Here is a 72,089-nt window from a genome sequence, read left to right on the forward strand (position 1 = left end):
TATTGCTCTGGTGATTTTACATTTGCATTAGATGTAAAGGGGGAGCATTTTTTTTATGAAGAAGCAGACTCTTAGCACACACCCAGCTGCTTATCCTGTGGAATCATGCACAGTATTCACAACCGAGTGGGGTTTGAGGTTGCACTTAGTAATGCAAATACATTCAGCATCACTAAGGCTGGTTGCCCTTGCTGGAGTGTAGTCAGTCACCCAGGTTACACATGTTGCTGGTCTGAAAAAGCAGTTTGGACATGTGCTTTTTTAAGAATCTGAAAAGTGGTTTTAAAATGTGTCAGACTGTAAAAGTATTTATCACTTGCCAAAAAAAAGAGTAGTAAGTGTGGTTTCAAATTGGCAAAGAAATTACGTTTTCAGACTGATATGAAAACATGACTCTGTGTGCAAATAGGAATTACAGACAGAGATTTATTGCGTTATGCTCTGGTAATTTTACATTTGCATTAGATGTAAAGGGGGAGCATTTTTTTTATGCAGAAGCAGACTCTTAGCACACACCCAGCTGCTTATCCTGTGGAATCATGCACAGTATTCACAACCGAGTGGGGTTTGAGGTTGCACTTTGTAATGCAAATACATTCAGCATCACTAAGGCTGGTTGCCCTTGCTGGAGTGTAGTCAGTCATCCAGGTTACACATGTTGCTGGTCTGAAAAAGCAGTTTGGACATGTGCTTTTTTAAGAATCTGAAAAGTGGATTTAAAATGTGTCAGACTGTAAAAGTATTTATCACTTGCCAAAAAAAAGAGTAGTAAGTGTGGTTTCAAATTGGCAAAGAAATTACGTTTTCAGACTAAGATGAAAACATGACTCTGTGTGCAAAGAGGAATTACAGGCAGAGATTTATTGCGTTATGCTCTGGTAATTTTACAGTTGCATTAGATGTTAAGGGGGAGCTATTTTTTTATGCAGAAGCAGACTTTTAGCACACACCCAGCTGCTTATCCTGAGGAATCATGCACAGTATTCACAACCGAGTGGGGTTTGAGGTTGCACTTAGTAATGCAAATACATTCAGCATCACTAATGCTGGTTGCCCTTGCTGGAGTGTAGTCAGTCACCCAGGTTACACATGTTGCTGGTCTCAGAAAGCTGTTTGGTATTGCTCTGGTGATTTTACATTTGCATTAGATGGAAAGGGGGTGTTATTTTTTTATGCAGAAGCAGACTCTTAGCACACAACCAGCTGCTTATCCTATGGAATCATGCACAGTATTCACAACCGAGTGGGGTTTGAGGTTGCACTTTGTAATGCAAATACATTCAGGTTCACTAAGGCTGGTTGCCCTTGCTGGAGTGTACTCAGTCACCCAGGATACACATGTTGCTGGTCTGAAAATGTTGTTTGGACATGTGCTTTTTTAAAAATCTAAAAAGTGGATTCATAATGTGTCAGACTGTAAAAGTACTTATCACTTGCCAAAAAAAAGAGTAGTAAGTGTGCTTTCAAATTGGCAAAGAAATTTCGTTTTGTGACTAATAAGAAAACATGACTCTGTGTGCAAATAGGAATTACAGGCAGAGATTTATTGCGTATTGCTCTGGTGATTTTACATTTGCATTAGATGTAAAGGGGGAGCTATTTTTTTGTGCAGAAGCAGACTCTTAGCACACAGCCAGCTGCTTATCCTGTGGAATCATGCACAGTATTCACAACCGAGTGGGGTTTGAGGTTGCAGTCAGTAATGCAAATACATTCAGCATCACTAAGGCTGGTTGCCCTTGCTGGAGTGTACTCAGTCACCCAGGTTACACATGTTGCTGGTCTGAAAATGTTGTTTGGACATGTGCTTTTTTAAGAATCTGAAAAGTGGATTTAAAATGTGTCAGACTGTAAAAGTATTTATCACTTGCCAAAAAAAAGAGTAGTAAGTGTGGTTTCAAATTGGCAAAGAAATTACGTTTTCAGACTAATATGAAAACATGACTCTGTGTGCAAATAGGAATTACAGGCTGAGATTTATTGCGTATTGCTCTGGTGATTTTACATTTGCATTAGATGTAAAGGGGGAGCATTTTTTTTATGAAGAAGCAGACTCTTAGCACACACCCAGCTGCTTATCCTGTGGAATCATGCACAGTATTCACAACCGAGTGGGGTTTGAGGTTGCACTTAGTAATGCAAATACATTCAGCATCACTAAGGCTGGTTGCCCTTGCTGGAGTGTAGTCAGTCACCCAGGTTACACATGTTGCTGGTCTGAAAAAGCAGTTTGGACATGTGCTTTTTTAAGAATCTGAAAAGTGGTTTTAAAATGTGTCAGACTGTAAAAGTATTTATCACTTGCCAAAAAAAAGAGTAGTAAGTGTGGTTTCAAATTGGCAAAGAAATTACGTTTTCAGACTAATATGAAAACATGACTCTGTGTGCAAATAGGAATTACAGGCAGAGATTTATTGCGTTATGCTCTGGTAATTTTACATTTGCATTAGATGTAAAGGGGGAGCATTTTTTTATGCAGAAGCAGACTCTTAGCACACACCCAGCTGCTTATCCTGTGGAATCATGCACAGTATTCACAACCGAGTGGGGTTTGAGGTTGCACTTTGTAATGCAAATACATTCAGCATCACTAAGGCTGGTTGCCCTTGCTGGAGTGTAGTCAGTCATCCAGGTTACACATGTTGCTGTTCTGAAAAAGCAGTTTGGACATGTGCTTTTTTAAGAATCTGAAAAGTGGATTTAAAATGTGTCAGACTGTAAAAGTATTTATCACTTGCCAAAAAAAAGAGTAGTAAGTGTGGTTTCAAATTGGCAAAGAAATTACGTTTTCAGACTAAGATGAAAACATGACTCTGAGTGCAAAGAGGAATTACAGGCAGAGATTTATTGCGTTATGCTCTGGTAATTTTACAGTTGCATTAGATGTTAAGGGGGAGCTATTTTTTTATGCAGAAGCAGACTTTTAGCACACACCCAGCTGCTTATCCTGTGGAATCATGCACAGTATTCACAACCGAGTGGGGTTTGAGGTTGCACTTAGTAATGCAAATACATTCAGCATCACTAATGCTGGTTGCCCTTGCTGGAGTGTAGTCAGTCACCCAGGTTACACATGTTGCTGGTCTCAGAAAGCTGTTTGGTATTGCTCTGGTGATTTTACATTTGCATTAGATGGAAAGGGGGTGTTATTTTTTTATGCAGAAGCAGACTCTTAGCACACAACCAGCTGCTTATCCTATGGAATCATGCACAGTATTCACAACCGAGTGGGGTTTGAGGTTGCAGTCAGTAATGCAAATACATTCAGCATCACTAAGGCTGGTTGCCCTTGCTGGAGTGTACTCAGTCACCCAGGTTACACATGTTGCTGGTCTGAAAATGTTGTTTGGACATGTGCTTTTTTAAGAATCTGAAAAGTGGATTTAAAATGTGTCAGACTGTAAAAGTATTTATCACTTGCCAAAAAAAAGAGTAGTAAGTGTGGTTTTAAATTGGCAAAGAAATTACGTTTTCAGACTAATATGAAAACATGACTCTGTGTGCAAATAGGAATTACAGGCTGAGATTTACTGCGTATTGCTCTGGTGATTTTACATTTGCATTAGATGTAAAGGGGGAGCATTTTTTTTATGAAGAAGCAGACTCTTAGCACACACCCAGCTGCTTATCCTGTGGAATCATGCACAGTATTCACAACCGAGTGGGGTTTGAGGTTGCACTTAGTAATGCAAATACATTCAGCATCACTAAGGCTGGTTGCCCTTGCTGGAGTGTAGTCAGTCACCCAGGTTACACATGTTGCTGGTCTGAAAAAGCAGTTTGGACATGTGCTTTTTTAAGAATCTGAAAAGTGGTTTTAAAATGTGTCAGACTGTAAAAGTATTTATCACTTGCCAAAAAAAAGAGTAGTAAGTGTGGTTTCAAATTGGCAAAGAAATTACGTTTTCAGACTAATATGAAAACATGACTCTGTGTGCAAATAGTACTTACAGGCAGAGATTTATTGCGTTATGCTCTGGTAATTTTACATTTGCATTAGATGTAAAGGGGGAGCATTTTTTTTATGCAGAAGCAGACTCTTAGCACACACCCAGCTGCTTATCCTGTGGAATCATGCACAGTATTCACAACCGAGTGGGGTTTGAGGTTGCACTTTGTAATGCAAATACATTCAGCATCACTAAGGCTGGTTGCCCTTGCTGGAGTGTAGTCAGTCATCCAGGTTACACATGTTGCTGGTCTGAAAAAGCAGTTTGGACATGTGCTTTTTTAAGAATCTGAAAAGTGGATTTAAAATGTGTCAGACTGTAAAAGTATTTATCACTTGCCAAAAAAAAGAGTAGTAAGTGTGGTTTCAAATTGGCAAAGAAATTACGTTTTCAGACTAAGATGAAAACATGACTCTGTGTGCAAAGAGGAATTACAGGCAGAGATTTATTGCGTTATGCTCTGGTAATTTTACAGTTGCATTAGATGTTAAGGGGGAGCTATTTTTTTATGCAGAAGCAGACTTTTAGCACACACCCAGCTGCTTATCCTGTGGAATCATGCACAGTATTCACAACCGAGTGGGGTTTGAGGTTGCACTTAGTAATGCAAATACATTCAGCATCACTAATGCTGGTTGCCCTTGCTGGAGTGTAGTCAGTCACCCAGGTTACACATGTTGCTGGTCTCAGAAAGCTGTTTGGTATTGCTCTGGTGATTTTACATTTGCATTAGATGGAAAGGGGGTGTTATTTTTTTATGCAGAAGCAGACTCTTAGCACACAACCAGCTGCTTATCCTATGGAATCATGCACAGTATTCACAACCGAGTGGGGTTTGAGGTTGCACTTTGTAATGCAAATACATTCAGCTTCACTAAGGCTGGTTGCCCTTGCTGGATTGTACTCAGTCACCCAGGTTACACATGTTGCTGGTCTGAAAATGTTGTTTGGACATGTGCTTTTTTAAAAATCTAAAAAGTGGATTCATAATGTGTCAGACTGTAAAAGTACTTATCACTTGCCAAAAAAAAGAGTAGTAAGTGTGCTTTCAAATTGGCAAAGAAATGTCGTTTTGTGACTAATATGAAAACATGACTCTGTGTGCAAATAGGAATTACAGGCAGAGATTTATTGCGTAATTGCTCTGGTGATTTTACATTTGCATTAGATGTAAAGGGGGAGCTATTTTTTTGTGCAGAAGCAGACTCTTAGCACACAGCCAGCTGCTTATCCTGTGGAATCATGCACAGTATTCACAACCGAGTGGGGTTTGAGGTTGCAGTCAGTAATACAAATACATTCAGCATCACTAAGGCTGGTTGCCCTTGCTGGAGTGTACTCAGTCACCCAGGTTACACATGTCGCTGGTCTGAAAATGTTGTTTGGACATGTGCTTTTTTAAGAATCTGAAAAGTGGTTTTAAAATGTGTCAGACTGTAAAAGTATTTATCACTTGCCAAAAAAAAGAGTAGTAAGTGTGGTTTCAAATTGGCAAAGAAATTACGTTTTCAGACTAATATGAAAACATGACTCTGTGTGCAAATAGGAATTACAGGCTGAGATTTATTGCGTATTGCTCTGGTGATTTTACATTTGCATTAGATGTAAAGGGGGAGCATTTTTTTTATGAAGAAGCAGACTCTTAGCACACACCCAGCTGCTTATCCTGTGGAATCATGCACAGTATTCACAACCGAGTGGGGTTTGAGGTTGCACTTAGTAATGCAAATACATTCAGCATCACTAAGGCTGGTTGCCCTTGCTGGAGTGTAGTCAGTCACCCAGGTTACACATGTTGCTGGTCTGAAAAAGCAGTTTGGACATGTGCTTTTTTAAGAATCTGAAAAGTGGTTTTAAAATGTGTCAGACTGTAAAAGTATTTATCACTTGCCAAAAAAAAGAGTAGTAAGTGTGGTTTCAAATTGGCAAAGAAATTACGTTTTCAGACTAATATGAAAACATGACTCTGTGTGCAAATAGGAATTACAGGCAGAGATTTATTGCGTTATGCTCTGGTAATTTTACATTTGCATTAGATGTAAAGGGGGAGCATTTTTTTTATGCAGAAGCAGACTCTTAGCACACACCCAGCTGCTTATCCTGTGGAATCATGCACAGTATTCACAACCGAGTGGGGTTTGAGGTTGCACTTTGTAATGCAAATACATTCAGCATCACTAAGGCTGGTTGCCCTTGCTGGAGTGTAGTCAGTCATCCAGGTTACACATGTTGCTGGTCTGAAAAAGCAGTTTGGACATGTGCTTTTTTAAGAATCTGAAAAGTGGATTTTAAATGTGTCAGACTGTAAAAGTATTTATCACTTGCCAAAAAAAAAGAGTACTAAGTGTGGTTTCAAATTGGCAAAGAAATTACGTTTTCAGACTAAGATGAAAACATGACTCTGTGTGCAAAGAGGAATTACAGGCAGAGATTTATTGCGTTATGCTCTGGTAATTTTACAGTTGCATTAGATGTTAAGGGGGAGCTATTTTTTTATGCAGAAGCAGACTTTTAGCACACACCCAGCTGCTTATCCTGTGGAATCATGCACAGTATTCACAACCGAGTGGGGTTTGAGGTTGCACTTAGTAATGCAAATACATTCAGCATCACTAATGCTGGTTGCCCTTGCTGGAGTGTAGTCAGTCACCCAGGTTACACATGTTGCTGGTCTCAGAAAGCTGTTTGGAATTGCTCTGGTGATTTTACATTTGCATTAGATGGAAAGGGGGTGTTATTTTTTTATGCAGAAGCAGACTCTTAGCACACAACCAGCTGCTTATCCTATTGAATCATGCACAGTATTCACAACCGAGTGGGGTTTGAGGTTGCACTTTGTAATGCAAATACATTCAGCTTCACTAAGGCTGGTTGCCCTTGCTGGAGTGTACTCAGTCACCCAGGTTACACATGTTGCTGGTCTGAAAATGTTGTTTGTTCATGTGCTTTTTTAAAAATCTAAAAAGTGGATTCATAATGTGTCAGACTGTAAAAGTACTTATCATTTGCCAAAAAAAAGAGTAGTAAGTGTGCTTTCAAATTGGCAAAGAAATTTTGTTTTCAGACTAATATGAAAACATGACTCTGTGTGCAAAGAGGAATTACAGGCAGAGATTTATTGCGTATTACTCTGGTAATTTTACAGTTGCATTAGATGTAAAGGGGGAGCTATTTTTTTGTGCAGAAGCAGACTCTTAGCACACAGCCAGCTGCTTATCCTGTGGAATCATGCACAGTATTCACAACCGAGTGGGGTTTGAGATTGCAGTCAGTAATGCAAATACATTCAGCATCACTAAGGCTGGTTGCCCTTGCTGGAGTGTAGTCAGTCACCCAGGTTACACATGGTGCTGGTCTCAAAAAGCAGTTTGGACATGTGCTTTTATCAGAATCTGAAAAGTGGATTCAAAATGTGTCAGACTGTAAAAGTACTTATTACTTGCCAAAAAAAAGAGTAGTAAGTGTGCTTTCAAAATGGCAAAGAAATTTCGTTTTCTGCCTAATTTCAAACCATGACTCTGTGTGCACACAGGAATTGTTTTTAGATATTTAATTTGTGATGGTGTTATTGTGATTTTCACTTGTAGGAAAGGGGTACATAGTATTTTAAGAAATGAAAAGATCATAAAAAATGTAGTCATATATTTAAATTAAATAAAGGAATTTTTTTTTAGTTTTTTTCAGGTATTGCTGAAGAGCAGTGAACAAAATTTAAGATGCCTACAAACTCCAGACAAAGGAAAAACCACAAAAAAAATCTATATTTGAAGACATCTGGAGGACCTAAGTTAGCTGGAGATGCTCATGTTGGGAAAAAGAGAAAGTCTTCTGGTAAGCAGACAAAATTTTTTTTAAAGAACATCTTCAAAAAAAGGAAAAATGTACAAAATGTCTGTACGGGAAAGAATCTTTTCAATAGAAAAGAACAGGAAAAAATTGAGAATTTAGTTAATGCAAATATACCTTCTGCAATAACAAAGATTAACTTAAACAGAAAAACAGCGTTTAAAGAGATACGTAGAAAAATATTTCAGAGAAGAGTTATGTCCAATTTGATAAAGGATGTAAAGAAATATAAGAAAAAGGCAAAATATTACAAGAGAAAAAAAGAAATTGAAGCCATTGCAGCAAAGGCATTAGAATTAAAAAGGAAACTATTCATTTTAATTTTGAATAGGATGCGTACATTAGATAAAATGGTCAATGTACTGAAATCACAAAGCAAAAGGAAAAGAGTAGTGAAAAGAACAAACTTTTGTAAAGTGTTTTTAGGAGAATGGATGCATAGTTCAAGTAGTGAACCTTTTTTTAATGAAGAGAGTTATTTTCAAAGTAATAGTTTGCTGCATGCAGTTGACACCAGAGGTCGTGATTACGAAGTGAAAAATGGTTGTATAATGGAGAAGGAGAAAATGGTTCCAAGAGATGAGGTACAAGTGATGGCGGATGAGGCTATGGGGAGACGTCCTAAAGCCCCAGTGTACACTTGGAATTGTAGTAGTATTTGCACTGTGCGTCAGGAATCTATTGATAAATTTTGTGAGTTTCTAAGAGAATATAGTAAAAAAAGTGTAAAACAGAAGATTAAGGTGCTTCAAAGTCTAGATCCATGCAGAGTGAGAGAGAATACCGGTTTGCAGGGTCATTCTCTGGCTTGTCTATCTAGAAAAGTGTGTAATAGTGTTTTCCATAATTTTAGGATGCTGGCTGTTCATCATACTGAAATGAGAAAGTTTGTGAGACGGTTGTATTTTGCTAAAAGTCCAGCAATAAAGTTAGATGAATTGAATAGGGCTCTGTTCCGTGGATCGGTATCAGATGTAGAGAAGGTTGTTGATGAAATTCAGTTTTGTTACTTTGGTCCTGAACAAGACAGTGCAGAAAAGGACACAGTAAATGAGGAAGAAGTGGAAGAGAATGTAGAACCCTCTGTAAGTAAAACATTTAATGATCACATAACAAAATTTGCAATAATCTCTAATGAAAGACCAAATATAACTTGTATTTGTTGCCGCAGAACTCATTATAGAAAACAAACTAGGAATGTTGATCTCTACAGAAAGAGTGAAAATGAAGATAATTATAAGTGGAAGGATTTTGCCACATATATATTTCTTGAAAATTGTTTTGAATTGGGTGAAGATCAGCGTATTTGTAAATACTGTTACAACAAGTTAGAGGAAAATAGAATGCCGACCAGAGCTGTACATAATAATTTAGAATTGGATGCTATTCCTGCCGAACTTTCTGAATTAAATACATATGAGTCTATACTTATTCAATGTGTTCATCCCTTCCAGACCATAGTACGTATGGAGCCCAAAACTGGTAAATTACCTCCTTCAGATTTACTGAGAGGTTTAAAAGGTAGAGTGGTGTATTTGCCCTTGGATTTGAAAAATAATATGGAAACTATTGATGCAGATACTTTGGAAACTGAACCATTAGTTATTCTGGTTAATGGTGTACCTACAAAGAATAAGAAGATTTGGCAGGAGCTGGTAGATGTACGGAAAGTACAAAGAGCAAATTTGTATTTGAAAAGGAATAACAAATGGTATGAATCAATTTATATAGAAGAAGAAGAAGATTTACAAGAAGACACAGAAACACCAACTGGACAAATTGAAAAAGTGGACAAGTCAAAGGAAGAAGAAATTTATGAACATTTTAGCATACATCCTCTACATTCAAAAGAAGCTATGGGAGACAATATTGATCTGTTTCAGATGAAGAAAGCAAAAGGAACTCCCGTGAGTGTATGGGAGGAGAGCTTGGAAGCTCGATGTTTTCCCCAGCTGTTTCCTAAAGGAAAAGGAGAACGATGCGATGAACGTCCAGAACAGATTCCAGCTTCTGAGTATCGGACTACAAGACTATATGCAGAAGATCCCAGATTTCGACAAAGTATTCCTTATTTGTTCCATCTTTTATTTGAAAGCGACTTGTCTGCACTATCTTATGCAGTAAATCACATTTTAAAAAGTGGAGTACATTTACAAAATGTGTCTGCTAAGGATTTTATGGAGAAAGTGCAGCACCGAGATGATCATTTGGAAACACAACTGATCAATCTGATGGCTTGTCAGCGTGGGACAAATGAATATTGGTACCGACGCCATGGTGAATTAAAATGCATGTTACGGAATTTAGGAACACCAACATGGTTCCTTACCCTAAGCTGTGCTGAGTACGCTTGGGATGATTTACTGGATTTTCTACGAGAGGCAAATTCAAACATTAAAAACATTGAATACAAGACAGCAGGAGAACTGTGCTCATTGGATCTGGTTAATGTTTGCAGATATTTCAATCATAGATTTGAGGCTATGATGTCCTTCATCTGCAATAAAAAAAATCCACCCCTTGGAGAAGTAGTGTATTTCTTTTGGAGAAAACAGTACCAGGCAAGAGGTGCTCCTCATATTCATATGCTGTTGTGGATCAAGGATGCCCCAAAGTTTGGAACAGATACTGATGAAGCAGTGTTATCTTACATTGAAGAATATGCAACATGTGCTATACCAAAAAGCACAGAAGAGAAAAAGTTAAAGGAGCAAGTTTTACGTTTCCAAAGTCATCGGTGTGGAAAATACTGTCGACGGAAATACAAGAGCAAAGATAAATACTACACTAAATGTCGATTTGGATTTCCTAGACCTGTTCTTTCAAATGGAAGAGTAAACAGTTTTATGTCATCTGTGAGACATACTATCACAAGAAAATCACCTAAGAATACCTACAACCTAAAAAGAAAAGAAGAATCAAAAAATATAAATGACTACAACCCAGTCATTTTATCCATGTGGAATGCTAACATGGATATACAGTATGTAGCTGACAATTCCATTGCTGTTGCTCGATATGTAACGTCTTACATTACTAAATCTGAAAAAACTGAATTGAAAGAAATGTGGGAAGAGATTTCTCACGAGAAGACAATCAGTAAGAAGCTGTACAGTTTCAGTTTAAAGATGTTATCGCATCGAGAAATTGGATCCTACGAATGTTCAGATAGGTTATCTTCTGCAAGTCTCTACTCGAAATCAAGAAGAATAATTTGGGCAAGTTTAGGCCTTGCAGCAATGAGAAATCGGGTACTGAAATCTGTTGGAGAAATTGAATATTTGGCCGAGAATGACCCAGAAAGTACAGATATTTTGAAATCAAACATGTTGGACACATATTATCCAAAAAGAAGTCATCATCTGGAGAACATGTGTCTCTATGAAGTGCTGCAGAACTACATTTATTCACGGAAAGCCGCAGAAGACATCAACAATGGAAAATATAAAGTCATTGGTGAGGAAGGATGTTTGGTGAAGCAAACAAAAGGAAGTTTGATAAATCACAGGAAGCTGAGTTGCGACACTACTGACAAAAAGGAATTTTACTACTTGGCTCTTTTACAGCTGTTTAAACCATGGCGTACAGAGGATGAACTACTGGGAGAATTTCAAAGCTATAAAGATTCTTTTAATGCTTGCAAAGACAGCATACAATGCAGTACATTCTCAACTTATCTGCAAATGTTAAATGAAGAAATTGAACAGGAAACTACAATTGCAGCTGAAGTAGCTAGAGACAGTTCTCAAGACAGCTAAAGTTCAGGAACACTCAGTCAAGATCCCCTAGGACAACCAATCGTTGAAAATGAAGCATCAATAGCCATGAATGAAGTGGAAACGGCTATGAATCAAGCTCAAGAAGAATTTATAGACTTACAAAATTTGGAAAGACAACTGAATGAAGAGCAGCAACAAATTTATGAAGAGATCAGAAGCAAAATTGATCACGGATTTCTACATGAAAAAAAAGAGTGCTCATGCACATCATTTCATCCAATCAGGATGTATGTAAGCGGACAAGCTGGAACTGGAAAAAGTTTCTTAATAAAAGTCATCAGAAGCTACCTACATCAAAAAACGGATTCTACTTTGTCTTGTGTGGTTACTGCTCCAACTGGGTTAGCTGCATATAACATAAAAGGAATCACCTTACATCGTTTGCTAATGTTACCAGTGGAGCATGAGAACAAAATACAATACAACAAGCTAACTGGAGAAGCATGCTTGGAAGTTTCAAGAGTATTGAAGAAGATGCAAGTTCTCATTATTGATGAGGTGAGCATGGTATCAAACTTAATGCTTGCCTTTGTGCGTTTAAGAATGCAGCAAATTCTAAGGACAGACTATGACGTGTTATTTGGTGGAAAACATGTCATAGTTTTTGGGGATCTTCTACAACTTACTCCAGTTAAAGGACAACCAGTGTTTAATACTATGACACATGAAGACACAAAGAAGTCATTGGGAAGCATCGGTAATGCAAATATTTGGTCCTTCTTTGAGTACAAGGAACTTACTACTAATATGAGGCAAGCAAACGATGAAGAATATGGAAGTATTCTGAAAGATATCAGAATTGGACTACTCACAGAAGTTGGCAAAAAAGCATTACAGAGTCGGATGCTACATAATTTATTTCCAAAGGAAGAAATAGTTGCAGAGAAGATATACAAGAACATTGCAGAAAAGAAAAGTGTCATCTGCTTAATGCCAACTCTACGTGAATGCTCAATATTCAATGAGGAGCTTTTAAAACTGGAAAAGGAAGATATCAGGAAATTGGAAGCAGTGGACAAAATTGAGGATGGAAGAATTACTATCACATTAACAGGCACACTGAAAAATAAATTGGATTCACTAGAGAAGAACATTTCCAAAACAGCTGGATTAGAAAAAAATCTATATGTTTGCATGAACTGTAGAGTATTTTTAAGGAGAAATTTGGATGTTGAAAAAGGTTTAGTTAATGGAGCTATGGGAAGAGTTGTGGGTTTTATTAATTATCAGAAAAAAGATGGAATTGAATGTTTAAAAATAAAATTTGATCAGATAGAAGAAGTTAAAGACATTTGTCGTTGTTCAGTTCGTTTCATGCTTGTGAAAGACTTATATGTACGTAGGAAGCAGTTTCCGTTTTCTCTAGCATATGCTGTAACTATTCACAAGTCTCAAGGATTGACTGTAGATTGTGCTTTTGTGAACATTGGTTCAACTGTGTTCAAAGAAGGTATGGCTTATGTAGCTTTGTCACGAGTGAAAACATTATCTGGTTTATTCATGATAGACTTTGATGACTCAAAAGTTAGTGCTGATACAAATTGTGTAAAGGAGTATAATAGATTAAGAAGAACCTATGCTCCTCATTTAGGTCAGTATCCTGTGTTTGAGAAACGTGTAGTTTCTCGTAAAAGGAGAAATGAGAATATCTGTAATGAGGATGTAGAGAGGAGGAAAAAAAAGAGGAGTGATGTAATTGCAAGCAAAAAGAAAAAGGAAAATGAAGAAGAGGTTGTAGGATGTCATTTTGAAAATAGCTCTGGTGTCAACTGCTACGCTAATGTAGTGCTGAATGTTGCATTTTATCTGGAAAGTGTGCAAGAGCAGATAATAGTAAATCAGAGAAAAAGATTCTGTTCTGAGTTGAGTCTCCTTTTTCAAAAGCTGAGTAATGATAAAACTCAAATAGAAAGTGCTACTGAAATTAGAAAACTTTTAGATGTATGTTCAGGACGAACACAGTTTTCTCAAAATGTACAGCAAGATGCACAGGAATTCTTGATGTTTTTTCTTCAGGTACTGGAAGAAGAAGGGGTTCCCATTGAAAATATGTTTGGTGTCTCTTATAAATGGGAACATAGTTGTGAAAACTGTTACAATACATGTGGCTCTAATGTTGATTCTGAAAGGTTTATTTATTTAACATTGCCAGAAAGTAAAACAGTCACTTTTGCTAAATTAGTTAAAGATGCTAATCATAGCATGGAATGCAGTGAGTGTCAATCTGAAATGTTTTCAACGTTAATTTTAAAGGAATACAGAAAATATGTAATTTTAATGATGCAACGATGTAAAGCTGATGGTTCAAAATTGGATACTTTAATAAAGAAGTTTACAGGACAGCAATTATCAATTTCAGGAAAAACTTTTGTAACAGTTACAATAATTTTCCATGAAGGACCTACTGTTACTTCTGGACATTACACAGTTTATCTTAAATGTGAAAAAGGCTGGACACTGTGTAATGATTCCCAATTGATTTTCAAGCAACGTTTGCCTTTTGATTTAGCAAATTCCTATCTAATCTTCCTGAAACCTAAATTTTAGAGAGACTTGGCAAGATCTGTACGAAACAATTTTACCATTTTATTGGATTACCATTGGAATTTTCAAAAAAAATTATTTTACAAATTATCATTTGGCCTAATGGAAAGGTAACCAATTGTAATGTGGACTTTTTAAATTTTTAATGAAACTTTGGAAAACCAAAAATTTAGACAAAATCGGTAACATCTGCACAATTTAAATTTTGGAATGTTATTGGATTGCCATTGGAAATTTATTCAAAAAAGATTTTTAAAATTACTATTTGGCCATGAGGAAAGGTAAACAATTGTATTGTGGACTTATTTAATTATTAATTAATCTTTCGGAAACCAAAATGTTACAGAGAATCGGTGAGATCTGTACAATTTAAACTTTAGAATTTTATTGGATTAACATTGGAAATTTAATCAAAAAAGAATTTTAAAATTACTATTTGGCCTAAAGGAAATGGAACCAGATGTATTGTGGAGTTATTTGAGATATATTTTTGTGATTATACTTCTGAAACAAAAATGTCAGACGGTATTTTAAAGAAATAAGTATTGATATTAGATGATATTTTTTTAGAATATTATGCATTTCTATAATGTTATGTTTAAGTAAAAAGAGATTCTGGGCTTTTTTAAAACAATCTTTGAGATTGTTATTTTTTTTTTGCCCGCTGCTAAATGATGAATGCAATTGCTTTCACAATTTATAGTGAAATGCAATATATTCTGAAAACAGCAAAAAAAAGGCAAACATTTTTTGGGGAAAATATGTAAATATGTGTACTGTATTATAAAATGTTTTATTAAATATTAATACTTTTTTCTTTTTTTTCAGATTGAGATAGAAAATTTTCGAAAACTTGAACCATTTTTAAAGCAATTAAAATTAAATTTTAATTAATAAATAATTTTTTGAGTGGGTATGGTAAGTCAGAAATTTCATGGTCCCTTTTTTCCACTTCTCCACAATCACATTTTCAGTTTTTCATTGTAGTCTCTCAAGGACCTTGTAATGTGATAATTGATTTTTTGTGTTTTTAAAAAAAAATAAAAAAATACGCGTACCGTACGCGTACGGTAAAAAAAAAAATCAAAAAAAAGTTTAAAAAAATATATAAAAAAAAGTTGAAAGGTAAGGTTGGCTCTTAAAAGAGCCGTTGTGTTCATGCAGGGACAGAGGAAAGAAAGAATTGGAATATTAGTCGGTACGACAAATGTGCTGATCTATTAAATTGTTCACTAGGGCAACACTGGTCTCCCTATGACAAATTAGATCATGACAAGTGGCGCACCGAATTAAAACCCTCGCAAACCGATGGTTGGTTTCCAGAGGACCAGAAAAAGGAGATGCTCCCCCCACAGATGAAGGGCTCAGCTGACCTGCCGAAGATGGACTCGGCCCTGCAGATGATGGACCAGGCTGAGCTGCTGTGGATGTGCTTGGTTGACTTACTGAAGGGTTACCTTCAGTATGTCGAGCATATGTCCTACCGTGTACATCATGAAGGTGTCTCAACATGGTGTGATTCCCGAAGGAATACTTCTTGTTGGGATTCCCTCTTGAAAGTACACGGTCACAAAGCTTACAAGTCACTAAGGGTGCATTTACCTTTTTCTTGCCCTCTGGAAAAGAAAAATACTCCCATATGAAAGAGCTCTTTTGTTTCCTCCTTCTCTGCCTCAAGGTAGTGCTGCTAGCCTCACTCTCAGAAGAGGTCTGCTGTTCTGCCATCGTATCACAAAGACAACTCAGCTCCTTCTCCTAAGGGATCACAAGCAGAAATGAGGGGAATGGGTGTGGTGTAGGAGAACTGAAAGTACTTTAAACCAATCAAAAGTTTTGTTTCTTGATCACATGACCTACCGTGCGCGTACGTTACGCTTACGGTGCGCTTACGGAGCGCTTACGGCAAAAGTACGCATGCGCGTAAAAAAGACACGCGCACGCGCGCACGCGCGCATGCGCAAAACAGGCACGCCCCTTCACTTCCGCGTAACATGCGCGTGCAGCGTACGCGTTACGCGCTGCGCACGCGTGACGTACGTCTACGCAAATTGTGTAAATGAACGCAAACAGCGTAGAAATCTAACGTTATAAACGCTGGTTGTTGTAACTGGTATTGGTATGTCCATTGTTTTGAAAATTTTAGTCTCTATTTTTTAATGTGTGTATCAAAGGTTATATTAGGGGAAGAGGAGGTCTGCCACTCTATCACAAGGATGATGTCATCAGTGATGTCATCAGTGATGTCATTTGAGATGTCATCAGTGATGTCATGAGTGATGTCAGTGACCATGTCATGAGTGATGTAATATGTGACGTCATCAGTAGTGCATTGCGGGCGCGCGAGTTATAGTTAGCTGAACTAACTATAACGGGGGAATTTCATTGGTTTTTTACGAGTGAAATGTCCAGCTAACTATAACATGTGTGAAACCTTTGGTTTTTTCATTGAATATATATATGCATATATATATATATATCAAAGAAAACAACCCTGCTCCAAACGAAGAGGCACGTACTCAAGGTATGTATAGATAAGACTTCTTTATTGTTTGTTCAGGTCTCCCACGACCCCCGCATAAAAAGAGACGCGTTTCGCCTGCGCAGCAGGCTTTGTCAATCTAATTGGCGCCATAAAGTTTTTGAAATATATAGCCCTCCTCCCTCCATCAGGCTTACAATGGACATAGAAAGTGGACTGTGTGATCGGAACTGTGGCTAGTAAAACATACTGGTTTTAACATGTGCAAAAATGCAAAATGTAAACAATTTCATTGACAAATATGAAGACTGCATACTGCATAAATGAGCAAGTAATGTCAGCTATTAGGCTTAATCAAATTCCGTATGTATACACAGCAAATGTATAATTATGTCTCATTGGCCTGAGGTTAAACAAGTCATAATGACGTGCCGAGGTGCTTTATGGTAATTTAAAAGAATGACGTCAATGCTCTCAAAACAATCTGCCGATTAACTGCAGAAAAAAGACTGCAAAAATTAAAACTGCTTAAAATGCAGAGAGTGCTGCAACATGTCAATGCAAGTTTAATTTACCCCTCATTTCCTTGTGGCCAAACAGAACAGAAACTACCCGGTTAGGTAAATACAAATATTGCCTTGGACGGAACTGGATTTCACTGTATTTTCAATTGCATACAAAAGCGGACACAAAGAGTAAAAGCATATAGGGCTGGTAACAAGTCCATGGGGCTCTAGTTGCACATGCTGTGTATAATTATGACTAAATGCCGGCCTCTCGGTGGTAGCTACTCTTCTCAGCGGGACTACGTGACCCATAATCCCCTTGGGCAGCATATATATATATATATATTCCCTGAAAAAACCATAGGTTTCAGGGACGTTATAGTTAGGAATTAGCGATTAAAAAGCCTTAGAAATTCACTGAAAAAACCATAGGTTTCAGGGACTTTATAGTTAGTTGGACATTTGACTCATATAAAACCAGAGAAATTCGCCCGTTATAGTTAGTTGAGCTAACTTTAACTCGCGCGCCCGCAATGCACTGGTGATGATGTCACATATTACATCACTTATAAAATGGTCAGTAACATCACTGATGACATCTCAAATGACATCACTGATGACATCATCCAGTGAATGTGTGTTTCTGTAAAGTATAAATATTTTTCATAGATATCTATGCCAAGGTGTATTGAAGAAAGAGTGAACTTACAAGTCCCTGACTGGATTATTTAGTAGGTGCGTGCCTGACTGTATAACTGAGTGATTGAACATGTGTTACTGAATGTATGGGTTAGTGACTAAACTGTGTGAAAGTCTGTATTAGTGTCTCAGTTGGTATATAAGCGGCTGCATCGGTTGGTGAGTACCTACATGAGTGTCTATATGGGTTATTAATTTGTTGTATGAGTGCCTGAGTGTCTGTGTGGGTGGGTGGGGGGTGTGTGACTCTGTGCATACCCTGAGTGGGTGATTCACTGGTTGTATGGATTCAAAAGTACATCTGGGAAGGGCAGTATGGGTGAGTTAGTGTGTGTATATGGGTGTGTTGGTGAGTGAATGAATGTCTCACTGGTATATGTGTGAGTAACTACATATGTTTTAAGGCAGTATATGTGAGTGTTGGAGTATATTAAATGACTATACGTGAGAGTAAGTTATTTGAAGGAGTGGGTGTATAAAAGTGTTTGCTTGTATCAGTGATTGTATAAGATAGTAAGTATGTGTTAGTATCTACATAAATAAGTGATGTGGTGTGTGTATAAATAATGCAGTTGGTGTGTATAACTGTAAAAAAACTATCAGAAGGTGCCAAGTCCATTGAAAAAGGAATAGTGAACCAATGACTGCTGTGAAAAAGTGCAAGGGATCCCTCGGGTGGTCGGGACAACACCCAACAGGAGTTAAGAGTCCATCAGCCCACCCTTACTGGTGGAGCATCGTCATCTGGAACTCTGGGGAATCACAGTCTGCGCCCACAATTGTGGGCCACAAAAGGCTCTGCTAAGTGCACAGGCCACTGATTCCCAGAAGAAGGTATTCCTGCCAGGGTTTGCACCCAAGACCTAGGGACTCACGTGATGTGCAGTGCTCCGGTGTAAATGTGAAGTTAAAAATGAATACTTGGGCAAAAAATATGTTTATTGAAAATTAGCCAAGTTTCATATCTAAAAAACCTATAGTCTCTAACAAAATAGACTAATTCCTGGCTCAATTATGGTATGGTCGACATGTTTCAGCCGGAATGGTCACCTGACCCGGCTTTCTTCAGGACCAAAAACAAGATAGATATAATTGAAGAGGCTACTGCAGGAAAAGTGTGTTGCTCGTGAAATGTGAAAAGCAAAAGACATACAATAAAGAGTAAACGTCATATAAGATTAGTGGCAAAAGCCACCCTACCAGACGAGCAATCTCGTACTTGGACGCAAGGTAAATGTCTTCTTCCCCAGCCTTTCGTGGGGGAACCGCCTCACCTCACCCGGCTGACTGCTCGGAGATGGAGGCACCGCTCTGTCCGTCGGTACTTCAGACTAGCCCACGAGCTCATATATGACAGCAGTCATTGGTTCACTATTCCTTTTTCAATGGACTTGGCACCTTCTGATAGTTTTTGTAGTACTCTGAAGGGATTGGAGGTGTAATAGTCCTTAAACTAATTGTCCCTTTTTCGACCCCTTGATAAAGTGAGTTGTGTTGTGTATAACTGTATACATGAGTAAATGGGTATGTGATTGATTCTTTGCATGACTGACTAGATGTGTGAGTATCTCTATGGATGAGTGGCGGACTGTGGCTGTATGTATAGTTGTATGAGTGCATACTATAGTACTGTAATGATGAGTAACTGCATGTATAAGTGAGTGGATGTGAGTGTAGACCTAGGAAATAGTAGGTGGTATATAGTATCTGGCATTGTTGTGTGTATGGTTTCAAAAATAGTAGACTGTATTTTAGAGTGTGTGTATCAAAGTTTATATTAGGCCATCAGTATGTGCATCGGATTATCAGGTGGATGATGTCATCAGTGATGTCATTTGAGATGTCATCAGTGATGTCATCAGTGATGTCACTGACCATGTCATGAGTGATGTAATATGTGACATCATCACCAGTGCATTGCGGTGGCACGAGTTATAGTTAGCTCAACTAACTATAACGGGCGAATTTCTCTGGTTTTATATGAGTCAAATGTCCAACTAACTATAACTTCCCTGGTTTTTCAGTGAATATATATATATATATATATATATATATATATATATATATATATATATATATATATATATATTACCTTCTGGCGGTCGCCAGTAGGTAGTTATAGTTAGGACCTATTTTCCATAGAAAATCTGCTGGTTGATGAATCCTCGCGAAATTTTCCAAACTTTTGTCCAGCTCCGCTCCGCTCCTACCCTGAACGTTTTGTGGTGATTCATCAAGCGGGGGCTGAGAAAAAAGGGGGGTCCCAAAACGCGTTTTCCCCATGCAATTTCCCATAGGATCTGTTGTCACAGCTACAGCCCGAACCGCTGAACGGAATGACACCAAATTTGGCAAAGAGGTAGTCCTCAGTTCGGACTCGTGCCGTTTGCATATATGGTGTGAATCCGTTCAGTAGTTCCTGAGAAAATTAGAGTTAAAGTACATAAATATCTATGGCAGCGGAGGATCCGCGCACCCTACATGCACCGTAAGCGCACCCTCCCCGAACTGAGCGCGCACCCTCCCGATCGCGCGCTGAATGCTAATTGGCTGTCGAGTGTCTCTCTACATTCAAAACCAGGAACTGTTGGCGGCCATTTTCTGCCTCGGTAGAAGCGAGGCTGATGAAGCAAGGGGAATAAGTGTGTAAAACATATAAAGGGGGCAGAGTGGAAATACTCTGACCCTCTAGAGGTGCTTAGGGGGTCCCAGAAGGACCCCCTGGGGCCCCCTTTTTTTTTTTTTTAAATGGAGAAATGCGCGCATGGTGCGTGCATCCTATCGCGTTGGGTGCACAGATTCTCACTCGTTGGGTGCGCGGATCCACGGCAATGTTTTTTGAAAAAAGACAAGACATCATTGGTTGTATGACTACTTTCTACACTGAAAGGTAGGGTGTATATTTCTGTTTTTTAATGGTATGATTCTTATTGGTTAACAAAAACAGATTGTAAGGAACATTATATATGATAAGCTCATATGTTGAAAAGTCAAGCACACTTCCTGTCTTGTTTAGTAACATTGTGTGCTGAACTTGTGACCTGTGAGCTCAGTGCAGTGTTCCATGAGCTGTTTCTATGGTAACAGGCAGAAGACAGATTGGGGGAAGGGTTGAAATGTATTTCAGTTGGAAAGGGTTGAAATGTTAAACCAATAGAAATGTGTGTTTGCTTTTGAGTTTATGTGTGAAGGATTGTGATTTGATGTTTACATGTATATGTGTGGAAAATGAAAGGGAAACGTTTCCATTCTTTGTTTTTGCTGAGAGGTGCACAGTGCAGAGATTCTGTAGAAGAAAATATGGTGAGTGAATGATATACTTCTTAATCTACAAAAGAACTTGAAAGATGAGTTATTTAATTGTGAGGGGATGTATGTAGACTATTTTGATTTTAATCAGACTAATGTATTTCTCCTGCTAAAGTGTAGGGAGTACTTTTTTTCTCTACAATCTTATTGACAGTGTGTGTGCATGTAGAAACCATTTTGTGATAAGCATTTGTGTTTTTCATGTGTTTGCCGACAGATAACTGTGTTGTTTTTATATTTTGGTAGAATTAGAATATGTTATGTTTCTATACTAAAATGTAGTACTACTTCTAGATGAAGAAATGTGTTTTGGTATAGTGCAAGGGATAGTGTTGTTTGTCTAAAATCACACAGTGAGTCTGTGTGCATTTGGGAACCACTGTGAGAGAAGCATTTGGTAACATTGTGTATTTGCTGACAGATAACTGTTTTAACTTGTCATGTTGTGAAGTTTTAGTAGCATTAGAAGACAGTTATGGCTTATGATTTGAGTGAATGAGTCAGGCTTTGACAGAAAAGTGCAGTCCTGAAATATGTAGATTGTGTGCAGTTCTGTTACCAGTTGCACTGTAGTGTAGGGATAGTGGTGCTTGTCTAGAATCACAGTGCTTTTGAGTTTATGTGTGAAGGATTGTGATATGATGTTTACATGTATATGTGTGGAAAATGAAAGGGAAACTTTTCCATTCTTTGTTTTTGCTGAGAGGTGCACAGTGCAGAGATTCTGTAAAAGAAAATATGGCGAGTGATAGATATACTTCTTAATCTACAAAAGAACTTGAAAGATGAGTTATTTAATTGTGAGGGGATGTATGTAGACTATTTTGATTTTAATCAGACTAATGTATTTCTCCTGCTAAAGTGTAGGGAGTACTTTTTTTCTATACAATGTGCGTGCATGTAGAAACCATTCTGTGATAAGCATTTGTGTTTTTCATGTGTTTGTAGACAGATAACTGTGCTGTTTTTATATTTTGGTAGAATTAGAAACCAGTCATTGTTTATGAATTTGAGAAATGAGTTATGTTATGTTTCTATACTAAAATGTAGTACTACTTCTAGATGAAGAAATGTATTTTGGTATAGTGCAAGGGATAGTGTTGTTTGTCTAGAATCACACAGTGAGTCTGTGTGCATTTGGGAACCACTGTGAGAGAAGCATTTGGTAACATTGTGTATTTGCTGACAGATAAATGTTTTAACTTGTCATGTTGTGAAGTTTTAGTAGCATTAGAAGACAGTTATGGCTTATGATTTGATTAAATGAGTCAGGCTTTGACAGAAAAGTGCAGTCCTGAAATATGTAGATTGTGTGCAGTTCCCTTACCACTTGCACTGTAGTGAATGAGTTTTGGTAAACTCCTAGGGATAGTGGTGCTTGTCTAGAATCACAGTGTGAGTTAGTGTGTATTTGGGATCAGTGTGAGAGAAGCATTTGGTGACATCATGTATTTGCTGACAGATAACTTTTTAAAAACCTGTCATGTTGTGAAGTTTTAGTAGCATTAGAATCCAGTCTTTGCTTATGCGTTGATTAAATGAGTCGTGCTTTGACACTGATGTGCTGTACTTAAATATGTAGATTGTGTTCAGTACCATTAACTCTTCTAGACTAGTGAATGAGTTTTGGTAAACTCCTAGGATAATGTTGATTGTCTAAAATCACACTGTGAGTCTGTGTGCATTTGGATAAGGATTGTGAGAGAAGCATTTGATAACATTGTGTATTTGCAGACAGATAACTGTTTTAAAACTGGTCATGTTGTCAAGTTTTAGTAGCATTAGAAGCCAGTCTTTGCTCATGCTTTGATTAAATGAGTCTGGCTTTGACACAAAAGTGCAGTCCTGAAATATGAAGATTGTGTGCAGTTCCCTTACCAATTTCACAGTAGTGAATGATTTTTGGTAAACTCCTAGGTATAGTGGTTGTTGTCTAAAATCACACTGTGAGTCTGTGTGCATTTGGGAAGCACTGTGAGAGAAGCATTTGGTAACATCGTGTATTTTTTAGCAGATAACTCTTTTAAAACCTGTCATGTTGTCAAGTTTTAGTAGCATTAAAGAAGGTAGTCTTTGCTTATGCATTGATAAAATGAGTCAGGGTTTGACACTAAGGTGCAGTACCATGTACTATTCTGTTCACTTTGGCAGAACTGAAAATTTTAAAGTTTTACCTAAGCACTGTCCTAGAAGTAGTCTGATTATTCAGTCAGTTTCTAAGTACCAAATAGATTGCTTCAAATGTCTATGCAGTATGCATGTAGTGTTCTAACATACTATATACTTGTCTTTTACACCTTCAATTCCCTAGTCAGTATCCATACACTTCCAGGAAACACCCTGTCACTTCCTTTGCAGTCCTCATGTACTAATCCATTCACTGTGCCAAAACCCAAACACTTATAAATTCACGAAGACACTCTCTTTCCAGTACTCTAATGATTCAGTCACTGCCTAAGTATTCATGCACTGAGCCAGGTCTTAGCACATGGACTTCTTCAAACCCCTATCCACTATGCATGCAGTCCTCTAACCACCTACACACTTGTCTTTCACACCTTCAATTCCCCAGTCAGTATCCATTCACTTCCAGCAAACACCCTGTCACTCCCGTTGCACTCCTCTAGTGACCCATTCAGCATCATGTACTAATCCATTCACTGCGCCAAAACCCAACCACTTATAAATTCACCCAGGCACACTCCTTGCAGTACTCTAATCATTCAGTCAATACCCAAGTACTGATCCAGTGACCCAGGACTTAGTATATGGACTGCTTCAAACCCATATCCACTATGCATGCAGTCCTCTAACCACCTACACAATTGTCTTTCACACCTTCAATTCCCTAGTCAGTATCCATACACTTCCAGGAAACACCCTGTCACTCTCTTTGCAGTCCTCTAGTGACCCATTCAGCACCATGTACTAATCCATTCACTGTGCTAAAACCCAAACACTTATAAATTCACCAAGATACTATCTTTGCAGTACTCTAATCATTCACTCAGTGTCTAAGTATTCATGCACTGAGCCAGGCCTTAGCACATGGACTGCTTCAAACCCCTATGCACTATGCATGCAGTCTTCTAACCACCTAGACCCTTGTCTTTCACACTTTCAATTTCCTAGTCAGTATCCATACAGTCCAGCACTTGTCACTGCCTTTGCACTCCTCTAGTGAAACATTCAGTACCAAGTACTAATCCATTCCCTGTGCGAAAAGCCTAGCACTTATAAATTCACCTAGGCACTCTCCTTGCTGTACTCTAATCATTCAGTCAGTACGAGGTTCAGGAACTGACATATATAATTAAGAATGACAGCCCCCGCGGGTTGATCTCTAAGCTGTACAGAATGGCGCAATCTCATAGGGTGCACGAGTTCGCAAAATGCAGACTGGACTGGCAGAGGGACTTAGGGATTACCATTGACGATGCAATGTGGGCATACTGCTGCACGGGGATTAGACGCATCTCTCTGCATGGCAGACACCGGCTGGTACATTTCAAATTCCTCAACAGGTACTACTACACGCCGGAGCGCTTGCATAGATACGGGCTGCGTGAAGACTCTGTATGCGAACGTTGCAGGCACCCGACGGCTGACTTCCTACACCTGGCGTGGCAATGCCCGGACATATATAAATATTGGGTGGCGGTCTGCCACCAGATAGTGGGGGTGACGGGGGTGGAGCTAGCTCCGGACCCGGCAGTGGCACTATTGGGGCATTCAAGAGGTGTACCAAGGGCGGCCAGACGCCTGGTTGATATGGGGATGCTAGTGGCGAAACGGCGAGTGGCGATGAGCTGGATGCGTGGACCTGTGCCCACGGTGGAGCAGTGGAAACGCGATGTGCTGTACTGCTGCACCCAAGCGGAGAGGTTCAGCGAGTTGCTGCCGCCGCATAGCAGGCCTAAAAACTTCTGGGAACTGTATGAGGACTACCTGAGCGGGCGGGGGGCTGCAGCAGGAAGCCCAGATGGGAGCCCTGACACGGAGGTTGCAGAAGAGGGGGCTCCCGTAGGAAGGGTTCGGGCGGGTGACGCTAGTTGAAGATGAGTGGCGGCTGAGTGCGGGATGCGAGCGATACTGCGACTGACTTAGGACCTCAGGGGTTTGGTTGGGGAGGGTGGGTTAGGGGAGTTGGGGGGAAGCGTGAGGGGAGGGAGGGTGTTTGGAGCTCTATAGCCATAAAAAAGAGTGACTGTCCCCTAAGCTTTGGTGAAAGGAGCGCGTTAAAGCCTGACCGCAGACAGGGGGTCTGCCCCGCATGCCGGAGATGGGCTGGAGGGACACTCGGGAGGCATTAGGTGGTTACTCAGTTTAGCACGGTGATGCCCGGCCTCCGGGATGTGGGACAGCCGATATAATCGATTGCGAGATGAGACAAAAGGGTGGGCATAGGGTTGATGGCTCCTGGATTTGTATTTCACTGTTCCTTGTATGCAGTCAATAAACACATTTAAAAAAAAAAAAAAAAAAAAAAAAAATCATTCAGTCAGTACCCAAGTAGTCATGCAGTGAGCCAGGCCTTAGCACATGGACTGCTTTAAATGCCTATGCCGTATGGATGCAGTCCTCAAATCACCTACACAGTTGTGTTTCACACCTTCAATTCCCTAGTTAGTATTCATACTCTTCTAGCAAACACCCTGTCACTCACCCAGTGTGTCTCCTTATAGTACTGTAATCATTTAGTCAGTTAGCATGTAGAGTTTTAGTGAGGTAGGCTTTAGGGCATGAACTGCTTCAAAGTAGTATGCACTATGCATGTAGTGCTTTAACCATCGTCACACTTGTGATTCAGGGACATAGTTTCTTAGTATTTATATAAAATGTATTTGTACAGTAATGGAATAGTATAATTTTGAAAGTTATTAATATACATTTATTTGTGATTCTTTTTTACAGATACAGAATAGGAGTGTTTCTCATCTGTTTGCACTTTTTCGTGCAAGATTGTTCGGATGAAGGGTCCTTAGGTGTTTCATCATACTTGCCGTGCCGTACGAGTATTTCTTGTTAGGATCCCCTCGTGAGAGAACTCTTTTGCAAATCTTGCACGTGATCAAGGTGGCATTGGTCTTTGTTTGCCCCTTGGGAAAAGTAAAAAATTTCCTCACCACTGAAGAAAAACATTTGTGGGCGTGGCGCCTTCTGCAAAAAAATTTCCTCAGATTCGGTAAATATTTTAAAGCGGCAACATTTACAGTTTTTGTAAGTTAAATATATAAAATGTTGTTAGCTGTCTGCATTTTATATATCTGTGATTTGTTTCTTGTGGTATTTTGTTGATAATACCATGTTGTTTCTTTTTTAACAATCTTCCTGATTTTCCAGGTCTGTCGTCGACATCCATGGTCTCCACAGGAGTGTTCCGCCTTGTTGTTTTGTATTACTGTTGTTACATTTTGTTTATTAGTTTATCGTTCATATATATGTTAATAAAAAAATAAAGTTTGAAAATAGTTTATCGTTTACATATTTATGATTATAAAAAATAAAGTTTGAAAAAAAAATTAATAACGTTTTTGGTTGTTCTCTTAACTGCTGTGTGACTCTTTCTTGTTCTTATTACTGTTATTTGATGGAGTCCACCATGGTGTTAAAATTTTGGGCACTTATCGCTGGAATACTGGTGATATCTGCAGTTTGCACCAACTTCTGAATAGTGTGTTAGATTTATCTCAACTTTACTTCCGTTAAAGTGCTGATAATGAAATGGAGACTAGCCATTCTCGTGCAAAAAGACACGAGGTGCACCTTTCCAATTTATTCTAAATACTAAAATCCTGTATTGAATTGCACTGAGGTAGTGGCTGCACTTGCAGTGTACACACAAAATCTATTACGAAATCTCATTGGGCCCGATTCACAAAACTAACTTAAGACAAAATCCTAAACTTACTACCATTTTGGTATTCACAGAAGGCACTTACTCATTTTGGTATTCACAGAAGGCACTTACTCATTTCGGTATTCACAGAAGTTAGGAGTCCTAACTTTAGAACTTCTAAATGCCTTCTGTGAATACCGAAAGTCTTAAAATTAGGATTATTCTCAGTTTAGTTGTAGTATAGTTAGGACTCCTAACTTTAGGACTCCTAAATGCCTTCTGTGAATACCGAAAGTCTTAAAATTAGGATTTTTCTCAGTTTAGTAGTAGTAAAGTTAGGAGTCCTAACTTTAGGACTCCTAAACTGAGAAAAATCCTAATTTTAAGACTTTCGGTATTCACAGAAGGCATTTAGGAGTCCTAAAGTTAGGACTCCTAACTTCTGTGAATACCAAAATGAGTAAGTGCCTTCTGTGAATACGAAAATGGTAGTAAGTTTAGGATTTTGTCTTAAGTTAGTTCTGTGAATCGGGCCCATTGTATTTATATTGATTGGGAATAGTGCGTCAGGTGCTGGATCTTGACGAGATACACTGCTCAGTTCGTATATTTTTCTGCACACAAAAAAAATCACATCACAACTTTCACACCAATTGTAATGCGAAACAAATTCCGGCGATAAGACATGTTAGCACCAGGGATTTTACACCTGCTTTCTGCTGGTGTTAAGCAGGACAACTACCTGCACCATGAAAGGGAACACAGCCAAGAGCTGCACCAGAACACCCACAGGTGCCATAGACTCAATGAGCATGATACAGGGATACCCATGAGGGCCAGAAGACTCATCTCAACAACTCCAGGACCGCCAATTCCCCCAAACCCACATCTTAGTAAGTGTGTCCCTGTGGTCATTGTCTTAGCATGATAGGCATGAGCCCTGCAACATCACAGTGTGCTGTCACCTCAGCGTTGGCAGTGAGCCTCGACGTGTAGCTACGCACGCATCCTCCTGCATGCACAAGCGGCGTGTGCTGGTCTGGGGTTCACAGGTCAGTGCAGGGGTGTGCCTATCCGGCAAGGGGAACGGGGTGTCTCGGACATGTCCGTGTACAGGATGTGCGGTAAGTGTGTCTCTGTGTTCTGGTGTGGCCTGCTACAAGAGCCGCAGCAGTCGATGTTGTAAAGTGGCATGCACCACCTCCAAACGGCACTGTGATGGTGTAGTTGGAATGTAGCAGGACATGCGCAAATAGGCATTACAATGGTGTGCCGTACGAGTGCACGAGATACAACAGCGCACCATACAAAAGTGTGGGGGCTCGTGGGAGGGAGGAGCAGCCGTTTGGCAACGTAACACACAGTGAACTCGACCATGTGCCACATGCTGGGCATCTCATCCATGATGACCACGGTCGCAAACATCCCACGACACCAACGACCGGCCTTTGTACACATCCTGTATGAATGCAGCGTGGCTTTCACTTCTATGCTCGTTTAGTGGTGTGATGTTGGTGGGTTGTGTGACTTGTGCTCCTTGTTGGTGTGTTTCATTTTGGCCATTGTTAGTCTATATGTGTGTTGAACTTAATTGTGCATGTGTGCCAATCTGTCCATCTCCCCCCCCACTCCCTGCTTCTTCCTCTTCCTAGTGCTGTTGTGTCTGTAATTTTGTTGCTGCACACATAAATACATGTAAAGAACAAATTAGAATAGTTCCTTGATTCTTTTAGGTTTCAAAACTTCTCTATTGGTTTCTTTTTAATTTTCCATATGAACCGTTTTTTTAATATTCAACAGCACATAGAAGTCAGAAGTGCAACGTATTCTATCAACACACTTTCTATAACATTCTACAACACGTGCAGGTTAAAAGTTCATCAATTTTTTAAAACTTAACGATATTTTTTTGCAACATTTTCTAGAACATTTAACGACACGTGCAGGTTAAAAGTTCACGATTGTTTTAAGTTCCAACAGTACCTTCCAAATGCAAGTAGCAGGTGTGGTTGAGCTGAGCACATTTTATCCTATGATATGTACTCCACGTTGAAACTGCTTTTTCTTAACCAATCACAAAGATGCTTTTCTACAAAACTAATGTGCACCCGACTTTTAAAAAAGAATGCTTTTCATGATATCTTTAGAGATAAGTTATAGATAGGAATTAGCATTTAAAAAACCTTTGAAATTCACTGAAAAAACCATAGGTTTCATGCACGTTATAGTTAGGAATTGGCATTTAAAAAACCTTTGAAATTCACTGAAAAAACCATAGGTTTCAGGCACGTTATAGTTAGGAATTAGCATTTTAAAAACCTTAGAAATTCACTGAAAAAACCATAGCTTTCAGGGGTGTTATAGTTAGCTGGACATTTCCCTCGTACAAAACCCTAGAAATTCCCCTGTTATAGTTAGTTCAGCTAACTATAACTCGCGCCCCCGCAATGCACTGCTGATGACGTCACATATTACATCACTCATGACATGGTCAGTGATATCACTGATGACATCACTGATGACATCTCAAATGACATCACTGATGACATCACTGATGACATCATCCATTGAGTATGTGTTTCTGAACAGTTTTAATATGTTTATTATATATAGGGAAAGGCCTGTTGAAAAATAAGTGGGTGTACAAGTGTGTGAATGGATGATTTTCTAGGTGTGTAACTGACTCTATAAGTGAGTCATTAAATGTATCTTACTGCAGACTAGTGACTAAACTGTGTGAATGTCTGTATGTGTCTGTGTGTTGGTGTATAAGTGGCTGCATGGTTTTGTGAATAGCTATATGAGTGTCCATATGGGTTATTGATTGGTTGTCTGAGTATCTGTATGGGTGCCTGAGTGTTTGTGTGGGTAGGGTGTGTGTGACTCTGTGACTAGATGTGTGAGTGGGTGATTCAGTGGGTGCATGGTTTTAAGTGTGCATCTGTGATGGACTGTATGGTTGGGTGAGTGTATGTATGGGTGTGTTAGTGATTGAATGTATATCTCAGTTGTACATGTGTCAGTAACTACATATGTGAAACACAGTGTATATGTGTGTAAGAGTATATAACTATCTATATGTGAGAGTGTGTGATTTTGGGAGTGGCTGTATGCGCCATAGTGCAAGGATATCTGTGTCATGTGCTGTTTGTTTTTCTGCAGGAAGACACTGAATTTGTTAGTATTTTTATGAGTAAGTGAACTTGAGTGTGTTTAACTGTATAGGTGAGTAAATTGGACTGTGATTAATTATTTGCATGACTGACTAGATGTGTCAGTACCTCAATGGATGATTGGCGGTGTGTGAGTGTCTATATAGGTGTATGAATGCACAGAGTGAATGTAAGTATGAGTGACTGTACAGGTGAGTGAGTGGACTTGTATGTAGACCTAAAAGTCAATGAGTGGGTGTGTAGTTATTGGTATTGGAGTATCTATGGTTGTCAAAATGGCCGTTTGAAATTTTGAGTCGGTGTATCAAAGGTTATATTAGGGTGTGAGAAGATGCACTAATTTATCACATGGATGACGTCATCAGTGATGTCATCAGTGATGTAATTTGAGATGTCATCAGTGATGTCATCAGTGATGTCACTGACCATGTCATGAGTAGGGGTGGGCGGAATTTGCGTAATTGCGTTACGCAAATCTCCGCGAAACGGTAAAAAATCTGCGCGAACACGCAGAAATTCCGCGAACACGCGGAATTGCTTGTTCGCGATGCTTTTTTCCTGTTCGCAATTGCTGTTTGCGTGCTCGAGGAGAAATATCTCGCGAACATGCATTTTGAGAACTCGAACAAGCAAAAATTTCGGGAAATCGCGGAAAGCAGACTTTTGAGCAATTTCGCGTTCTCCGCGGAACGCGAAATTACGCAAATTCCGCAAATTCCGCGAGCGGAACGGAATTTGCCGCCCAGGCCTAGTCATGAGTGATGTAATATGTGACGTCATCAGCAGTGCATTGCGGGGGCGTGAGTTATAGTTAGCTGAACTAACTATAACAGGGGAATTTCTAGGGTTGTGTACGAGGGAAATGTCCAGTTAACTATAACGCCCCTGAAACCTATGGTTTTTTCAGTGAATATATAAATATATTTTGTTTTTTGTACCATATGTTGATAGATGTCATGTCTGCAGTTGTGCTAAGAGTCACTGTGATGGTCAGATATATTTTCTAGATGGTCTTGTGTGTTGGTTGTGATGATTTTATAGATGCTGCTGATCTTTTAGAAGATAGTGTGACTGGCACAATAAGCAACAAGAATACCATTAGGTTGTGCTTCATGTCGTAATGCATTTTCTGGTCTTCACGGTGAGTTATGATGCCAGTAGGATGGTCAACGTGGTATATGGAAGGTCATAGAGCAAGACATTGTCCTTTAAAATATAAACAGCAAACAGAATTAATAAATAGTTTTTTGTTGGAAAATATTTTCTTTTATTTATTAAAAGAAGGCTGTTATATGTTTACATTTTTACTGTCAATGTGTTACTTTAAGGTGAGATTAGTGTCCAGGGTGAGTACAAATGAACTGGTAAAAATGTTAAGTGTGTTTTCAAGTGCTTTCAGGTTTGTGTTTTGTGCCAGGTTTCTTTTCCTTTTAACTTGATTTTCTTAATGATTTTCTGGCTGCAATATTTGATACAAAAAACAGTAGCCCCAGCACACAGCAAATATAAAGATTTGACAGCAGTAGCAACAGTAAGTCAAGACAATGTAACCAGTATATTGAACACGTTCCTTCGGTTCTTTTATTCTTCTTTATTCCTTCTTTGTTTCTCCCTCTTTACATACAGATTTACATGCCAACACATTTTTCGACGTCAACATGGAGATGCAATATTTGATGTTGAAAGGCTTTAGATAGATGCTAGACATCCCTGTCCGGAAGACGTTAAGTCCATCTTTGAGGCACTGAGGGCATATTTACAAGGCGCCATTAATGCCTCCTGAGCATCACTTTTTTTTACACTCCAGTGGCACACAATGCAGAACCATATTTACAAGGCCATGCAGAGCCACCCTGTATATAGTTTTATGCCCTTGTAAATATGCCCCCCTTTCATATATTACTCTATTGTGAAAGAAGCATTCCATTGTGTTGCTGTGAGTGTTCCCACGCAACACACTTAGATTCTGAGGAATTTCTAGATTTACAAGGTTTCAAAAGGCTGAGAATGCACCAGATTCGAATGTATCCTCAGGAGAGGCGTTAAAGTGGCACAACGAGGAGGAATACATTTATTTCTCCTTGTTTTTTGCTCTTTCTATGTGTGCTGCATTCTGCAGCACACATAGGGCCCGATTAGGATGCGGTCTTAAATGGCTCCGACCGTCGATTGGAGCCCTTCAGCCCGCATTGTAATTGGCTGGTTGCTTTCCTTTCTGAATGACCAATTGTGATGGGGTCAGTCGGAGGGGAATCTGAATCGGATTTCCGAATGGCCTCCAATGGGCTCAAAGAGCCTGTCCACCATTCGGAAAGCCTTCAGTAATCCCTCAACCGGCTCTTTCCGGCTGAGGAATTATGATGGCAGATTCCCAAACCAATTCTGTGCCTGCCTTTCCGACACAGATAGGCTTTGGGAATCTGTCTTTGGGTGCCCACAGCAGGGTCCCCATGGATGCAAGGCCGCTGAATGGCTGCCTAGGGGGCACCTAAAGCGCCCCCTGTCGACCCATGCACCCCTACTCTTTACAATGAGAGCATGCATGCTCCCATTGTAAAGTATAAGATTGTAACCAAACAGTGTTTGGTTGCATCCTACTTGCTGGGCTGGAACTAACAACATGAGTTTGTTCGGTTACAGTTCCCAACCGATGTCAGATGGACTCCGGTCCCATACATGGAGGAAAACACTATCACTGATTGTTTTTGTGCAGGAAGGTGTCCATTCCTGCACAAAAACAATTATTCCTGTGATGCCGGTGCCCTTGCACCATCGTGAAAGATTGCTTGCGTTGTGCACCAGCACAGAGGAAAGCACAGGGATGCATCATATTGCTGTAAATACAACACATTCCTGCACTTTTCTAAGGATGCTGTAGTGGAGGCAGAGTTCCATGTACACACATTGCTATGTTAGCATAAGCATCTTAGATGTAAAACGCCATCTTGTCACTTTTGCTGCTTTTGCAGAAACACAACCGCAGGTAGCTGTTATTATGCGAAAAACTGCTTGCTTGCTTTTTCATCACATGAGAACGGTCTGTTGTTCACATCCCTAGACGTGCACCGCGATGTTAGTCTGAACACTGTGTGCAGAAGCTGACAAGGTCAAATAACAATGTATGCTTTTGAATTCATGTTGATCGGCCCACGCTCTAGCCATAACACCCACACAGCTGCAAATATCTGAAACTCGGGTGCCTTTAATATTGCATTTTGCATGCATGATTCAGACACTTTGGAGAAGACCCTTTCCAGACACAGAGCAGAGCTGATCCTGTGATGTGATTCCCCTAAGCTGATATGTACAGTATGGGGTTCCCCATTCAAACCTAGAGACCTTCTATTAGTTTCATAATACTAGCTTACTGGTGAAGGGAGGGTGGCTTTATTCCACTATCAGTTATAACATAATTTCTCCCTTCATTTTCTATGGTATTGTAACAATGCTGATGGTTTTAATTTTAATCCTTTGTCTGCTTATGTTAGCCAAAGTACTGCATCTTAGGGCACGTAGTTAAAAATAAATATTTTAAACTTTAATGTTTCTCTGATTAATCTTGTTGTGGACTGATATGAGAATAATAACAAAAAGGTGTTTCTAATTCCCACCATTCCTGAGAGTATTCTAAGTCGCTTGTTCTGGGTTGTCTAATCATTGGTAGCTTCGAGATGATACGAAGAACGAATGAGACACTGATGCTAGTCAGATAGAGGTTCTGGGTACTGAGGTGAGTTTCTGGTACACCACAATTCACTGAGGTCCTGGTTTCCTGCGCATAGTTCTGTGCATGAGCAGAATCCCTGCAACATGCCGCACCTAACGATTTGGTCTTATGATTGAGACGCCTTAGTAGTGCTTATATTAGTCCACAATACCCTCACTCTTGTTTCCGGTTGACGGGTGTGACGGTTTAAACCTACCTACTTAGTTTATATACAGGTTCTCTCAAGCTTGACAATTAAAAAGGTTTTGTTTTGTCTTATACCCTTTTTGTGCTACAGGTAATATAAATGGTTTTACTTCGCTGTGTCCTTACGGCTGAAGTCGCTATTGCGGCGCATAGCCGCGCACCTCTCTGGCGTCATTTGACGCAGTTCGGGGTGCCTGACGATGGGATGTCTATTATCTTTGTAGTGAGTGCCGATGCTTCATATGCCTATGAGTTGTTTTACTCTAGGGTTACCTTGCCGGCGGTGAATGCGGATGATAATACGTTTCACTCTTACACTCCTACAGCAGTCCTGGCAAAATATACGCCATATAGGACGCAGGAAATTCCCTCCTCCACATGATTACACTGGTTCGTTTGGGCCCCTTGTCCATTCCAGGGGCCACTTGGCCAGTACTGGCCGGGTTCACACCACATCCACGTTATTTACATGCCACGGTGGATGAGTTACGTCAACTCCATACAGCCCTGATTACAGTACATAGGGCTTTGGTGCAATACGTTTCACGCAATGTGCAGGTAGGGGCACCTGTTGTTTTGGGGCAACCAGCTGGCCCGGCCGGGATTACTATTAGTCCCGTCATGGTTAATTCAGTAATGGGCAAGCGCCCCCAGAATAAGGACGATTTGCCTTATTGGCTTGCTGAGAAATTTGACCAGCTGGAAGCAGTTTTTCCGAATTCTACTTCTGGGGGAAAACACAGGATACTCACCATTAGTTTGCAGAAAGACTTCGTCCCAGAGGTGGCTGATTGTGATAACTGGGGTAAAGTTTTTGTGGCAGTCTACTCGAAGTGCTTCGGCACCCCGTCTATGGCCGTACTGCCGTCAGTGATCAAACGTGTTCAAGATCAACACGGTCCGGAGGCGACGGTCAAGTTGGGGATGAGGCTTGTCGGTGTGTTCGACGCACACTCATCCTTGGTAACGTCAAGGGAGATGCGGTTCACTTTCAAGTGTCGAATACTCTGCGCCTCATCGACGACGTCGATAAACCCCGCAAGTTGCCTAAAATTATTGCGGAGGAATATAGGACCATTGGTGTTAGTAGTTTAGGGGTTAAGCCTTCTGTTCAGACGACAGCTGCACAACAGCAAACTAAGATGGATTTGTCTTTTAAAGACGAACGTCCAGCTTTTCCGAAACAAAATTGGAAAGCTAAGAAACAGGGAAAGCAGCAACAGAAACAGGGGTCTCGTCCCGCGTCGCCTGTACAGGCGACTGGTGAGCGCACATATGACTTGCGCGATCGCACTAGGATTAGGTCAACTGATAGATTTCAGATTACTGAACAACGTTCTCCTCGTTCTTCACAGGAAACATCGGTCTCGCAGTCCGGTGGAGGAGAACGTGGCAAAGGTTGGGGTGCCCAACAAGGACGTGAGCAGCCCCGTCAGCCTGATGGTAAAGGCAAGCAGTACGAATTTGCACACCAAGGACCCCCATTTCAGAAGAAGAAAGTTGCTGAATTAACAGCGAGGTATGCCACAGATAGTGACAACGCAGCTTCGGAACCTGACATGGGCACTAACGCTGCTCGACAGCGCAGCGGAGATTACAGTAGTGCGGCTAGCACTGCGTCCATATCTGGAGGCGATAGCAACTGGCACATTTATTACTGTAGAAACTGCTGATACTAGAGTGGCTCCCCCTGACAGACTATATGACATAGTCATTTTAATAGAAGGTGACATACAACGTACCATAAAAGGGATTTTTTGGGAAAATCTGACCTCTACATATGACATTCTGTTAGCAGAGGCGGACTGGCCCCCAGCTTTCGATTTGGCCACTCCCAGAGGGGAGGAGGTAATCCTCCCCTCCTTTGGGCACACTGTGCTGAAGGATCGGGCTCAGAACTTTGCAGAAGAGTGGGCTCAGGTACTTGCTCCGGCTTTGTACCGTACTCATGTTGGGTGGGATAAATTGTCCCCAAGCCACGAGATTCCTTTGCGGTATATGCCCCAGCCGCAACCCCAATATCCCATGCGCCACGAAGCTAGATCTCACGTTGCAGAAATCCTTGAACAATTGGAATATCAAGGTGTTATTGAAATGTGTGTGTGACCCATGAATAATCCTCTATTCACTGTAACTAAACCTGATGGGTCGTACCGTCTAGTTTTGGATTACCGGCATTTGAACTCTCATTGTCGGACTTGTGCTGTACAGAATACCCACAGTTCTGCCCTCGTTGATAGTCTCGTGAGAAAAAGGTTTAAGACCACACTTGACATATCCAATGGCTTTTATAGCCATAATCTGTCCTCTATTAGTAAATGGACAGCCTTTACTTCAGGCGGCAAACAGAAACAGTTTAAAAGATTAGCCATGGGCTATAAAAACAGTCCAGGTGTCTTTGCCGCACGAGTAGTCTCTCTGTTAGAGAGCATAGACCCTGGTGCGTACTCGTATGTTGATGATATCTATCTCACAGACGACGAATTATGGCCGCATCTGTCTCGCTTTGACCGCATCATTGTCATGTTTGCGGACTTCGGTTACAAATTCAACTTTGTGAAGTCACACATTGCAGAGTTTACAGTGTTGTTTTTGGGCTATGAACTCAACCATGAAGGTCGAGGATTAGCCCCTCACTTCCTGGAGAAGTGTGCATGTTTGCGTGCTCCGATAACACTGAAAAAACGACAATCTTTGCTGGGTTTTCTAAATTTGGGGTGTACTTACATTCCTGATTATGCCCAACGTATCAAGCTGCTATATGCCTTGGTACAACCTCATTTTTCCAAATCGAGCTGGCTGCCAGAACATGCAGCTATCTTACAAGCTTTGCAGGCGAATCTTCTTCCTTCGAAATACTTACTGACACATGATAACCACACTTACTTGGTAATAAGAATAGTGCCTGGTGCAGTGGGTTTCACGTACTTAACATTCAATGAGGGCGACACAGCCCCCATTGCTTACAAATCACACATGTACACTTTGGCTGAAATGCGCTTTTCCACGGTCAAGAAAGTTTTGACTGCAGTGCAGATGGCGATTCTGAAAGAGAGAGCGCTGTCGCAGGGGAAGCGCATGTTGGTTGTCACACCGTATCCTGCTCTAGAGGCAGTGACGAAAGCCAGTGTACCTAATTCTAAAGCTTTGCATCCACGTTGGATACAATGGGCCACCTCCTTGACATCGCCAGATGTCACCTACATCTTTGATGCCTCATTGCAGACTCAGGAGTACTTGCAGTATGAAATTATTCATCCAGCTCCTCTGTCATTGCGCCCGCTTGATGATTACCATTGCGTCATTTACACTGACGGTTCGGCGCAACCGACAACGGAATCTAAGCATACCTATTCAGCAGCCTGCGCGATAGTGGCTGGTACTTTTGTGAATGGTGAATTCAAATCTGATGTCGGGCACACGCAGTCATTGGGTGATTGTACCGCCCAGTTGGCAGAGCTACGTGCTTTGGTGCTCGCGCTGGAGTTTGCTGACCCTCGAGTTACTACTCTTATAGTGAGTGACTCTTTTTACTGTGTTCAGTGTTTTAATGACAATTTATTCTTTTGGTCTCAAAATGAATATCGTGATTCGAAAGGTAGCACAATCAAGCATAAAATGCTTTGGGTTCGAGTAGCAGAACTTAAACAGAATCTGCCTCTCATGAATGTAATTCATACTCTTGGGCACCAGCGAGTTGGTGTCCACGCTGTCGGAAACAGCTTAGCTGACGAAGCAGCGAAAACAGCAGTGGCAACATATCTAGTGGCAGCGGTTACAAGATCCAAAAGCAAGATTGATTATGACATCTTGGCAGCTACTTGCTGCAATGTAGAAGGGAAGTAATTACCCTAGAGGTTTCCCTATTAAATACTCATATCATTTAAGTCCTGATAAAGTTGCCTATGTGAGAATTAACAACTTTGGTGACAGGTTGATTCCCAACGCGGACTGCAGACTTTCCTTGATAACAGCGGCTCACGACGGTATGGCTTCTGCGCATGCCGGCGTTTCAGTGACTGTTAATCTCTTACAACAACATTACTGGTGGCGCAGATTGTAGTAACAGACTTGTGCTTATGTTCTTAATTGTGACATCTGCCAGCATATTAAACATTCGGCTGCTACGCGCCCACCACAAACACAGTTGTACATATCTAATTAACCACTTGGTTGCGTTTATTTAGATCACTGCGGTCCTTTCTCCTCTGATACTGCGTATAAGTACATCTTAGTTGCAGTGGATTCGTGCACACATTTTCTTTAGGTATGGCCACAGCGGAGTGCTGATGCTCGAACACTATGGCAATCATTTCCTGCATAAAGCTAATACATTTTGAAATTTTGTCAATTATACTCAATGGGAACATTTCCCTGCGCCCATTGAAGGCAGCTCTAAAACTCTAGTGAAAAATTTACATATTTTCCTGATTTCAGTGTATCTGAGCCTGAAGCCTTTTTTTTTAAAATGGCTGCGGAGTCAGCTTCCAAAGTTAGACTGACCCACACTAAATTATTGTATTCCAAATCCTTTATGGATGATTTGTCTATAGGGGCTATGAGCTGTGGAAAAATACCATTGATCTTAAATCTGTTTGGGGTTCTAAAGCATGGCAGGTACAAGGTACAGAAGCTCTGCATCCTGCTTGCCTTATCCCAAACCACAGTTTGTTTTTGAATTCTACCATTTTTCAAACCACCTGCTTTGGATTGGCTGCTTCTAAAAAGATGAATTCACCCTGTGTGCCTGATCTGGGTGCTTATCCAAAATGGAATAATCACACAGATCTGTCCATTGATGCGTTGCAGTCCTATATGTCTAAGACATCTTTTAACATTTCCAACTTAGATCCTGAAGGATGGTTGATATGGCAGAAGAGCTCGGATTCCTGTCAACATCGTTTTCTGATTCTATATCCTGGCTATACACAGGTTAGGGTCGACCCCAGACTTGCATCTTCTCATTCTGTTACTACCTATTCTGTCTGGAAATTATGTCGGAATTGGCTGCAACATTCCACCTTAGCATCTGTTAAAATTCATTTATCAAAATTCAATGACAGAATAGATTTGAATGATATTGTTAAAGGTTCTGTGGTCGGCAGATCCAAAAGATGAGTGTATGCTGTTTACAACGAAGTATGGAAATTATCTCAATTGAGGCTGCTTCCAGATTAAGAGCTATTGATCAAGCTAATTTGGAAAAAGTGCTAGCTGTCATCGATAACAGTATTACGACCCTTTCTTCCAGAATCTATACATTAGATAAAATTGTTTTATCTGTTGTGGATATTGTATATGATGATATGTCTGTTCTATATCATGGTCAAAATCTATTGTGTTCTATTATGCAGTTTGCATGGACTTTGCAGACATTGAAGGCTGGGAAAGTTCCCTGGGACTACATGAATACATCGTCATTATTCCTGCCATTTAATCTAACTGCAAAACAACAATTCATGTCCATGAAAGATACAACATACTCATTACTGCATAATGAAAAGTTGGAACCTTTACCTTTCTCTGTGGCCGAATCGAAATCAGCTGTGTGGCTTATTCACGGTTTAATCACCTTGCCGTTTCCATTGTTTAAGTTCAGTTCGTGTATGAAACTTTATGCCCTAGGCAGATATGAACCATTGGCTACGGCTTTCCTGCATGAAGTTTGGTCACTTCCATTTACATACAGGTGCACGAGAGAGGGTAAAGAAGTTTATTTGAAAGGAGAGGAATGCACTTCCACACCTGATCACTCAGTAGTTTGTAGGCACATCCAATTGCATGGCGCCTGCAATGTTGAGCCACCAAATTTAGCTTGCATTCTGAAGGGAAATCCTGTGCCAGCAATTACGCCCACTTTTACATTATTAGCTAACGGTAGTTAATTGCTTTTAAATATTGAGTCCCTTAGCGGCTCATAAGTTGGACTGTTCTGGCATCGGGATTATGGCCTGTGGAGCAGCACATGGAGTCCTGGGGAATTGGGATATATACGGCAGCACATGACTTCTTGGCTAGAAGTTATCTTGAAGAACACGCAAGTTGTCCTCTGATTGTGCTAGATGCTCCAGTTATCGAAGAACATGTATATTCATTTACTTTGCTAAACTGGATGGCGGAATCTTTTACAGAACATTATAATGACTTCTTCTTGGAGGCTGTTGCTACTTATTGTTCTTACACGCTGATGGATTAACTTGGAAGTTGTCCAGCTTCTACCAATCCGATCTGAATATTTTTAACTTTTTTCATTTTTTACTCCACTCTTGGCTCTGTAACGCCTTTGCGAGATGTTATTTTTTTTTTCTCTCTCTCTTTTTCTTTTTCTAACAGGTTTTTCGAACACTCACTACCAATTATATGGATAGGCAATACATGAACTTGGTTCTGTCTCTATCGAACTTGAACTCTGCGTCCCTGCTTGGCTTCCCTATTTTGTTCATGGTCCGACCAAGGGAGGGTGTAGTGGAGGCGGAGTTCCATGTACACACATTGCTATGTTAGCATAAGCGTCTTAGATGTAAAACGCCATAATGTCATTTTTGCTGCTTCTGCACACGACACCACAGGTAGCTGTTATTATGCAAAAAACTGCTTGCTTGCTTTTTCTTCACATGAGAACGGTCTGTTGTTCACATCCCTAGACGTGCACCGCGACCTTAGTCTGAACACTGTCTGCAGAAGCTGTCAAGGTCAAATAACAATGTATGCTTTTGAATTCATGTTGATCGGCCCATGCTCTAGCCATAACACGCACACAGCTGCAAATATCTGAAACTCGGGTGCCTTTAATATTGCATTTTGCATGCATGATTCAGACACTTTGGAGAAGACCTTTTCCAGACACAGAGCAGAGCTGATCCTGTGATGTGATTCACCTAAGCTGATATTAACGGTATGGGGTTCCCCATTCAAACCTAGAGACCTTCTATTAGTTTCATAATACTAGCTTGCTTGTGAAGGGAGGGTGGCTTTATTCCACTATCATTTATAACATGATTTCTCCTTTCATTTTCTATGGTATTGTAACAATGCTGATGGTTTTAATTTTAATCATTTATCTGCTTATGTTAGCCAAATTACTGCATCTTAGGGCACGTAGTTAAAAATAAACATTTTAAACTTTACTGTGTCTCTGATTACTCTTGTTGTGGACTGATATGAGAATAATAACGAAAAGGTGTTTCTAATTCCCACCGTTCCTCAGAGTATTTTAAGTCGCTTGTTCTGGGTTGTCTAATCATTAGTAGCTTCGAGATGATACGGAGAACGAATGAGACACTGATGCTAGTCGGATAGAGGTTCTGGGTACCGAGGTGAGTTTCTGGTACACCACAATTCACTGAGGTCCTGGTTTCCTGCGCATAGTTCTGTGCATGAGCAGAATCCCTGCAACAATGCAGCTCAGTACCACACTGTGTCACGTTCCAATAAATATGCCCCTGATTTCTTAAAGCTAGGGTATTTATTAAATGCAGTTGTATTTTGTTTGTATATAGGTCCATATTGACATTGTCTGTGACTGGAATCAAAAATGCCTAATATCAGAGGGGGTAAATAACAGAGACATGATGGATCTATACAGATACGACAGGTCAATATTTATTGCTGGGTCCTGCAAAAGTTCATGTATACAAATTGGAGTTGACTGTATAGGAATTTTGGCAAGCAGGGAAGGATAATCTTCATGTATCATATGCAAGGATTGCAAAATATTGATACGATTGAAGCCTTTTAAAAGTTGCAGTAAAATAAGGATGTTTGAGAATTTAGGAATTTGTACTCACTAGTTAGACATCTATGTTATTTTAGTTACCTGTTTGCCTGTTGGAGTGTGATCTTAATTTTGAGTGCAAGTCATTCATGATGTACTAGATCTAGATGTGATGCGTCAATCAATTAATCGATCAACAAATTAATCAAATAATTTTACAAACCCTGATTGAGAGATTGATGTTTTGAATATGCTGATTAAGGGTGAGACACCTTTTATAGAGAGGGTTTGGAGTGAGCATGAGGGTAAGACATAATATTCAAAGTTGGTGCCTTATGAGTGCAATGAAAATGTCAGTAGGTTGTCTCAAAAACAGGTGTTTGGAAATTTAACAGAGTAGGATAGTATTTGAGGGAAGTGGTTTTCAGATTAGGAAGCAGGCTTTGTGTTGTTACATGTTTTGGAGTCTTTATTTTGCTGTGAAATACGTTTTTGATAGTTTTGCGTTTGTTTGATAAATGCAGGATGATGTTCAGGAAGGGAGTTGATCTTTCTCTAGTAAATAAAGGGGAAACATGTGCTTATGCTGCCAGTTTCATTGATGTTGTTTGTATGGTATTTGTCTTTTGCTGACTTGTGGGGTACTTTTCATGTTATGTTGAAGGACTTCAATACCATTAGGTTGTCATGGAGCCTCTTACTGTATAAGTTTCTGAAATTCTAATGCCTTCATCATGTGTCCTTGTAAAGCTGCTTAGAGTTGTGTAGGTGCACAAGGATTACCACTTACATGAGACTTTCTAAAGCAAAAGTCAAGTTTCAAATCAGACCTCACTATACTTACAGGCAGAAGATTTACAAACGGTTTGTGATAAAATGATACAATGGACGCAACAACATATGTGTCATGATTTGTGGCATGTTTAAAGAAATAATTAGGATAAATCATAGAATTGAACATACTTAATATATAATTATGCTGATTTACCAAACAGTAACAGCAAAATCACATGTGGCTTTATCATTACCAATACCATCCAACATGTAATCAGCCTCTAATGGGTTGTTTACGTTGTCACCTGGAAAGGCCCCCAAAGGCATTCCATTTGTTCTAATCTGATTCGGAACCCTCCTTTACGACCAAGTCAGACACATTTCTTAACAATCGAATACGATGGCAGAAAGCATCCAAACTGTCCTGCTCAGTTCCGAAAGGCATTGGGAATAACCAAGTCAGTCGGAGCCGCATCGTAGCGGTCTATGGACCGCATATCCAGTCTAGCGATTAGGATGTCATATTTGGAGAGCCTTTCAGAACCGGTTGTTCTGAGATGGATCGTCTGTCAGCATCTAACTTTGGGGGCATGCGGCAGGCTCCTCTTCACCTGTGGCCCTCCAAATCGGGCCCTTGGGGGAACCCATGGTTTCCCCCTTCCCTTGCATGCACTGAGTAGCAGGCACCATGGGGTGCCCATCACAGGGTGCAAGGTTTTCCCCAACAACTCCTTTTGTCAATGGGAGCCTGTGTTCTCGTGCGGAACACAGGCTCCCCCTGAAGTCAATGGGAATCTGAGCGAGAGATGTTGGTAAGCATTGTAATCAGTCAGTCGGACTCATAGAACCCAATTAGTTCGGAAACGATTCCGCAACCAATTTGGTCGGAAGAGTTTCCTAACAAGATCGTAATCGGCCCCTAAGTGTAAATTTTTTCTCCCATCTGCTTTTTAAGGGGAATAGAATGATTAAGAAGATGTATATTTTAAGATGTAGACTACATTTAATTATTCTGCTACTAAGCGGAATATTACCAAAGGTCCAAGTCAAAGATTCCAAGGACAAATATTTTTGTTTGATTGAAAGTACCCAGATGGTAAAACTGGAGTTTGAAAGATCAAAGTCGACTCAGGAGACAATGAACGTTTGAGACATGGAAGGAGTCAGTATGTCAGGAAGGAGCAATTTCTGCTCATGGAATCCATTACTCATCATCAGCACATTCTAGAGCCACAAAACATTTGCTGGAATAGTCATTTTGTCAAATTTATTGAAACTCCTATTGACCGGGAACCTTTTAGGATGTATATAGATAAAATAAATGTTGTAGTGGATGGTCTGCATCTATATGCTGCTTTATTAATGGTAACCAATGCCTGCATTAGAAACATTTTTAGGACCTTATCAGTGACATATTTAGCACAATCTATTTGGATCACCAACGTTCATAAAAAGTTGCACTATATCTAGTACCTACATAGGTATACATGCTGGGAGAGTCTCATGAAACCTAGTAATAATTCCTTCCGGAAGAGCACCTCTGTGATACAGGATGCTAGAATGGAAAAGTGACAGTCAACTATCATAAGAGTGAGCATGAATACACATTAGACATAGCCAGATGAATGTTTATCCTGTATTATGATAGGTGTCCACAGCAGTGTGTTGTGTGGCGCATCACCAATGTCTCATTTAATGTGTACGAGCAGAAAGAGTCCACCTGTACTGAAAATAACTAAACCTTCCAGTGATCTTTATAGTATTACGGAAAACAATGAGTTTTCCTAAAACAACCCTTACCCACCAAAATGTCACTTGGCTGCATGCTTCATCATCGGGTTCTTCCTGCCCCGCCTCGGGACTGGGCATGCTACGAACGACGGAGACGTGGGAGCACTTTGTAGGGTGTGGACCATAAAATGATTAGTGATATGGGAGTGGAAGGGTCAGACAAGAGAGGTAAAAGATACCTGGCTTTGTGGAACCTAACTTTTATTAAATCCTGTAGCTGGTATTATTAAAAAGGGGGAAGAGGAGAAACACACTTTAATGGGTGTGTGTCTCCTGGTCTACATGTTTTAAGCCTATCCCTAAGACATTTCATCAGGACCAGAGTATATGATCCCTGGTAGAAGTACCTATAACAATACCCTATTGGTTTTCTTAATCAATATTAAGGAAATATTATCATGCAAATACAATACCTAGTTGGTATATTTCTTGAATTATATCTGGAAGATAGGACATTATGGTATTGTTAACTCGTCAATAAAGTTGTATTAAAAAAAAAAAAACACATCACCACCTTGTGGAACAAAAGTTATATATTTTTCACTCGTGCATGAGTGAAAAAATATCGAGGCGGATGGGACGAACCTGATGATGAAGCATGCCACTAAGGGTAATTTTGGTAATTTTCTGTAATACAATGAAAATCACTGGAAGGTTAGTTATTTTCAGTATGGGTGGACCCTTTCTGGTTGTTCATAACTGAAAGGAGGGCGAGTCCACAGCAAACCTGACCTCTCTCTCCCCCCGTTTTGTTTGTTTAGTCATTTATGTGTAAAACATATGAACAACCATGCATTTACACATTTCCACTATACATAATGTATATTTCTGACTTCAGTAAGCTGAGAACTAGAAAAAATAGAGAGCTCCTGGTTGGTTGGTTCACACAGCTGAATGCTGTGTGCCCCAGTATCATTTAGATTTGCACCACAAGTTGAGTGTTCTTTTTGACTAAATCAGTGTGGGACAGATTTACAATGTTGTCACACAACGTAGCGCAGCACACAAAGTTGTTGTGCTGTGTTGCATTAGAGGAAGAAAAAAAGACAGCACCATGTCAACTGCAATATGGCGCTGTTCTGCTCTATCTTTATCTCTGACACATAAACAGGATGTCTAGCACCACAGACACCTATACACACACACAACATTGCACCATAGTACAACTTTGTTGTGTTATATCTGGGGTAGATTTTGTCATGGAAGTGTACGGTATAAAATAATATGACTAGACAAACATTAAAGCCTTTACCACTTTGGACGCATGCAATATCAGAAAGGTTTGGCGAAATTAGAACATTTCAAATTTTTAACACCAACCTCAAAGACAGTGGCTGCTCCTCCGCAATGGAGGAGGAGCCTCTCCCCACTGGCTCAGCAAGCAACCGAAAAATAAAACAACATTGTTTTATTTTTCGGCCAGCATGTGTGGGGATGGGCAGGGCTGGGCCGGGCAATGGGAGGGGGCGAAGTGATGTGTACTAGTAATTGTGCATGTCTGTTTGGCCGGTGGCCTTAAGTTAGGTTTTTTCAACCTGGCTGTGTTGTACAGCCAAGTTGGAGAAACAGCACAGAATCCCTGACCTGAGCAGAGCATCAAAGCAGCTCGCTCGGGCCAATCCAAGTGCTGCTCTCATTCAGCATGAGAGCAAGCACTGGGATTGGATGAGGAATCTGCTGCTGTCCCAGTGCCTGCTGGGACCAGGAAGCAGAGGATCTTTAAGGCATGAAGTGGCAGAAGCAGCATAAGGTAAGTTTTACTTTTTTCTTCCACCTCGGCATTTCCCTCGCTCACTCCCTCATCCCATGCGCTCCCTCCACGCACCCCACCAGTGTCAATTCATATCTGCCACGTCTCCTCAAATAAGCATTATTTTTAATTGAAAGCTCAGTATGCATATGTAGGTAGATAGGGCTTTGTGTCAAAAATCATCAGTGCTTGCATGGGAAAACAAATGTATCACCCATGGTACGCCCCCTTGATGCAAAGTAACTCGAAGCAGCACTAGCACTACTTTACTTTACTTTCGTGCTACTTTCCAGCTCAAATAAAGTTTTGCACTGGCAAGTAAATTGCAAATAACCGTTTTGTGTTATTTTGCATGATTGTTGTGATGTAAAACTAGAGCAAGGTGTTAGGAAATGTGGCACTGTGTGTTTCCATGATGCACTTTGCACTGCAATGCAGTCTGGTGTTCTGGTGAAGAAAATGTGTACATGTTGATGTAAGTAATGCAAAGGAGTTAAGATATTTATGTTGTTGAGGTAGTGACACCAGCAAAAATGACTGCTGTCAATGATAACTTCAGATCTAAAATGTGCATGCACGAATTGATAATATATCCCTGGTAATTTAATCAATAGTTTTCAGTCAAGTGTCAACTAATATGTATACCCACTAACTTTAAAATGCAACATCAAAGGTATTTTGTTATATACTTGTGGATAATACCTTTTTATAATGCGCTTCATACCCCACATCTGGCGTTTTTAAACAATGTAGTAAAGAACAGATGTTATCAGAACACATAAGGGGGATATTCTCAAGAACAAGTGTTAATAATCGCAAAATTAGTTTAACGCAACTTTGCATATCGCAGTCTATCGTGGGAAAACAACACCGTGTTAATGTTGTATTCTCAACACGGCGGTAAATAGTCTCACGATAACGCGTCAAATGAGCACGTTAAAATTAACGCGAGGCCGAAAAAATGCAAAAAACGTGAAAAAAGTTGCGATGTGGCCAATCGTAATACAAAAATCTGAGCTAACCAGTGAAAGGCCTGCAATCCCCACGCGTCATGCAAAAAAATGCACTATAAGAGCAGAACAAAAAAAATGATTAAAAAAATAAACTGCGCAGCACCACCTCTGCACCCGACCGACTGCAGAGGACAACGCGAAACCCAGAAGCCCCACAGGCCACCAGCAAGGAACCCCGTGCTTGGGGAAGGCCAAGGAGAAGAGGAAGAGGAAGACGGGGTTCAGTCCGCAGGAAAACCGGATCATCGTCACGTAGGCGATAGAACACTACCAACAACTGTCCGTCACCTCCACTGTGTCATTGGCAACACAAACAGAAATATGGCAGTCCATCGTGAACAATGTGAATGCAGTTGGAGTATCGAGGAGGTCAATGGAGGAGGTCAAGAGACGCTGGCATGATGTGAAAAGCCAAACCAAGCAGAAACCCGCTGCCAACAGGAATGCAGCAACGGCAACTGGAGGTGGGAGTCCTGCACCACAGGAGGAGCTGGAGGAAATGGTGGCCACAGTCATCAGTTTGGAGACGGTGCAAGGAGTTGGGGGTCTGGACACAGCTCGCTATGACCTGACCCAACAGCAACAGGGTGAGTAATGCCCAGGGACTGGGGGCACGGGGGGAGATGTGCACAATGGCATATATGCACAATTATGTGCAGCACACTGCACACCCACAATGACTCTGGATCATGTCCCTGATCCCGTGGCACACTGCAGTACACATACAAACACCAAGGAGACCCCCGTACACCATGTGCCCAAAGGGGTCCCACCCCACACATCACCAATTCCACAACCAACACATGCACATGTGCTAAACCCAGCAAAGATGAGTATTCGTAAGCCACATTGACAATGCAAGTGACACAACTTGACGATTACCATGGCTGCAGTCCAATCATCGTGACCTTGTGCACGCCGCGACACTGAGGTGGCTGAGTGTGGACCACATCCAGAAAGGAGCAGGTCACACTCTGACACATCCACGTGCACAAACAACCCCTGACGTCAACAATACATCTGCAGACAAAAAATGCACAAGAGTACATAAACCATCCAAGAGCACAAATGACCCAAGTCGCCAACATCTCAGCACCATAAAAGCACACAAGTCAAAGGGATAAGGGGCAGCAAAATCACAGGGGCAACTCTCCCATAATGCAAAACATACATAGCAAGAACAGCACATCCACATTGATGACAATGGGGTACAAAGTTCAACACTTTCCCCACAGAACAGAGGACACAACTGGTTCCGCCTGTGCGTAGAAAATGGCCAATCACATCTGGCCTAGCAGGAAACTGTGAGATGAATATGAACGTGTACAACCGCACATCCGTGAGGTAGTTCGAATGTCCACAGCCTCCCATCAAATAGTCAGCCACTCCCAAACAGTCACAATGTACATTGTCAAGCAGTCTGTATGTAAACTTGAATAATGAGTCAACAGACATGTCAACGCAATGTTTAAATGCATCTCCCCTTCACATTGCAGAGGGACAATCAACACCTCCTGCAGAGAAGACCAGACAACTCATCAGTAATGATGAAGAGGATCACCACACCTTCGACACCGATGCCCTACAACAGCTCATGGACATCTTAGGCAACCCACCTCCAGGAGCAGGGCAGCCCAGCTGCATTGAGGAGACCCCACTCCCTGCACAGACCACACAGCAGGAAACACCCACCAACATGTCTGGCCCCCAGCACCTCACCGAAGAACACATCGAATTCCAAGGCCAGGTGTTAGACTGCCAGAAGGAGGTGGCCAAACAGGAGCGGGTGGGGTCTGACCTCATGGCATCCGAACTAGATCACATACATGGGTGTCTAAGTCCCATCAGGGACCACTCACACACTCCAACAGAGACCCACACTGTGACAGAGGCACACAAATTTGAACATTTCCAGTACAGAACAATGGCCAATACCACAAGATAATCATTCACACCCCCATGCTGGACTTGGGTACACCAGCCCAGTCCACTCCTCTTACGTATTGAGTGGGAGACGACAAAGCTACATGTCCAAGGTCTTACCCACTGCCTGTGGTGACATGGTTGCGTCTGCTGTACACAGCACAATGTAATGTGGTAGGGCCCGGGGCCCTCATGCATACATTATGACCACACGGACACACTGAGATAGTTTGTGGAACTGGTTACGGACACGTGTGCCCTGCCCCTTTTATTGCCAGGGTCACATGTCCAGTGATGCCGGTGCTGGGGGGAATGGGGTGAGTGTAAGCCAGCCCTCATGGAGTGGCTGGTGCTGGCAACAACTTGAACAGTGATCACTAATAAAGCGGAAACAGAAAACATTAATATAACACAAACAACTGTGAAGCATCATGGTGGTAGCCGCAGCAGGTACAGCGGTCACCCAATATGCAATCAGATGGGTCCGTGAGTTGCAGTGCACGGAGGTTGGGGTACCAGAGCTGAGCGTGCACATGTGAAACAATTGTCTAGGATTGTGTCTCATGGGGATATTCCTGCTGCAGCTGCAGTGGGGTGTGTTACACCTGCATCATCTTCCTCATCATCGTCCCAGGTCTTCCCCACTGCCTGAGGTGACATTGCTTTCCACAGCATAAAACTCAATCAGAAAGGGTCCATGAGTTGTGGGGCACTGAGTTTGTGGTTCCTGAAGCGCTGACCTGGGTAGCAAGCTGATGATGGCATCCCAGACAGGTGTGAGCAACTCTGATAGTCTGGCTGTGAGACTCTATCGACTCTGGCAGATGTTGGTTGGAGGTGGTCCGGGTGGTGGTGGCGTGTGCATCCTGCGGTGATACATCGTCCGGGCAGGTCAGGACTCAATTTAATGTGTGAACCCTGGTGGACTGTAGATGAGACCAGAGGCAGCGGTCAGCGCAGGGCCACAGACACATGGCGTTGATGACCCCCAGACCATCCATTAATCATTTAGAAAGGGTCCATGACTTGAGCTGCACAGAGTTAGTGGTCCCGGATACACTGCGGCCAGCACAGGCACACCACTACAGGACGGTGACTTGCAGTGCACTGAGGTGGGGCCATGAGAGCTGAGCGAGTTCTCGCCGATGTCCAAGGTGAATGTCATGGAGTGTTCCGGGGGATAGTGGAAGGTGTTCTTCCAGGGCATGATGCAGAGGGCAGAACCAAGCAGAAACAAGCAACATGGAGGAGATGAATGCTACAGACTTGTTATTAACACCAAGTCAGTATCAGCTACATGATGATGAAGAGAACCCCCAGGCCATTTACTCAGATGCCACCAAAGTTCAACCAGAGAGTGTCCATGAATTTCAGGGAACAGAGTTAGTGGCACCAGAGCTGTAAGGGGATGCAGTCTGCGATGAGGCCTGTACAATGATATAAACTCTGCCATAAATAAATCACGGCTCCGTTCCAAATGTGTGACCCACTCGAACGCAGTGTGGGCCGAAGGCAACAGTCAGCAGGGGTCCTCAGCCATGTGTCGTTGGCTTGCGATGCACAGAGTTAGAGGCACCAGAGCAGTTGTTGGTAGTGTTCGATCACCTCCGTAACGATGATCCTTTTTTCCTCCGGACTGAACCGCGTCTCCCTCTTACTCCTCTCTTTGTGGACAATGATATGAACTCTGCCATGAAGAAATCAAGACTCAGTTCCAAATGTGTGACCTCCTCAACCGCAGTGTAGGCACAACAGACAGGTGTCGTTCGAATGCTATGCACAGAGTTGGTGGCACCACATCGAAGGGTGTACAGTGATATAAATGCAGCCATTGGCATATGAACTCCGCCATTGGAAAATCAAGACTCAGTTCCAAATGTGTGACCTACTAGACCGCAGTGTAGGCCGGAGGCAGCGGTGGAGTAGGTCAACGAGGAAGGAGTGCTGCTGGCTGGTCTCACAGAGGACAGCGATGGTCTGAGGAGGCTGTCAAGCTCGCGGGCCTCGGGCTTTGAGCTTGCACCAGCACGTGGTGGGCCCTCTTTGGCACACGCAGGTGTCGACAGATGTGCAGTGAGGCCTAGGTGTGCAGGGGTGGCCAAGACGGGTCTGGAAACCAGCGGCCTGGGATGCAGTAGGCGCACAGGATCGCCGGCACCACCGCTCACGGGGTTGGCCTCGTGGCGGGGTGAGAGACGCAGCCATGGCAGACACGTTGGCCATTCCGGAAGAGAACCCCACCCAGAGCAACATGCTTTTTATTCACACCCCGACGCAGGCCTGACGTATGACGGGCCAGCCCTCTCCGCTCATGCTTGCAGGGGGGGACGTAACAAGCTACATTTCTGCAATCTTCCCCACTGGCTGAGGTAACATGGTTGCGTCCACAGTCCACTACACTCCAAATACCAGCAGTGTATGTCGACATGGACATGTCTGTGGTCTGCATACTGCAGTTTGTCCAGCACATCCACGCCACACTTGGCATTGTGTACATTCTCATTCATGGGTCACTTGATTCCTTCGCACATGCCTGGTTCCCACCTCTCCCCACATTCTGCTATTGTGTGGCTGGGGTGCCATGCCGTTGATGGCTTGTGTACATGGCCAGCCCGGGTTACCACAGTAAGTTGTGCTGTCATGTCTGTTAGGTGGGCATGTTGCTGGACATGTTGTATGTGAGTTTTTGTAACGTGTGCATTCCCAGAGTTGTGAGTTGCATGATTGTGGAGTTGAGGTGTGTGGTGTGTTCATTTGGTACTTATCAACGGGCAATGCATTCCCATAGGTGCCACTGCTGGAGCAGAGTTTTCTTTTAGAAAATTCTGGGGCTTTTGAAGCTCTGGCATGTCTATGCGTTTTATTAATTTATTAATAATTAACAATTAACTATTTGTCTTTGTGCAAGTGTGATTCTATTAATCAACCCGTTTGTTCTAACACAAGAGAAAGTTACATGAGGGTTAGCTTATTTGTGCTGTTCTTGTATTTACAATAACGTGCAAGTTTTCATGTTTAAACGTTGCTGTGTGCTATTTATTTTGAGCACAAAACGCTGTCTGAATTAATGCTTTTTATGTCGCAAAGCTAGATAAATGCATAACACATAAGGGTATTAGTGGGGTTAACACTGTTTAATCATTATGCTGTAGTAATGTTTATTTTGTCTCTTTAATTAAAGATGGTCTATTGTGGCCTATGAAGGCCTTAGCCGAGCTGACGGTATTTCGAAGCCTGGCTGTGGTATATTTCTGTGATGTGGCAAGAGAGACCCCTGCTGGAAAAAGGTCGAAGACAACTGACCGTGGTCCTTGTTGTATTTTTCCATGAGGACATCAGCAGTTTGGAGGATCTCCAAAAGAAATGGAATGCCCTTGGCGAACAAAGGAGCTTCAGAAACAGATAATGAACTGTGGCCTGGCTGCCGAGGGAAGTTGTATAAGTTGGATACTTTGATAGTTTCTTGGTTCCTGTTCCGTAGTTCACGTCTTGTGACTTTTCCTGAGCGGAGATTTCCAGATGTAGCAATGTTACATTTCTTCCTTCTCGTTCTGCTCAGTGATACAGTTTATCCTGCCAACTTTATGTGTGTTTCTATTGTATTTTTCACTATAAAAACTGTTAGTTTAGGGAGGGCTCTCCCCACTCTTTTGGCCACCCTTTGCCACTTGCCATTTTACCTTTGCCGCGTGAACTTGCGTTGCTGAGGATCGATGCTGAGGACTCTGTCTTGAGAGACTTTACCGAGAGACTGGTCCTGACCCGTTCTGACACTTAGTTAGAATAGGTAACTATGAGAAATGATTTATTCTGATTTCTACTTTGACTAATTTTAGATAAAGCAATATAACTTTTAAACATGGTGTTGTATATTCTTTCTTGTCAATTATTGTGTACATTTTTGATCATTGTTGTATAGATTGTATAGAGTATGATTAAGGATAACCACTATAATTAGGTCCTATCGTCCTAGATATAGATGCAGGGTTTTCTTCCCACAGGTCTTATGCTGGTAGAGTATTTGAGCGTATGTTAGTGAAATGGGCCCTAGCGTATGATGAATGTATGTGCGTGTAACTGTGAGATTACTCTATCCGTGGAAGTGGGTTTATTTTAGGTACCCTGATCTCTATCACCACCCTGAAAGTGCTGGTTGATGATGGGCTGTTGGAAGATGAAGGAATCATGCACACTGCCTGGGTAGTTGGCGACGACATTGGTAAAGAGTCCCAGGTGGTCCACTATTGCCTGCACATTGATGGAATGCGTGTGCTTCCTGTTGCGATAATTGTGTGCAGTGGCGGCAGGGGGCACGAGGAGTACATGTGTGCAGTCGATTGCCCCCAACACGTGCAGGAAGCCTGCTATGGCGTGGAAGCCTTGCTTGGTCTCCAGCTGTTCATGCGCAGTGTGGGGGAAGTGAAGGTGCTGGGGTACCGAACTGATGATGGCATCCAAGATAGGTGTGAGGAATTTGGATAGGGCAGGCTGTGAGACTCCTCCGACTCTGGCAGTTGTTGGTTGGAAAGTCCCAGAGGCCAACAGGTGCAGCACAGCCAGCAGCTTTGTCTGCGGAGGGATGTTGGTTGTCCGCTGTATTGGTACCCTCAGCCTGTGGGCAATGATGGTCATGATGCAGAGGATGGTTGTCCTTTTGAGCCTGTAGTGGGCAATGACATCCTCTGGCATTCCGTCTGTGAGTCTGGTGCTTTTTCGGAAGGTCCGCTGTCTTTGTCTGCACTGCCTCTGTGGTAGTCCGGGGGGTGGTGGCGGTGGGTGTTGTGGCCCTCTTGGGAGTCCATGCTGCATGATCAGTAGCTCCATGGCATCTGTTGTTCTTCAGGTGTGGCTCTGGGCTGGGCTCCCTTTCATACTGCAGGTAGTCGTCCGACTTAACACCAGGTAGGAGCAGGTGTTAAATCCCTGCGGCTAACGCGCCTTATCGCATGCTTTGTGATCTTATCGCCAATCTGTCTGGTCGTTGAGAATGTTGTGAAGTGATGTCGCGGCTTTTTGCACGAAAACGCCTGCTCTGTATCTCATTAGCGTTAGTTGCCGGTGTCATCCATGACAATGTTTTTTGCGGCTGCTATCGCTGGTTATATGGTGATATGGGTGTTTAGGTTCTTTAGGTCTTTCTTTCGTTTACCTTGATGTGCTAAATGTCTGTAAAACAATGTTTATTTTCTTAGCTCTATGATTTCACTTCAGGCTGTTTCTTTTTATTTCTGGCCCTTAAGTTTTGTTTCCCTTTCAATGCACCACTGTTTTAGCAAGGACAGTAATATATTTTCATCTTTTTTTAATTTTCTGTTTCTTTCAAGACTTTGGTATCATTTGACAAGCAATCAAAATGTGCCTTTGTGTGCCTATAAAATAAATCACAGACACTTTGATCTACTCGGAAGTGCAGCGACTTCTGTTGCAATACAACACAAATGCCAGTGATGAACTGGCTTCAGATTGTTTTACTCTGAAAGCATGCGTGTAAAGGCCATTCAGAGGATATGTCAGGAACATTAAACTCTTTGTAGGTCAATGAATGAACTCTAGCACAAGCAGATCAGATTTCCATCAAGTTCAGTTTAACAACCAAAGCAAACCATCTTTCTCTGTTAATACTAAAGCCAGTATTTTAGTGGGTGATTTTTAAGAAACAAATTAAGTGGTTTACTCGATTAATCCTTAATTCTTTTCATCACAAGGACAGGCAAGGACGGTGACTTGAAGAAAAAGCACTTCTCCCTGACATGTTTCCTAATGCGTTCTAAATGTATGCCTTGCCATGTGCAGGATCTAGAAATGGCGTTTATGCACTAAAGCTGAATGAATCAGAGCATTGACGCATATACCAGAATTTAATTTTCTTTAATATATTGATTTAATTATCAAGATCTATCATCGAGACTCATTTTCTGCATGTAGTATCAGAAAAGAAAAATGGTGTTCTATTTAATTTTGTTCAGCTTCCCATCCTTCATCAAATCCAATTAACTAGATAATGTTGCTGCTACAAATTCATACTGAGAGCACATTAGCTCAACAGCTGTATTGTCTTTGAAATGCTTACCATGCCAGAACATGATTTGCTAGAAACAAAATATTACAAGAAGAATACACTGTAATGCAGTTAAATTAGGCTCTATCGCATTTCAAGCGCTATTGGCAAGGTGGTTAATAGTGTTACGCTTCTATGAAAAAGTACCATGTAAGCATATTTATAAACGTATTCTATGACAGCAATGAGACAGTAAAACGAATTATAAATGATTGACTCTCGCATAGTAATTGCATTAGGTGTGTAAATTGGAGTGACGTGACGTTGCAGAATTGACTTTGCTGTGAATATAATGCATTATGCATTTGTAGTGTCTGTGGGTCTGATTACATAGCGTGCACATGGAGTGGTGCAAAATTGCATCCACGCTTACTCCAAGGGTTTCACCAACCAGTGCAAGATGTTCCACTTACACAGAAAAATCGGTGCAAATGTAACTATCAATGCAAAATAACTGTGGCACCAGTGCAATCCAGATAAATCCAGAATAAAAAATGGGTATAGCACAGAACAAAATGATCAAATAGTTTTTGGTGTTGCTGCTTGTGCATCAGCGGGTGTACCAAACAGGGCTTTCACCGACGCAATCATGAAGGAAAACAATTGGGAGATGTGGTTAATTCATAAAACGTAGCCTCACCTTGTAACCCGCTTCGAATCCGAACATCTTGAAAGGGTTGAAGAGTATCAGTGTAGGTATGCAATGTCGAGCTAAGAAGTATGTCATTAGTGCTGTGTAGTACTCTCTAAAGCAATGTTTGTAATATTTCGACTTAGGAGGGCGACCACTTAATCATTACTGGATTCTGGGTTTCCCCACTGAATCATTTTTGAAATCCAGGGACCCCCACTGAGTCATTAGTGGAAGCCGGGCACCCCAGCCTAAGCATTTTCAATTACTTGAACCTCAAAACAGTATGCCAAAATACAGAAACAAGCGTTCATCAAACGAATGCACAAATCACAAAATATTTTTTCACAAATTAACTTTAAAAATAAATCAATATTTTCATTTTAATCAGAAGGCCACCCATCGTCCATACTTTATTCTGTATGATACATTTGCACTGTTCCCACGAATCAATCTGACACCCACTTAATTTTTAGCCTTCAGTTTCAAATTACTTCACATTTACAGAACATTTCTAAATTGTACATTTTAATTTTTGCTTTCTATTTATATGCACTCTGTTCATATTATTTAATTTTCTAAGCAGTCAGGGACCACCCAATAGGCCTAGTTGAGCCCCAGTTGTCCCCGGACCACAGCTTAAGGACCACTGCTCTAGGGGATATTGTTCAAAGAGTTCAACCGTTTTCAACTAATTCAACACATAATTATGACAATTATAACAGTGGCTACTAATGCCTAATAGGAATTTGATTGCTACAGGACTTTGATACAGAGTTTGAAGAATCTGCTTGAGGGATTCTCTAGCCAGGTAACCCTCATGCTATTAATAATAAAACAGTATTACAGTTGGTGGAGGAATTCCTATACATGCCCCGCCTAAGTAAAACCTTAGAGAAGACTTTAGGCTCATTCCGCATGGACCATTGCAACTCAAATGTGTTTGACATTTTTGTTTTAAAGTTTTCCTACCCAGGACTGATCGCTACTGCACAGCAGCTCACGAAGGAACCTCCTTTTAGGATTAGCAGCTTAAGGTAGTAGTGGGGGACTGCAGTCAATGCAACATATTACTCAGTCCTATTATTTTTATGCATTTAAGTTACGTATTTAATACAGTTCAGATGTGTCCAAAAGGCAGCGTAGCACTTTGCAAGTAATAGTTAAAAAGAACAGCCATAAACGAAACAGTGAGAATTTAGTACACTGTAAGTGAGCATAGAGAATCAGCATAGAGCACATTGTATGGAGCAAACTGCTTTACACTAAGGCCCTGATTACGATATCGGATGGACATGAGTCTGTCCGACATCATTTGGGGACTAGGACCGAATGACCTCCTGTCCTCGGTCCCAACCCAGCAATTAGGATGCAAATTCCTATTCTTTGCAATGGGAGCATGCATTCCGACCGTAATGCATGCTCTCATTGTAAAAAGCTGAGGTGCAGTTCATCCCTGCACCCCGTGGCAGGCCATAGCCATCTGGCAGCCTTGCACCTATGGGGCCCTGCTGTGGACCCTCAAAGTTGGATTCCCACAGCCTTTCTGTGTTGGAAATGCCGGCACAGAAATGCTGTGGGAATCTGTTATCGTAATCACTTGGATGGAAAGAGCCGCCCAAGGGATTACTGGAGGCTTTCTGAATGGCAGACGGGCTCTCCGAGCCTATTCGGAAATCCAGTTTAGATTCCTTTCCTACCGACCCCATCAAATCGGTCTGTTGGAAAGAAGTCTGAACAGCCGATTACAATGCTGAAGGAACCGTTTCCTATGGAATTGGAATCGGGCCCTAAGAGTGAATCATTGCATTCTATAAGAACATTGCTAGGAGTATAACTTGTGTCAATGCGGAAAGTAATGTCTAAACAGATAGTGTCCCAAATAGGGCCAATAATTTGGGAGGTGGAATGCTCCTAAAAATGTAATAAATCACTCTAGTTAGGTCAAAACACAGCTCTGAGAGAATCTCTGACCAACCCTGGTACCTATGGAACAAACAGCATGCAATCCCCAGAGAAAAGGGATGTTATAGTTAGGAAATAGAATGAAATAAATCTTAGAAATTAACTAAAAAACCAAAGGTTACAGGGACTTTATAGTTAGGCCCCAATTTCAGTTGTACACAACCAGTGAAATGCAGCAGTTATAGTTACCTGAGCTTACTATAACTTGCACCCCCCACAATGCACTGCTTTTGGTCTCACATAATATATCACTCATGAGATGGTCAGTGATATCACTGATGACATCACAAATGACATCACGGATGACATTAAGTCAGGTGAATAATATGTCCTTGGGGGCCAACTACCCCTCCTTGGTCACTCCAGTAAGTCCTGTGCAGCGGGATTGCTAAAATGTATTCAGAGGCCATGCCCCTTTCTCCACTACTCTGCAAACGCAACTCGTGGTGCAGTACTTGTTGAGGGATGAAGTCCACTTTTCTCCTGAGGGACGTCGGGGGGCAAGAAGCCCTCCTGGTACCTCCTGTAAGTCCTACACGGCGGGCTTCCTGAGAGCTTGTCAGAGGCCCAGCCCCTTTTCTGCGCCACTCTGCAAATGCGACTACTGCTTAAAAAACCTTAGAAATGAACTGAAAAAACACAAAGGTTATAGGGACCCTTTAGTTAGGAATTAGCATTTAAAAAAATGTAGAAATTCACTAAAAAAGCCAAAGGTTACAGAGATGTTATAGTTAGGAAATGGATTTAAAAAAACCTTAGAAATTCACAGAAAAAAACAGAGACAGTATTTTTAGGCTCAGGTTTCATTTGTACAAAACCAGAGAAATTCAGCAAAATATAACTCATACCCCTGCAATGTTCTACATATGACCTCACATGTTACATCACACATGACATGGTCAGTGACATCACTGATGACATCACTGACGAAATCTCAAATGACATCATAGATGACATCACTGATGACTTCCCCAGAATCTCTGACACACCCACTCACACCCTATATAACATTTCATACACCCACTCCAACATCCACACTACCATTCTCAAACCTATTCACACACCCATACTAGTACTTACACAGCCACTCCCTGATTCTTAAGACTACACACACATCGATCCAACCATATAGCCTCTTATACATCTACTCACCCACTAATACAGCCACTGCCATATCTACTCATACACCCGTACATTCACTCACACACTGAATCAGTCACCAATAAAGCTACTCACTTACCCATACAGTCAATCACACAGCCACTTACTCACCCATACACTTACACACCCACTCAGTTACTCATACAGATGCTAACACATACTTACACACCTAAACAGTCACCGACCCAGCCACTCTCACAGTCACTCGCTCACCCATAGTGTCATCCATATACCCCAACACTCACCTATACTGCCTTTCACATACAGATACTCACCCATTTCCCCTGACACATCCACTCACTTTTCAACATAGCCATATACACACCCAATCACCCATGCATCCCTTCTCATGTGCACTTACTAACCTATACAGCTGCTGACTCACCCACTCACTCATTCATACAGACAGTCACATACCCCCTCACCCCCACACAGATAGTCAGACACCTATACAGGTACTCAGACAACCAATCAATCACCCATACAGCCACTCATGCACCCACTCACATACCCATACAGCCATTTAGACACCAGCTGACACACTGATACAGACATTCAAACAACAGTCACTCACTCATACATTCACTGAGACACCTAACCACTCACGTATACAGTCAGTCATGCACTCACTGAATTATCCATACAGGCACGCATACACCCAATATATTTAATACTCATAAAATATTCAAAACACTCACACTCAATGGATGATGTCATGTGTGATGTCATCAGTGATGTCACTCACCCCGTCATGAGTGATGTAATATGTGAAGTTATAAGCAGTGCATTGCAGGGGCATGAGTTATAGTTAGCTCAGCTAACTATAACTGTTGGATTTCTCTGGTTTTGTATGAGTAAAACCTAAGCCTAACAATAACATCACTCTAACCTTTGTTTTTTTTGGTGAAATAAATATTTATGTTACATTACCTACTGGAGGTAGCCAGTAGAGCGTTAGAGTTACTACTTAATTTCTATTAAAAAGCCATTTTTGTCTTCCTTATATCTTTGGCACCGGTTCATGAATCTTTACAAAATTTTCCAAACTAATAGACTGCTCATTTGAGCTTTGAGCTGCTGTCTGGAAAGTTTCAGGGTGGTCCATGAAGCAGGGACTGAAAAAAAGAGGGGTCTGAAAATGTGTGTTCCCCATATTAATTCCAAGACCTGGCTCTTCGGCTAAAAAGATCTGCGGACCCCCCCCCCTCAGCACCTTGAGACCCTCACGGTGTGAGTAGCATGCTTACAATTCCCTGATTGATTGATTGATTGATTGATTGATTGATTGATTGATTGATTGATTGAAGTCACGCCTGCAGCCCGAACTACTGGACGGAATTACACTAAATTAGCCAGAAAGCTATATTATGGTTCCCAATTTGTGCTTTTTGTAATTTGGTATAAATCCCTTCAGTAGTTTTTGAGATATTAAGTGAGAAACACATTTGAATATAGGAATGTGGATTCTCCCTGGATCCACCAGTGGTGGATCCTCAGATGCATGCACCAAAGCAAAGTTCTGATTGGTTGGCCGCACCTTCAAAGAAAAGTTGGGGTCGCCATTTTGTTTGTCACATTGGCTGAGGGGTGGGAAAAGAGGAAGGAAAAAATGGACAAGGGATACACATATCCTGACCTCATAGGATATATAGAAGGAACCCTTAGGGACCTCTCATGGCCAAAACATTGCTCACTTTTTTTTATGATGTCTGATACGCGAATTTGAGGATCCCCCACAGAGCTCACTGCGGCACCTGTGTAAAATCACAGAGGATCCGTGAATATACACAAGAAATGTAAGACAAAAGAACACTGCATCCAACCCCTTGTTCCATCCCCCAAAAATATATATAAAAACTATTTTTTCTAGGAGTTATACTATGTTCAGATCCGTGGGATAATCAATCCAATTTTCCCTGAATGCTCCGAATTGGAAGTCCATTCCTAACCCTGTTAGAGAGTCAAATTGCAATAATCAACATATCCATCCTTAAAGTGTGTGGTGCTTAATTTCTCCAAAAATATTTTCATGACCAAAATACTCATAGGTTGCCCACAATGCATAATGAGTCGTAATCCTCATAGTCCACAATATCCAACTCGAAAGGAATGCACAATCCTACATCTCCATGAATTCTTTCAGACCATATTAAAGTGCATAGTGCAGTGTCAGAGATCTTATTCCTATGTTATGCACCTTAAAACTATAGGGAATTGGAGGTGGAGCTTGCTCGCTACGAAGATGGCCGCCTAAACCATTACCTCTGCATAGCCATCTCGCCATCCTACACGAATCCTGCTTCTGCGAGGTCATACTGACCAGACTTGGGCCGCAATCGGCTCTGAGACAACTCGGGATCGTGATGAGCCGTCTCTGAGCCCCTAACCCCTAATACTGAGCTTGCTGACTGCTATTGGCGGATGCGACATTGCACCAGGCCGACATCCCCGAACTGTCGTAGTGGGGGAGCAGAGTCCTGCACTCTGCAGCTACGTGGTCCAGAGTCGCTTAGGGCGCTGAAACGAGCACGGCCTACCTTGCCGGGACCAGAGTCAATTGCAGCATGTCCTGTGGCCAGATCGCTGGTTTCCTGGTGGGATTTTACGGCAGAGACGAAGTGAAGATGGCCCCGATGCTCTAAGGAGTGAAGCCACTGTGAGTGAGGATCTTGGTGACATTTCCTGGCGGCTGCCCCCTCCTACCTTGACAGCTTCGGCGGAGTGTCATGCCGAGACCTGGGACAAGGTCCCACAGTCGAAAGAGGTACCCAAATTGTCAACTGCGGGGCGGAGGAAGCTGCGTACTGGGCAGAGCTGCGACTGGTGAGGTCAGCCATATTGAGAACTGCCAGCACTGCGGCCTTTCAGACGTGTTTCACGACCCCTGTGGCGGCCAATGGAAACAGACAGAAGCGGTGCTCGGGCGGCAGGGAGCACTGTGAGCAACACGACTTTGGCAGCCACAGGTGGCGATACACTGGGGGGCAGCGCTTGGTGAGATATGACTGCCTATACCGCCCCGATGTTCGAATCACGGTTAGGGAGGAATTATCTGGCGTGCAACAGTGCAAGGCTCATGATCCCTATGCAGCTGCGAGGGGAATACGATGGAGGGCCGGATCCATACTGAACAAGCTGGGAGAAGCTAGGTGCTGTCTTTCAATGATTGCATGTCTCTCTGTGTGAGCCCGTAACATACACTGTGGAAGGAGAGAGTGCCCTGCTGTCGGGGCAAGGAGTAGCACTGCGGACAACGGTGGAGCACAGGGAACGCAACTTGCGGTTCAGGTGCAACTAGTGGTACGCCTTGTTGTGCCTCCATGGTCCTTCTCCGGTGGCACTCGAATTGCATCTGATCCTTGTGGTTTGTGTCGACACTTTGGGCAAACGGCTGGGATACTGGTGCAGCGCAGAGCCCTGCCAGGAACTTCTGGCGTCGGAGAGCCATCCACTGATTTACCCAGGAGGGGGTTGGACTCGTACCCCTGTTGAGGCCCCACTGTGAGTGGCTTTGTGCATGCAGCGCATGAGGAAATATTCCACTTTGGACAGGGCGGGGTGCGGCGACACAAGTTCCATATGTTAGCTGGGGACAAAAGCGGGAGCCCTGGCTTTATCACAGACACAACATCTCACATCCTGTAGCCTGGGAGCCCGAAAAGAACGCAAGTGAAGATTGTCAGCACTGTCAGGGGTGCCCACGGCTGGCCCTTGGAAGTGCGGCGAGACTGTGCTTCGATGATGTCGCTGGACCAGGTTGGTTAGCACACTGATCGGAGGTCGGGGTTGGAACCAAAGGTTGGGCCTAGCACAGTTGCCCTTGCTGGAAGCTCACTGTCTCGGTGAGCTGTGCATATACCTGCTGGTCGTGGCAAAGAACTGATTACGATGGTCAGAGTTGGCAAAACCGAGCCTAAAATCACATTTGATCACAGGAAGGTGAAGGTGCCGGAGAACGCTGCCGAAGATGGGGAAAATGCACAACACCTGGTGCAGGAAGAGGCTGACGGTGACATCCACACCATGCTGGCAGCAGTGGAAAAGGCGTTGCAGGGCAGTCTCTCTGCTTTGGGTTCTAAAATAGACTGACTCTCGTACTGGATGGACAGAATATCTGAGCGACTGGATAAGCACTCGGAAAGGCTAGGCATGATGGAACGTAGAGTAACAGAGGTGGAGGAGGTGCAGACAACAATGGACACTGACCACAAGCAAATGGGGAGAGTGCTGCAGGTGTTGCAAGATAAGGTGAAGGACTTGGAAGCACGTTCCTGACAAAACAAATTGAGCATCACGGGCCTTCTGTAATCGACTCAGACTGGTAACATCGAGAAATTTGTTGAGAAACTTCTGATCACCCTCCTTGGTAGCGAAAATTTTTCTCCCATATTTGTGGTGGAACAACCTCACCGCTACTTGAGCCCTCACCCTGTTCCTGGTGCCCCCCACGACCGATAATCATGAGACTGCTCAACTATCAGGACAGGGACTCGGCATTGGAAGCAGCCAGAGACAAACAAACATTTCAGTACGAGGGGGACAACATCTCTTTGTACCGGGTGCAAGAGGCGTGGAGACAGTTCATGCCGTTGAAGCGCCAGCTATGAGAACAGCACATAGACTATGCTATGGTCTAGCTGGATCGACTGCATGTGAACCGGTAGGGTCACTCGCGTATCTTCACAGACCCGAAGGCATTGCAGAAGGCCATGAAGGAGTGGGCCAATTAGCTGCGTAGCAGTTCAGAGCGCAGTACTTTGGAGGGAGCTGTTGGAGGTCAACTGGATGAACAGGACTGAACACTTGCTCACACGATTTACAGTTAAAAGCGTTGCAGCTTGGGGGGTACTGGCCAGTAACAGTGCTGATTCACATGTGCTCCTGGGTTTACAGAACCGGGTTGAGAGGATTGGTGCACACCGCAAGATGAGCAGTGCTGCAGTGTTCATGGCAATGTGACTACATTTGGGTAAGAGTACGGTGCATGTTACTTCTGTTTAAGCAGGTTATAGGAACTGATGGGGGTCTCGTCCTGCATAGCAGATGCACTATTGTGGCAGGATGGCTGGCGGGGTACGAACCGTGTCTGGTTGGGATGCATAGCCCTACTAGGCGAGCAACGTCCACTCACAAGTGAATTATACTACTGGGTTACTGTTTTTTAGAGGGGGAGGGAGGGAGGGGATCCTGAGTTAATGTTATGCTGTTTTGAATTTTTGATCACACTGACGACACAGGGGGAGTTTGTGGGAGAATATCGTCGGGGCAAAGTTGGGGCAGGCCTGATGTGGATGGGGGAGTGCGGGCAAGAGACTCAAAAGGTTTGGCATTCCTTTTGTTCTACTCATGACAACACACGGTGAGCACACACCCTATATGTTCCACTGGTTGGCTTGGCGAGACAGACAAGACACACCCCATGACAGACTCTATTAGGCCCAGAAGCAACATGGTTATTGACACTCTCCAAGCCCTTATTTGGAACGTCAGAGGCCACAGGAAGCTCCAAAAGTCATGACTTACTTGACGAGACATGAAATAGATATCGCGTTGCTGCAGGAGAAGCATCTACCTCTCAACAGCCCTATGTTGCGTAGTAGAGGTTTACATGGTAACATACATGCAGCAGGATTCACCACACATGCGCGTGGGGTGCTTATCTATGTGAACCCTAGGTCCGCCCTCACCCTCGTACCATTAGACACTGACAGGGACGGTAGATTTGTGATAACCAGGTGAAGAGGAAAGGGTATGGACCTACTCATAGTTAACGTCTACGGCCCCAATTTTGACAACTCTGATTTTTATGTTGCACTGTCGGACATAGTAGGACATGCGAGGCGAGGGGCAACTGCTTTGGGGTGGAGATTTCAACTTAGCCAGGAACCCACGGCTGGATAAATCGGGGGGGCTGGAGAGACAAATCACAGCGGCAGCTAGAGCAGTGGACGGCGCTATGCTAAGGTTTGACTTGTGTGATGTGTGGTGAAATAGGTACCCGGGCAAAGGTGGCTTTACACATTATTCTGCCTATCATGACCTGCATACCCGAATTGATTATTGGCTGGCAGCCAGGCCGTTAAATGAGAGAGCGCTTGCTTGTAGGGTGCTCCCACGAACCCTCTCGGATCACTCCCCGATACTGCTAGTGCTCGACACCCCCAGAAGGGCTATCCCTGCTTTCACCTGGAGGTGTCCCCCTTACTCTTTGCTTGATGCGGTTTTTAAAGAGGAAATGGCTGAGGGAATTGAAACGTTTTTTGAGACCAACGTGGGGTCGGTAGATAGCTTTCAGGTAGTGTGGGAGGCGTTTAAAGTTTACATCCACGGTGTAACTATGACCAAACACTCTGGCGTTCTTCGGTCGATCCGCAAATGACTCACGGACTTAGAACAGCAGCTAGCGACCTTAGAAAAACACCTTCAGGCTGGTGTGGATGATGCCATTACAGAGGAGATCAAAGTCTTGTTAGGGTAATATCACGAGGCAGCTGATACTGAAATAAAACACCTTGGCAAATATGCCACAGCTTGTAACTACAGAGAGAGTGAGAGGCAGGGGGCGTTCATAGCCCAACTGCTTAAAAAATGGCGGGAAAAAATTGTGGCGGCAGAGATTAGGACGGCGGAGGGTGACACCCTAACTGAGGAGGCGGCCATCACGGATCTGTTTCGTCAATACTTCTCTGAGCTATACGCTACCCGAAACGGAGGCATGGAGGAGGAAATTCTAGACTACCTCACACACATAAAACTCCCATGGCTCACGAGCACGCATCGCGAGTTTCTTATGCGACCCATTGAAAGAGAGGAAACCCTTTTGGCGCTGTCGAACATGAAAGCGGGTAGTGCGCCTTGAGTGGATGGCCTCACAGTTACTTTTTATAAGCCGTTCCTGGATTTATTGGTGCCACAGTTAGCTACGCTTTTTGACAAGATTCGTGTATCGGGAACTATGTTGCCCTCAATGAGGAAGCGATTATGGTTGCTATCCTAAAACCGGGAAAGCCCCAGGACAAATGCGCGTCTTACCGTCCGCTCTCACTGCTTAATGTGGATACAAAAATATTTGCAAAGTTCCTGCCTAACCGGTTGGTCCCTTTAATTCCAATCCTGGTCGCTCCGGAGCAGGCGGGGTTTTTGCCAGGCAGAAACCTGACCTATCACTTACGCACAGTATTTGGCGCTCAGCAACACACCAGACCGGAGACACAAGCGGTAGCAGTATTTCTTGACATGGAGAAGGCTTTTTATTCCGTTGAATGGCCCTTTATGAGACAGGTTTTAACTAAGATGGGTTTGGGGCCGGTCTTCCTTCAATTATTAGGAGTACTGTATAGCGCTCCCACGACCAGAATTAAAATAGGGAATTTTGTGACAGATTCTATACCCATTACCAGAGGTACAAGACAGGGTTGTCCTCTGTCTCCAATATTGTATGCGCTGGTGGCCGAATCCTTAGCCTGCGCGCTCAGTGAATACCATAGACACAAGGGCATTAGGTTCCCGGGCTACAAATTAATCGTCCCCACCGATGCGGACGATTCACTTCTATATGTTAGAAATCCTGAGCGGAACCTCTCTCCGGTCCTGCACGAAGTGGTGCTGCCTCGTTTTCTATTCCTTTTTTCCAATGTTCCTGTGGTTCTTCCTCACTCATTCTTTTGTGGACTTACAATGCTAATGGTGAAGCTGGCCTGGGCTGGCAAACAGGTACGAGTCAGACGGAAGGTTCTTACGTTGCCGTACCATATGGGGGGGCTGGGCACGCCCAACTTTGACTTATATTACAGAGCAGCGCAGAGCTCGCATGCTTACCATTGGATGCACGGTACTCCGGACATTCCACACCTTTGTATAGAAACAATTGTTGCTGCCCCCCTATCATTGCCGGCTTTGTTGTTTATGGCAGCCGAATGAAGGACGGGGATATTGGATTCAATCAATGCGACGACGCACGCTTGGCACTATCTATTACAGTTACAGGTGCGGGCGCCATTCCCTACTTCCCATTCGCATCGGTAGATTGGTTTCGCTGCAGGGACAAGGGGGTTATGCATGCACTCAATTCACTGGGAGTACGGACTGTAGGCGATCTATTTGCTAATGGTATTGCAAAGAGCTGGGGAGACCTGGAAACGGGTGACGACACACCTACTACTCGTAACAAAATTCCAATTCCATAGAAAACGACACATGTTGCTGCACATTCTAGAGGACGACTTGCTGGAACCCCCTGAGCTGCCTGCCTTGTCCTACGTCATACCGACAAAGTCGCCTTCTAGGATAGTGTCCAAAATGTACAAACTATCCATGTCCTCTAGAGAAAACCACTACACTAAAGCCCGATTAGCTTGGCAAAGGGACTTAGGTCGGGACATAGACAACACTATGTGGACTTACTGCTGCATCAGCATGAAGCGCATCTCATTAAATGCTAGACATAGATTGAATCACTTTAAGTATCTCAACAGAGTCTACTACACCCCAGAGAGACTGCACAGATACGGCTTGCAAGAGGAGCCAATGTGCAGACAGCTGATTTCCTCCATCTGGCCTGGTCTTGCCCGGGGATATCCAACTTCTGCGATTTGGTCTTCAGGGAATTCAGACAGGTGGCTGAACTGACACTCACTTCGCAGCCTGCTCTTGCCCTGCTGGGCTACCCTAAACAGATACCTAAGGGAGTGCGCTGGTTAGTAGACATGGAATTGTTATTAGCCAAATGCAGGGTGGCGATTTGTTGGTCACGCGGACCGACTCCCACAATTGCCCAGTGGTCACGAGATATGCTATATTGTAGCACTCAAATGGAAAGTTTTAGAGAAACTCCTCCTGCCACGGAGCAGACTTAAAAACTTCTGGGAACTGTATAAAAACTACCTAGCAGCCAAGGGGGAGGGCACGGTTGATGCTGATAGTGACTCACAAGAGCTGACTGGGGTTTCTCCCAACACAAAATTACTCTACGTTAGCCCAAGCCTGATATACTGGGTAGTGTGACTTTTGGTAGTTTCTTAATGCTCACATTGCATTGGGACTAAGGTATGAGGGGTTGTTCAAAGGTAGGTGGGGTGGTGCGGATCAATACGATGCTGTTATTGGAAATAATCTGTCAGCTGACCTTCGGTATTATACTGTAACATTTTTGATAGCCATGTGTTATTGCTATTGCCACTTTGAAACACAGAGTCTCATGTTTGTTTTGATTAAAAACTTAATAAACCTTTTAAAAAAAAACTATAGGGAATCAACCACATTTTGATACTTTTTTTTACACAAAGTGCAATTTGCTGTATATAAAGTGCATAGTGCAATGTATAAAATACAACAAACTCATATCCTTAGATCTTACATAAAGTGCAACCTATTCAGAAAGTGCCATATGCATAAAGTGCCTTACTATCCAATTAAAATGATATATTTCTCTCAAATCATGTTTAAATCCTTTTTCTAAAGGTTATCTTAAGAGGAAACAAGTCAGATTAAGTTAAAAGGAATGGTAAAGAGAAGGATATATCAAGAAAAAGAAAAAGAGGCCACACACGAAAAGCATAAGAGAGCGAGGAGGAGAGGGAAGAGTACTTAATTTAAGGCCACTCTAATAAGAAATTTAAAGTTTAAAACATCCATATGTGGCAGTCCCATGGATGGTCTCTAAAGGTTTAACTACAATCAGTCTCACAATCATGAGTGGACACACCGTTCTGCATCTGTGTTGTGGCCTCAAGGCATCTCCGTTCCCATAGATAATATCAATCGGGATTCCTGCTTTCTCAATTCCTTAACATGACTAATACCACAGTAACTGAATGATGACATGGACCGATTATGAAAATGCTCAAAATGACAGATCACAGGCTAGCTTCAGTCGGCATTCTTTATGGGCTTTATATGTTGCAAGATTCTTAATTTTAATTTGTTTACTGTGCTGACCACATATTGCTTCCCACAGACACACTTAAGGACACAGATGACATACTCAGTATTGCACGTAATTCTGTCTTTGATCAACACCTCATGACCTTCAAATGTTCGTTAACATGCTTTGCAAGAGTTGCATCTCACAAATCCTTCCATATTCCTCATTAGCAAGTTCCCTTGTTCTTTTTTTGGGCAGTTTTTTATATCATAGTGGCTAGGTTATTTGTGGTCTTCTCTCTACAATCTCCCTAAGATGTTGATATTTTTTTAGGACATGCCAGTTTTTTAAAAGCATCTTCTTGATGTTAAATTGGGCCACGGTCTATTCCCCAAAAAATCTCTTCGCTCCCTGATTCTTTTCATTTTTGATATTTTGTGAATACAATAACTGTACTCTCCTTTGATCCTTAGCTCTTTTTTTGGCATCATTCAAAGACTTGATCGAATATCTGCGTTCTATGAAATCTTTCAGCATCTTACTGATCATGCAGGTCTTCCATTGAGCAAATCCCCTTAGCTCTCAACATCTGTCTATTTGATGTGCTCCATTTTAGGGCTTCCGGATGGCCACTATTTGCGTGTAGCAGGGAGTTTGTTGCTGTTGGTTTTCTGTAGATCCTAGTTGGTAATGTATTGTTAGTGACTTCCATTTCCACATCCAGGAAATTACACAGTTGATGGCTCTGTGTGTTTGGAAAACATAAGTTACAATCATTATGGTAGAGACCCACCAGGAACATATTTAATTCATTTTCACTCCATTCCCATAAGATGAATAAGTCATCAATGAACTGGGTCGACAATGCCACCTTCTTAGTGAACCCCTCATTGTATTCAGCCCAAGCCACCTTCTTCTCCCACCACTTCAGGAACAAGTTTGCATAGGTGCGGTCAAAGGAGTTGCCATGGCCTTCTCTTGTTCTTACAGATAGAATTTACCATCAAACATAAAACATTGCGGGTAAGGCAGTATTTCAGCATTTCCAATAACATCTGCGTATGGCCAAGCCACTCCACAGGTTGAACCCCTAAAAAACTTTCACAGGCCTTTATTCCTTTGATATTCTCAATAGGCATATACAACAATACCCCATCCATGGTTACCATTATATATTCCTCCTTCCATGGAATATTACCCAGTTTCTTCAAAAACTCTGTGATGTCCTTCAGATATGATGGGAGGGCAGTCACATATTCTTGCTAAAATAAGCCACACAATATTGAAATGTTCTCCAACAGACATCCAATGAAGCTGACTATGTGTATTCCAGGCAGTTTCACAACACACATATGGATTTTTGGCAAAAGGTAAATGGTGGCCACTTTCGTTTTTTTAACTCTAAGATATTGATTCTTTTCCCAATACAATAAGCCTGATTCATTCCACGCTTTTAATGTCAGATGATACTCCTTTTCAAGTTGGTTGATGGGATTGGTTCTAAGACAAGTGTAATGTGAGGAGTTACTCAGATGTCTTCTGACCTCCAACAAATAAGTCTTCTGGTCCATTATAGCAATATTGCCCCCTTTTGTCGAACAGCTTTATAATAAAGGATGGATTGTTCTTTAATTCAGAGAGAAGTTGCCCCTCTTAAGTTTATTCTGGTCTTTCCTCCAAAGTTCCTTTAGGTCATCCACAACCAATTTTTAGAAGAGATCAATTGAATTTCCAGGGGGGAGCTGTGGGCAAAACCAGCTTCGTGGTTTCAATCCACATCCAACCCGTTGATCTGTTGTAAAACCCATGCTATATAGAGTATCTGTAGATGTGCCAATTTTCAGGTCTTGTTCACCCAATCTCTTCTCCCTTTCCTCTGATATGGTGTCTCCCTGATTCAAAGTAATTGGTATGTGTTCCATAGCTAAGTTGTGGATGGTGGTTAGTTATGGTATATTAGAATTTTTGAGCGAGGAGGGTGTTGGTTATCGGATGCATTCACAATCTTGCCTTTTAGTTTTAATCCTATGATACTTGTCAAGATTTAACTTCCTGATGTATTTATATAGCTCAATTCTAGAGTCAGCAAAATTACAACATCTGGACTGGCAAATATTAGTCCTAAATTGATTAATCTTTTCTGGGTAGCATTCAATTCCGTTGATGAGATGTTCACAACCAGGGTTTTTTTCTCCCCATCATAATCTTTTGGGCTTACTTGCGAATCTTGTGCTTCCTCGACACCTTTCTTTTGCCCCTTCTTGTTCTGCATCCTTAATATAATATATTATGATATATCTATATACCTGGCTGAGGCGTTTCGGCCTCCTGGGTCTTTGTCAAAGTGTCCACAACAAAGTTAAACAGTGCCCTATTTTCTATGGAAACCCAACCATGACAAAGAGTAGACATGATAGAAAGACTCGTAAAAACTCCATACCTTGTCTTTCATTTTAGAAGGCAGACTCGTTATTTCATACATAATGAAAACATAATATATACATCATTTCCCACAAACCTTTCATAGTTCATGATGTGACGAGTGCGCTTGCTATTTATATATGGGTCCAGCGCCTGTCTTGTCCTGCGCTGACGCATGAGGTGGAAGCAGTAGGGAGAAAGACAGGAAGCTATTTGGGAGAGTTATCGTATCCCCGACTTCTGCCGCCATTGCTGAAGGTTCTGACACGTAGGAACAGCTGTACCACCTCGGGCTAGCTGTTGCACTCCATGTCTGCATGTAGACGTGATTGCAGATTAGCTACCTGAGGCTGGTGAAGGCTTCCATGTGAATTTGAAGCACAATCAAAAACAGAACAGCAGGAGTCTCGTCCTTCGCAAGTGTCATCAACATGTAACAGACAGCAGATGAGTATTCTTCATTGTTGGGACAATTTTTTGACATTAGTAATTTTCAAGAAGTAACTTGCTTAAACATGTGTGAGGACATTAGTAAGAGGCTTAATGTGGCAATGTGGCCAAGGATCTACTCAAAAAAGCAGATGATCAATTGGTCCTGAACACAGCAGGAGGATCATTTGAAGCACAAGGAAGATCCAAAACCCTGAAACAAACCCTATTCCTATATGAAAGACTACGTAAGAAGGAAATCAATCGCAGCTGGGAGGTTATCTCATGTCACAACTACATAGAAGTGGGGAGGGTACCTAGATAATTAAGCATCCTTATGACCCCCACTTACCAAGATCCCCAACCCGAATTACTTGAGGAATGGCTGCTCCTGATGGCAGCAACATGCAAGCAAATGCTGGGTCTGTTATCCAAATATGCAGCAGTGGAGTTGGAAGAGGAGGGGGAAGAGATCAAAAATATGCAAGACTCTCTAGAGAAGCACCCACAACAGGAAGAGGCGCAAAGTTTTTCCAAGGAAATGGAAGGGCAAATTACAA

The sequence above is a fragment of the Triturus cristatus genome, chromosome 9 (genome assembly GCF_964204655.1).
Source record: "Triturus cristatus chromosome 9, aTriCri1.1, whole genome shotgun sequence".
Lineage (NCBI taxonomy): Eukaryota > Metazoa > Chordata > Amphibia > Caudata > Salamandridae > Triturus > Triturus cristatus.